At 34.4% G+C, this 72089-nt stretch overlaps 1 protein-coding gene across 6 annotated transcripts; it reads right to left on the bottom strand.

Moving 5' to 3' along the window:
* Positions 1 to 31384: 31384 nt before the first annotated feature.
* On the bottom strand, positions 31385 to 64266 carry LOC128234745 (uncharacterized). Of its 6 annotated transcripts, none has more exons than XM_052949205.1 (8): positions 64043 to 64266; positions 58635 to 58766; positions 52434 to 55914; positions 49243 to 49329; positions 40443 to 40607; positions 34830 to 35006; positions 34165 to 34302; positions 31385 to 33718 (listed from the first exon to the last, which is right to left on the bottom strand). In XM_052949205.1, exons 3-8 carry the CDS (start codon positions 55824 to 55826, stop codon positions 33449 to 33451), a joined length of 4230 nt encoding a protein of 1409 aa, XP_052805165.1. In that variant the 5' UTR covers positions 55827 to 55914; positions 58635 to 58766; positions 64043 to 64266; the 3' UTR covers positions 31385 to 33448. The 6 variants fall into 6 exon arrangements, with proteins under 6 accessions (XP_052805165.1, XP_052805164.1, XP_052805167.1 ...); XM_052949204.1 differs by lacking the exon at positions 64043 to 64266 and adding an exon at positions 60325 to 60460; XM_052949207.1 differs by lacking the exons at positions 58635 to 58766; positions 64043 to 64266 and adding an exon at positions 60325 to 60454 and having other exon boundaries at positions 52434 to 54729; positions 55684 to 55914.
* Between the last annotated feature and the right edge of the window lie 7823 nt (positions 64267 to 72089).

The following is a 72089-nucleotide window of genomic DNA, read 5'->3' as shown; positions in this document are numbered from 1 at the left end:
TACGTATTTTTGATGCGTTTATTCTGTAAAGAGACGTATGTCGTATATAACTTTTGTAAACTACAAATGTCAATGACAGTTTCATAGAAATGATACCTGGTTGAGTGTTCATTGAACAGTGTTTTGCGACACTTCTTTGTTGTAATGTAAGTATAAAGAGTATACACTCTATATCTAAGTATACAAAGCATGGCTGAACGAGTTATGCGGCCTTGTAAATTGATGAGAACAGTATAATTTCAATTAAAATTATGTCTTCTTATTTCAAAAGGTAGTTTGTCTTGTTTTTGATACAAAATACGCCTTAAAATACAACATTTTGGAGTTTGGGTTTGTGTTTCTTTTATTTATGACATTTGACGTTTAAGGTAAAATGTCTAACCATTACAGATACGACTATAAAGTTGCACACGACGAATATAAGTGGAGTATCCAGTTGTAAATTATTTCCTCTATCAAAGGTTAAGGTCATGTGGGTCAATTTCGATATCATTGACACATGTCAGGTACATTGCCAGTTTTAATTATTTTAGTTGCATTGTTTTTTCGTATGTACATTGTTTTTCATGATAATTAAGTTCATTATGAAATAACTTGTAGTCAACGACTTTTTCTCGTCAGGAACGGATTAGAACTCAACAATGGTCCGTTTGAGATGTTTCCTTATTCGTTTCTAAAACAGATTCAATTGATACAAGCGTGTATCTGCATTTGTTGTTGAGTGAAGATAATGAGGTAGCTACTTGGTTGCATTAACATGCATAAATTATTATGGATACTATCAATACGATGCTTTAAATAATAATCGAGGTACGTTTTTCTAGAGTAATTTCAGTTCTATTCATAAATCACTGTGGTATAATCGTAAACGCGTAAAATTCTGAAAGATTAAGATTTGTGTTTGCATTCTCAACAAAATGGGAGTAATGTGCTTCCAATAAAGAAAATAAGGGGTTTAAGAACAACGCATCAGCTGGGATACGAGTATTGTCGAGTTGTCACCATCAAGTTTTGAAAACATGAATATCTAAATGCAAGCGCAGTTACAACATGCACAGAAATGCAATCCTTCCGCGAAAACAGGACAAATTGTGGATACAATCAACACGTTTATTTGTAAACGTTGCATCGTAACCTACGATCTGTTCAATACTTTTATATCATTTATAATACAACACTCAGATGCCGATCGAAATATAAATGTTTTTCGCCACACATTGGATGCTTACAGTTTTCAAAAAAATCAAGAGAAAGTTTAATTACAAATCAAAAGGAAAGTTGGTACCATAATTAGTACTTTTCCTTACAAATCAGCCATTTTGTTTGCACTGAAACATTTTTATCACTTAAAGTTTGCATGGAACGAAATTACTACCTCACCCGGAGTTATGAAAGCTAATTTTAGTGCGGCATATAAGCAAATAGATTATTATTTGCAAGTACAATACCGCTTCTCGGATCACGCTCTAGACAAAAAATAGGCCGTTAAGTACAAATAGGAATAAATCACTCAAGTCACGAAACATGTTCATTGTAGTTCTATAATTGAGCCGAGGTTAAGACTTTGTTATCAGAAGGAATTAATAAAGCTAGATTATAGTTCTTATGCAATGCACTTTTTAAATATGTAGTAATTTCAACACACCCTGATTTTCACATCACCAGTGTAAACAATTCTTAACTATAAGTTACAACCATCACAGCCAGTTTTACAGAGACTAAGAACGGTTGTCTTTAGTTTACATAGTCTTAGCCTTGTTGGTTCTATGACTTTGGCGTTTAACCTGTGCCATTAAACGGGGTTTAAGTTTCAAATTTTAGCTTCTGATCGTGTTTGTGTTGTTTGTCACATCAGTGTTAGAAATTTACAGCAGTTTTGTGAGTGCCATGTGGAAGCTGTAAAAAGTCGCCCCACACTTACATTTAATGTTGTCATAATTTCCAGTTATACAAGTCTTGAGTTGACATAATCTTAGCCTTGTTGGTTCTATGTCTTTGGCGTTTGACCTGTGTCATTAAACGGGGTTTAAACGTTTCGCTACTGAGCTTGTCTCTGTAGTTTTTCACATAAGTATTGATATTTACCGCAGTTTTGTGAGTGTCTTTGGCGTTAACCCTGTGCCATTAAACGGGGTTTATGTTTAGAATTTTGGCTGCTGAGCTTGTTTCTGTCTTATTCACATAAGTTATAATCACATATTTCAATAAAACGTATTCAAGCAATAATTCCAATCCAATCCTATGGCAAATCTGTCGATTCATATGATGACAGAAAATCATGAGAGGAAGTGCAATGTACAAAAACCAAAACTTTATCTAAGTTAATTACAGAGTTAATCCTCTTTATCACTTTTCCTTGTCTGGAGCATAACTTGAAAATGTAGAATTCAATTAAACGTCAAACAATTGTAAAGCGCTTTGAGAGGAAATGCATGGTACAAAAATCATAATTCATTCTCAGAGTGTTACAGCATAATTGCCTTTTGTTTTTTTCCTTGTCTAGACCATTACTTCAAATCTAATTGATGGAATTAAATTACACTTCATACAATGGTCAAACACAAAGTGTAAAAGAACCTTACTCTTTTCCCGCTTATCACAGAGTTATTGCCCTCTGTTGTTTCCTTGTCCGTTTCATGACGTTAGAACTACTTGATGTATTCAATACAAATCATACAGTGATAGAACATAATGAGAGGAAGTGCAGTATGAATGAACCAAAACTCTATTGTGACAAATCACCGAGTTATTTCCCTTTATTATATCCTTATCCGTCGATGACTTGAAAACTCAAAGATGGAGTTTAATTAAACTTCATACAATGGTAAAGCATAATGGGAGAAAGTGCAGTGTAAAATAACCATACTTACTTTGTTCAAACATGATGAGTGGAAAAGCAGTGTACAATAATAACCTCGGAGTTATGGCCTCTTTTCAAAGAAATAGTCTGCCATTCCTGGCTTCATTCGGGGGTACTTGTCACGCCGGTAACAGCTGTAGTTAGTACTATATGCTAGTATCCTTGTATGACTCTGTGTCAAGGTCGTTATCGCACTATATCCCTGTAAGACTCTGTGTCAATGTCATAATAAAATTACATCCTTGTATGACTCTGTGACAATGTTGTTTTCATAAACACTATCATGCTGACGATAACACCAAGGGCACCAGCAAATGAAAGCTATATAAATAACTCATTTGTTTCTACAAAGAAAACTTTCTACTGAAAATGATTTGGAATGGTTTGAAAAAAAAAGTTTTTTAATACTCTTATGTGCAATTAATTTCCATTGTATCTTACCTTCGTTTGACTCTGTATCCAGATCTGGCCTACGTACGCCCCTGTTAAGTCTGACCTCCCTCTGCATCTTCGTATAGTCATTTATGTTGTAGATCTTATACCAGGGCTGTCCGAAGGATTATTTGACTTGATTTTGTGGTAAAAGAATGCATAACCCTCTTAAAGGGATTCTGAAAAGTGAGAAATAGCTTGTTTCTGAGATTACACCAGTGTGTCTTTCATGACCAATTAAGGGCCAAAAATGGGCCCTATTCCTATAGTTGAAAACATGAATGATAATGGTTAATTCCCCAAAAGAACGATTTTTATTTCAGCCGTGGGCCCAAGGGGGCAGTAGGTCATATTGTGGGTCCAGGGCAAAGCCATGGTGTGGGCTGCGAAGACCCTCTGAATCTCCTGGCCCCTATTCATTAACAGTTGCATATATAACTTCTGATTGGCATAAGTTTCTGTGTTAGAATTAGAGTTCTCTTATTGTGTTCAATGCATGGAGCAATACATGTATATGCGACTTTCGACGCTTAATGAAAGGGCCCCTTGGTTTTAAGGGGTTTCAATACCCTGCCAAAACTGAAAATAAATCATAAATATGTCAATCCTTTTGTCAGAGCAATACTGATAATACTTTCTTAAGGAAACCGTTTACCTTCTTGTAAAAGATGATGTTTATATACCAGGGATGATGTGAAAAGGTAAATGTTTTTCATTTTATGTTACTAATGTCAAATGTTACTGTCACAATCTTATCATACAATTTTAGGCTGGTAATGATCTTCTTGAAGTGTACAACAAAATAACTGATTGATATGTTGTGTCCATTGCTATTATATGGCTGCATGTGAAAAACAGTACAGCTGACATTAAAATAACAGTTATTGTTTACCAATGGTCATGTTTCCAAGATTGATCAAACAAATTTTATTTAATTATTAAAAAAGCCTCAGAAAAAATAACTTCTGAGTTTCAATTGTCATTAAATAGAACCACTTTAAAAGCAATCAGTATTTTTGTAAAGTTCGTCCAAATATATTTTTAAGCTATAATCTAAATCCGTTTTAGTGATATCTTGCAAATGTTATTATCGTTATCTATTTCCCCAAACAAATGCCCTCATCTAATGAGTTTTTCAATTTTCTCTACTAAATATAATTGATACCTGTATATAATGTTGCTTTTAAAAGATAATATTTTTATAATATAATAGTTTAAATACCAAACAAAATGGTAATACTGCAAATGTCCTCTTAAACGTGCTTGGCACTTGGTTTACGGAAAACATCATTTTGTGAGCTTAATAAGAACTATTCATTTAACCAAATTCTAGATCAGATCATGATAAGGGTAGAAAAGTGAAATACTGAGATCGCTTGTCACAATTACCCATCACCGAGACAGTAGGTGGAGTCTAAAGCCTGTTAATAACCAATCATCAATCAGTAATTGCTGCACTGTGGTCCTCATATTATATGGCTTCAATACACGTATATACAACTCTTAGCAATAATGAGAAATGTTGGTTTTTATTTTACGTTTAAACTTTTAAACACATCACTGACCTACATTTATGCCTTTTTCATAAAATTGTTTGCGAGTTCACTTTTGAAAAGTTTTCACCTTTTTCCGCTTGGCAATGAATTATATGACCTATTGCTTATCACAAGACATTATTATTTTTCCTCTCATTTGGTATACCGTATTCCGCAAGTCACCAGCCAAGCTGTGCACATGCTCTTTAACGGTACCAAGGGGGTGATTTTCATTGTAACCTATTGCTCTTTGTTTGCTTGAGTTCACCTTACAGCCTTGTTCATGTCGGGATTGGACAATATACCCACAAAAAGAACCCCGGCATGTCTATTTAAGCATGCAAGTTTAATAGGACGATTATGGTAGTGATCTTTGGTCAGATTACATATTTTATATTCTATTCCATTAATAATATTTATTGTGCTCATATTAACTGAATAATATTCTTTTCATACATCCTATAATTTTTTAACTTGCAATATATCCAATTAAGCCTCCATATTATGTAAATACTTGTAGAAAATAACAGTCCAGTGGTCCAGCTAGGCTTAAATAGCAGGGCGGAGTGCCCTGCTGCCCTTTTCCGGCACCCTACTGCTTTTTCACTACATGCCCTGTGCCATATTGATTGACAGAGCTGCCTTTGAAGATTTTGAATTATTTAGTTTTTATTCGTTGGACATGTTGTCGAGTCATTTTTCAGAAATAAGAAAAAAAAATTATTTTTTTTTTGCAGAATTCTGACATTTCAATAAAGATATGAGCATTGGTATTTATAACAATCTTTTAGTGGTTACAACACATACGTAATATGAATTGAACATTGACCCTTACAAGTGCAATAATTAAGGCATTCAAGGCGCATAAAAAGTGCCCTATCTGACCTAAGCCACTTCCCTTTTCAAATTCTGGCTGGAGCACTGTAACTCCATATATATTGTCAATCAATTTAGTCTTTCATTTAGCTAATAAATTAAGCAGTACATTATACAAAACCCAGTCTATTGCTGCAGGATAAATTCTTGTGGCTGAAAAATATTATCCGGAAATTCCAAGTCTATAAATTTAATTATAAGACTTTACTGGCTTTAAATTATCTGGCCGTTAAAGTCCAACCCGGTTTAAATGCCTTCAGGTTTTTCTTCAGGACCAAAGTTGCTTTTCCTTAAAAAATAATGATAATGTGCACACTCTAACTGTTTGTATCACGTATATGTTTACAGGCTGCAGCCAAACCTTACAGCGAGACCCGGAGAGTATGGAAAATTGGAGACCAATATCATTATTAAATATCGACTATAAAATTCTTGCAAAATCATTAGCAGCCCGACTTCAAAAAGTTTTACAAAAAATATTAGCCAAGACCAACAAGGCTACATTAAAAATATATTTATTGGAAACAACATCAGACAAATCGTGATATTATAGAGTATGCTGAACAGACAGATATGGAAGGGGCAATAATATTTCTAGATTTCAAAAAAGCATTTGATACGGTTGAATGGCGTTTCATGATGATTTGTTTGGATAAATTTGGGTTTAAAGAAAATTTTAAACAATGGGTAAAACTTATCTATAAAAATATTACTTCACCCGTTACTAATAACGGATGGCAATCTAAATCTTTTAAGCTAAGTAGAGGCATTAAACAGGGATGTCCAATCTCTGCTTTGCTATTCATAATTGTTGTCGAAATTCTCTCGTTAAAAATCAAGGCTAGCGAAAATATAAAAGGCATTAAAGTGTAAAAGAATGCATATGTAGAATATTTCTGGAATGTTATAACTGGTATATTCAAGAGTTGTAATTTTGAACATTCATTTAAATCACTTAAATATATTGTTATAGGATACAAATTAAACAGTAAAGAATATAATGATATCAATATACTGCTAGCCTACATTGGATTTGCAATATATAAATCATATATGATGAGTAATAGACGCAGTAAAAATATAAGCATAATTAACATTCTCAAGGCGAGTTTAGAGACGCTTGTTGTATACTTGCACAAAAATAATGAAAATCATAATATGATGTCTATTTTTTTCGAAAAGCTTAAACGTTTGTAGTAAATTAATGCCGGTAGAAATCATACTCATTAAGGACTTCTATGTTGATAAAGATTTCCTTCTAAAGTGAGTTTTTGTTTGTTGGTATTGGTTTCTTTTTTTTTCTTTTTTTTGCCTTAGTTTGATACCTTTAAAATTTCCTTAATCAATCGATTAGAATAGCAATATATTGTTAAATAATATAAACGACAGTATGTTTTACTTCAAGACATAAACACAAAAAGTTTTGATACTTACTGAATGTTTAAATATTAATTGTCTTAAATATACTCCGATTTGATATCCGTAACCTTTGTGTTGCAATGTATATATATATTTTTTTTTAATCAATAAACGGGCCATCGGAAATGGTTCCAAAAAAAAGCCTTACAGTGATTCAACAGCGACCATACGTCAGGCCTACAGTGGCATTGTGCTTGCCGTGCGGTTGCCCTAGTCTCTAGTGCATTATAATTGACTTTTGCGGACTCGCGGCTACAGGAATTCCACGAGGCTCTTGTGCAGCCATAAGGCGGCTCTAAGGTACCAGTACGGTTGCCGTGCGATATATTGCTCAGCCTGCGGGCAAAGCAAGACCCATGTACGACTCCTGTACGCATCTGTACAGCCCCTGTTGCAGTATGTGCCCTGAGGGATAAAATAATAAATACATTTGTTTCCTTGTAGCTTCTTTTCCTCTGCTTTGGTATTTGTCAAAAACATACGGCCGCTGCAGAAACCATTAGGTGACCATGCGGTATCACTCAAAAAGCCATTTGGCAGCCGCGGATTTTCCTTCTCCATAAATATGCATTGGTGAAGCCTTAACATATATAACTGCTACAATATGTGGCCATAGGAATGCTGCGGCGGCCCTATAATTGATATTGGGCATGGCTATTGTAGACTCCATGTTCGCGGCGTCAATTGCGACTGAGGCAAAAACTGATTTTTGTTTAAATTATCATCATTCAGGACACTTGAATAAAACTTGTTTTTGTTAGTGGGAGGGATGTTTACTGACTTGGTAATATTTATCCAATAATTCATATTAACCAAATAAATCATTTAAAAGTAGAAAATCTACACTGGGGGCATCTTATCAAATGATATGCAATTGGTTGCAGACTATTCATTGGTATGGGAGTCTGAATGACAACTGCAGCTTGAAATCCTGTTCTTACAATGTCCGTATTTGAATTTGACTGATCCGAGCTGGTATCGTTTGGAGTATCCCGAGGGAACAACGAGTGCTAGCTCCGTCTGGCTTTTTTGAGCTTTGTTGTAAGCACCACACTCGCGTTTGACACGATGTTGTACTGACCTTGGTTCTGGAATGGGGAAAATAAATTTGAATATAAAATTTATTATACAAGATGTTGATGAATCTTTTAAAAGTTTTATGTTGAAGAGCTTTTTAAAATTTTGTATAGTTGTATGCTTCTCCGAGCCGCATGCAGGCACCCACATTGTCCATGAGTATAAATTTCATTTTCTTATTTTTGTTTGTTGTTTATTGGCAAACCTGCATATGTTAATAAACTAGTTGGTTTCCAGTCATTATTGACCTATTGATTTTCAAATCATTTAAACTTAGGAAAAAGTTTGTATACGAAACATAAAAATAAAATATTGGGCGTTGGTATTGTTTATTAAGTTATTTGGGGATATATTTCAAATACGTTTAAGTAATGAAAATAATTCTAGCAAATGACATCAATTTAAAATGCTCTTCATATAGCACATCAATGAAATAACAAGATATTCTGATCAGACTGAAAAACAAGCATAGTAATAAAAATACATGTTAACGTTAGAGGTACTCAAATATTGGCACTTAAAGGGACTGTACACCAGATTGCCACCAAAAAAGTGTTTTTTGTAACGAATCTCAGGACAATTATTAAATAAAATGTTTTACTCTTTGATATCATAATAGTAAAAGAAAAATACCAAACGCACAAAAATCAAGTCGGAGACCGGGTTCGAACCGGTGTCGCTAAAACTGCAGTCCAGTATTGTATCAACTGTGCTACGAAGGCTTACCCTAAGGGGTTGGAGTATTTAAGCTATATACCTAACTTGGTAATATCACGTGATTACATCGACTAGCCAATCACGCATAAGGAATGAATTCTACTAGGTAGACATACCTAGTAATCTTTTTTAATGGAAAAATGCGAAAAAATAAATTAATTGTAAACTATGTGGTACTTCAGTTAGTGAGTTTCAATGTATTGTACACATCGATACCAAGTTTATGTCAGTTTTCGACAATTTTCTTTTTTTGCTCTATTTCATCATACGGAGTACAGCCCTTTTAAAATTCCATACTTAAACACATAAATGCAAAACATGCGATGAAAAAATCATGTATCACTACAAAATAAAGAAGAAATAAAAATAATAACAGATAATGGTATATGCACCTGAGGTGCCGACCAATTATATATATTTAGGTCCTTATAGCAATAACCAAAATAAAAATAAGAACAGTTCGTATAAAATCTGAAGCTCACGGTGAATTGTATGTGCTAATAATTTAAGGTAATAAAGATATATTTTTTTCCTCTGTATAACATACGTAAGGATGTTTATACCCTATTCTGCGCATGCAATAGAAATTTGTAATACGTTGGTATTCAATATGTTATAAGTAGTTCATTCTCTTAAAATAGCAATATATCCAATATGATCATTATCAAGTCAAGTTTGTTCTAACAGAAAAACAATGCTTCATTTGCAGTTCATATGAAAAATAGTATCAAATTTACTTCAAGTCTGTCAGCTTTCGGTGCATTATATCTGATATAATTCCTTCACTGTCCTCAAGTGAACCTAAGGCCAATTTTAATGAGGCATGTTTACAACCTACTAATTATTCCAGAATCCAAGAAAAATGAATCGTAAAGTCTTTTGACTTCACCCATTACCACATTATAAGATTAGACGGAAATCTACATAAAAACTGACAGATGATTCTTTTACCAACATCTTTAAACTAGAACTCTTGCCAAAAGTACAAATGATTGTTTGCCAGTGAACTTAGCTTTTCAAAATCTTGAGGGCCCAATTAAGGGTGCTATTCAAAGGGAAACGGTGTCTTTTATATTATTTTTTATAAATAACTCTTTTGCTAAAACCTTAGTCGAAGAGCAGTGATAGTGACAAAAAAGTATGTTAAATATTACAAATAACAATGAGTTTTACCATTTATACATTGTCAACATGCAACAACTTTTTTAAAATGTGCCTCTCTATCACTTAAATTCAGATAAACGACATTTAGAATATTGGATGGGCTACATATTGTATATAGCAGAGTGCTGCCAGATGCAGAAACATTTAATTACATATCCATCCTATGTCATTTATCCACAAGAAGTGAATAATTCTTATTTTGGTTGCAATTTTCTAAGCTTTTTGAATATGCTTTAAAAAAGATAACAATCACCTTAACGAATGTTCATGTCAATTTGAAAGGATATGAGGAATTGTCATGCAACACTTGATTTATGAACTTTATATAGTACCAAAATCACACAGCCCTGATTGATCTGTTCAACAAATGGAAAGGAAAGGTGAGGCATTTATTTCTTTCATCAAAACTTTACTTACATCTTTTAACCCGGGCCTCAATATTCACAAATTTATTTCCCATTAATATGACAATATAACCCAAGAACCATTTCGCAAGATGGACCAATTTTGTTTGACATGTTTGTAACCCGGGCCAAAATATAAAAACATTTACGACACATTAGAACGACAGTGAATACCTTTATAGAAATTAGTGCACAAACCATGAACTTGCGATTTATATATATATATATATATATATATATATATATATATATATATATATATATATATATATATATATATATATATATATATATATATATATATATATACAGTAAAACTAGTACTTTCTGAATATTGAACACATAAACCAAGATTAACTCAAAACACCCTTGTTGGTTCGCGGTATTTTAAAAATTATTAAGTAAAATAGTATTTTGTACGCATACTTTAAAGTTAGATAGTACGCTGGATTTGGATTAAAATTTTCATTTTTTTTGTGGTTTATACTTAAATATCGTTTATTATAATCTTGGGCAATTTTCGAAAGATTCATTTCTTAGTCAATAAGTATGGTTAAATTGTCTGTGCATAATATAATGAGCTGGATTCAGTGCAGATATTTGATTTTATTCCAATAAGATGTCGTTATGGTGGTGATGTGCAAGTCCTCGTAAGCTTTAGGCAAGCCCTTCAGCCAATTATCAAAGACATAAGAGAGAAGTCCATGGCATTGTACGCACTTTAAATCAGTGACAGACAATTATAATAAACGTAGGACAAACTTATTAAACGTAAACACCCGCTTATTTCTAATTAATTAGACCTACAACATTGCCACACTACAACAATGAGAAAGAAAATCGGCTCTTTAAAATTGTTTTATATCCCTTTTTGGTACAATAAAAATAAAAGAATCCATTGGGTGGCAATTTTTAAAAAGTGTTATCGTTTAATGGCATTATCGTCTTCATACGGTTGTTAAAGCGTTTAGGTATTGTAATTATACGCTAGAGGTTTAATTATAGATTGATAGAGAACATTCCATGACGTTAAAATAAAATGCATTATATTCTAAAATACTGGTATAACATAAAAGCGCGTTTTGAGTGTTTCACTAAATGGACTTGTTCTTGTACTTCAGGGTGTTTCAAACCCTGATTTCGTTTGTGCTTTCTTAGTCTCTCTACTTCGTAATTGAGATTGTACGAATCCTTTATTCTTGGTGTTTGAGCTTTTTATATATTATGATATACCATATATTAAACAAACTTCCGTAAACTGACCACACTCGTGTCAATTAAGTCCTCCAGTGATGACTGAATGAAAAATAATCTGTTTCACAGAATCGTTTGACAGATGTCGAGAAACAATTATTAATAGGGATGGAAGCGAATATCCGAGTATCCGGATATCCGGATATCACGCAAGTATTCAGATACCAAAATGGGTATTCGAATATTCGTTAAGAATTAAGGTTTCAATGAAATAGTTTAGCAGAGACATAGCAATTGTTATAAAACTTTTCAGATGAAATATTCAGGTGATCAACAGTGTCTGTCGCGAAGCGGGTATGTGTCACAAATCGTCTGCTAATTGGGTGTTTGCACAAGGCATGATATTGTGTCCTTGTGCAGCACCCTGTGAAGTTCTATGACGTTGTTTACAATGACAAGTGTTGTTTTATAATCTCAGATGTGCTTAATTGAAACTAACTGGCACTAGTTGATAGTAAACATGTTTAGTTTATTGATAAATAAAACAAGTACACGCATGTAAATAAAGAAAAATCAGATCGTCTTTTTGTCTTCTTATCTTTTCCGCAATTATATCCTTCATTTCAAAACACCGCAGAAATTGTAGGTATTGCATTAAATCAAACAATGTAATGAAATAAAATTACAATCGACTATCAAATAATCAAAGCGTCATTTAACATGAAACCTGCTGATAAATAACTCGAAAGCACGTGACAGAAACCAAGCAACCACCTCGGCCAAAGTGACTTTCAAATTCGCGAGGTGTTTATGTGGTATTCATCATGAGTTTTATGACGTAAAATGAGTTATTTAGCTTTGATTATAACATTATAAATTATTAAGACTGAGAAAGAATAAATGAAAAAGTGAAATTGCCATATGACGAATTATAAATTTAGTGGACAATTATGTCAAATAACAGAAGGTGGGTGACATATAATAGGAAATTTACTTATTATGAAAACAATTTGATACGAGTATCCGGATAGTATTCGAATACTTGATACGAATATCCGGATACCGATTTGGTATCCGGTTTCCATCCCTAATTATTATTTTTTCCCAAATGTACCCTATGGAAAATGCGGTCTAGAATTAATCTATTCACCGCTTGAACAGATGCAAAAAACCACACTACATCATGGGCCTAGAAAGGTAGGCGTATTTGGCTTTGTTGTTGTGCTCGTTTGTAAGGATATATATATTTTACTCTACTGTCGTAAGCAAATCCATGAAATAAATGTTTCAAAACATTGCCCTTACTTCGGTTTTTTGTTTCCTGTATAAAGTAACAATTAGAAACTTTTCCAATTTTCACTTTTGCGGGGACTATCAGTACATTGTTTCTACGTAAATGCACAAAAATAGTTTCATAGACTGAGTATATATCATTCATTCTATTTTACACCAAGCCTTACTTGTTAAACTAGGGCCAGTAAAAATATGTATACTTGGTGTTTGCATTTTCATGTTGGCCGAAGACAATCTAGGATATTTCAAATTTTATGTTAATTCATTTTAAGTAGGTTAACTCTGATGAATGCACCAAAAACAGTGAGTCCAAAGTGACGATCTACATAAAATAGATAAGAAAAATATATATTCTTGGTGTTTGTTTTTTTGTGTGGACCTAAGACAATCGAGGATGTTTCAAATTTTTATGTTTATTAATCGTAAGTCGATTAATTCTAACGAATGCACCAAAAACAACGGGTTCAAAGTTACAATCTACAGAAAGTAGATTAGGCGTTCATGTATACTTTATTTCAAACATACTTTATTTATAATCTGATTTTTTTCAAATTGCGGATTAAATGAAGATAGAGGATAAGCTTGAATAATGTTTTCTCATTTTGTAGTAAAATGGGCGGGAATACATGTGATAGAATGTTTCGTTGATTGTTTGTACGAGATTGGCATTTTGCCTCTAAAAAGGGTAGCAGTAACATTACTTACTTACACTTACTGGAGTTACCATTGTATTATTCACTCTCTTCTTCCTATCCCCCATAAGAAGATCCAAATATTTTGCCATGCTGAAAATCCGTGTGTTGTCCACGGGAAACGATAAAAAATGTACCCGTATGAAACTGCTGTTTTCGCTACGCGGAAAAGTGTCAGCGATAAAATACAGTTTTCCTATATTTTGTTTAAGTGAGGTGGGACAAATTGCCATGACCGCTCGTGTAAAATTTAAATAAAAACTACAATCGGGTTGCGATGAACCTATCTAACACACTCAGCCATGCACGATACTTATAATCCTACAATAAATCCGACAAAAAAAACAATTATATAGTCCGAGTATAAGGCATTACGAGCTGTATATATGACTATGCATTGTCAAACCGTATAAACTGCGCATCTCTTATGGATGATCAAGTCTGTGAATATATATACAGTTGGTTTTAATAAACTAAACGTTTCGTTCCCCCATTGACATAAAATAGATGTTTAAAGTAACCTACCTAATCCAACATAAAAGGCTTTTTGCGAGTATCTATAGTTTAACACATCACTTAAATATTAGTAAATTGTTTATTCAACACACAGTTGTTCACGGCAATTCACATATGGTGGACAAAGAAGAGATACGCACATAACTAGGTACATTAGTTTCCCAGTGTTGCCCTCATATTATGTAGCTTTGTACTCGCCTTCCTCATCTAAGAATACGTAGTTGAACGGCATGTAATAGCTAGGTTCTTTCGATATCACCGATACCAGAAAGCCAGAGTTATCCTTCGGCCATCCTTGGTAGCAATGGTTTCTTCTAAGACCTATAACGGTTACTGATCGAGACATGTCATACACTGCGCAAGAAGGTAATGATATTTTAGATTCTTGACGAATGAATTGCTCCGCCGTTTATATCAGACCATTCAGATAACTGATATTAAGTGCCATAAACTTTAGACGAAAACGACGGTGTCGTTATAAGTGCTTCAGGTTATGACATCAGGCAAAGATAGTCAGAAGCACCATTTCAATTATGAGTATTCCTTTATGCGAACTCTTAAAAGGCAGGACTAACGACTAATAATCATAACGGTACTTGATACAATTGCTTAAATAATTTCCAGCCATGATATATTAACAGTTCATTATTCCCTTTTGTCATCAAGTGAACTTTTAACTCCAGTTTCAATGATAAGTGTTAATCAAGCTAATAATTATGCCATGGTTCCCGAACAGCAAAGCGTAATGTTTTTTTACTTCACCGGGCATAAAAGCACATCATAAGACAAGCCAGAAATCTACATAAAAACTAACAGCTGATTTTTTACTACCGTCTATATCCTTAAACTCTCGACAAGCACTAATACTATACCATTGTTTGCCACTGAAAAATATCATTTCAAGGTATTGAATCGCAATTAAGGGTGCTTTAAAAGAGGAAACGGTGCAGAATCATTTAATAATTAACTATTAAATTAAAGCCTTAGTAGAAGAAATGTGATAGTGACAGAAAAAGTCTGTATATATTAAAAATAATAAGTCTTAAAATCAAATAAAAGACGTTTAAGATCTGGGCTTAGATTAGCTTTGCTTTTGATTTAGCCATACTCTGTCGATGTAGAAACATGATTTAAATACATATTCCTGCTATTTGATTCATTTACCAGCAAGCAAAGTGAATTATCCTACCTTTTTAAAAGTCAATTTCTAAAGCTGTTTGGATCTGCTTTAAAAATATCAATCACCTTAACGTAATGTAAATATCAATTTGAGAGGACATGAGAAATTGCCATGCAACACGTAACCCCAGAAAAAAATGTGGTGCCAAGCTCACTCAGCCCTGATTGATCTGAAATGTATGGAAAATAAGTAAGGCCTCCTTGGACAAGAGTGGGCGCTTGCCCACATACCAAGTGTTCATTAAATATCATAGATGATATTGCATCAATTTTGATTTTGTATGGGAACAGAAAATATATTAATTTAAGTGAAAACACCAATTTAGGCTAGAATTGCATGTCTGCATCAAATGATAAAATGTTTCCTAATTTCTTTCAGTCTTGGTGTTTTAATTAACAGCCATACTTTCATTGAGATGCATTTGTGATCAAGTGCATATGTGATATGCACAATGGAAAAAAATCAGGTTTCAGGAATGGAAAGAATTAAAAAGTTGAAAGAAATGACAAAGACCGTGTGCTAGTGGATTATCGAATCCAGCTTGGCGTATTTCGGTACCAGGTAGTTTGTCCTCCTTATGAAATTATAGAGTGCCGTTGAAAAGGACACTGAGTGTCTCATGGATTGTTCTTGATTTTTCCCGGCCAAAATACGTTTGATATCGGTTTTACTATGTTACTAAGTTTTTGCACCATGTCAAAAATTAAGACGTGTTCTGATATCGGGATTAGGACAATAAAGATAATTTTAAATCGGCAGCGTACAACACTATAATGAGGCTTATTGCAAGTATTGGAGCTTAATTTGAAGCAGGTTTCCTGGAATATTGGTGTGTTTGGCCAATAACGTGTGTATAGAGAGCTTAGACACATTAAATAACCAGAAACACTTATTTACAACCGTCATTATGTACAAAACACTCAAATGGTAAAATCATTTAAGACATTGCAATCAAATGAAGTTATGATGTCATGGGACGTCGGTGCATTTAGATATTCCGATTAAATTATTCAATGTCATAAAGTGCTCGATGCAGCAAACAAAAAATATTTGTTAAAGTACACTCATGTTAACATTTATTTTAGTTTAAATAAGTTTAGTCATGTTAACATTTGGTTAAAGTACAGTTGTGTTAACATTTCGGAGTGCCTTTGGTCTAGTTGTTTCCAAATGGAATTCGATAAAACAATGAAAAAATAAAATATCAGGAAGGTGCTTGACAAACCCTGGTTTATATCTTGTCTCAGTAAACAATAAGGTTAACATATCCAAAAAATATAATTAAACTATACAGTTATTTTTAACCTGGCTACAACTGTTACCGTGGGACGAACCGTCATACCACTACCTTCGATTTTTAACAAGAATGCTTCAAAACAATCTTGTTTGTCTTGTTGTATGGAAGGTGGTGTTTTCAAATTTTCTACCCTCGCCGTCGGTTAAATCATACTTAAAAGACGTTTTCGATGACGAAAACAAACACATGAAGGATTATTTCTTAATTCTCAATTACCTCAGATAAAAAAAATTAAATTCCAGACCACTGGACATTGCTTCCAGCTGCCTATCATCAGAAATTGCATGAATGTCTAGGGTTGAAATTACTTTTATTAATACAATTAGCTCCTCAGAGAAACTGTTTAGAAAGATATGTTGAAAATTTGATAAATATGAAAAAAGTATTAACAGAAGGGTTTGGAGAAATTATAAACAAAATGCTATTCGGTTATTTTTCAAGATATTTCAGTTTTTGGTTGATTAACACCATTAGTCTTACTTGTTTTTGTTTTAAGATTATTCAAATATGGAATAAACATATTACTGAAACTTTTCCATATAAAACATCATGCTTCGATTTTGAACTTAAAATCACATGTTATTTTATTTAAATTCACAAAATTGTCAAAACAGATCTCTTTGATAATCGAGACCTTTCTTTTTAAACTTCACCATGTCTTTGTAATTAAAACATGTAAAGGATTGTGTGCTTGATTGATGAACACAATTTTGTATTAAATGCAATTTCTGTTTCTGACATATGACCAAGTTCATCCTAACCCATGAGAAGGGTTTTTCGCGGAAACGAAGTTTACTGAGTTTTACAGAACACACTGCGCCGGGTTGGGATGAATTTATCTTACACGAGCAGTCACGGTAGATACTTTTTCTCCCGCCTCAGTTACACAAAATATGGTACAAATGTATTTTACTATATGTTTTACAGACGGGATATTATTGTTTTTTCCCCATGGGCAAGATTATAAGTATCTTCCATGGCTGAGAGTACCTATCTTACACGAGCGGCTATGGTAGATGCTTTTTCTCCCACCTCAGTTAAACAAAATAAAGTAAAAATGTATTTTTTGATGGAACTCTTTTGTGCGTAGTGAAAATAAATGCGTATGGATATTTGATAATTCGTGGTTGTCATGGATATGCTCGCAGTGATTCAGGTTATGTTACTAGTCAAATCGGTCTTTAAATAGTTCGGAGGAGAGTGGAGCATTATTTCTTGAAATATGCGTGAAAACTTTTTTATGGTGACATTTGAAGCGAGAAATAATTAATTAGCATTCTAAATATTGCCACAAGACAATGTTTCTATGATGCTACAGACGACTGTCTTCAACAAGGGAGGTAATTACAATGTGGCGACAATTAAAAAGGAGTTCCATACGGGCATTTTATCTTCGCCCGTGGGCAAGATAATAATTTCTAGCATGGTTAAATTATTGGATCTAATTATCTGAGGTGGGAGAAAAGGACTTCCAGCATGGCCAAATATTTGGATCAACTTATCTGGGGTTGGAGAAATACATAGTTGGATCTTCGTGTTTGAAATGGGAGAAAGACATTTTTGGATCCATTCATCTGGGGTTGGAGTAACACACATTTGAAACAACTTATCGGGGTTCGAAGATAGAAATCTTTGGATCTACTTATTTATCATATATACTAAAGTTCAACTGTTAATCAAACAGACACAAATGTTACAGTTTCAGGTAATCTTGGTTGTTATATTATATTTATAATATGCATTCACATATTCTTATTGAGCTCATGAGAATATTTCAGGCATTTTATTCATTTATCAATCGACCACACACCAGACTTGTTGTTATGAAACTTATGAAATTTATGTTCTAATTAAAAAGTAGTCTAGAGTTTTACTTGAACTAAATCTTAAATTGTGATTCAACGACAAAGCCTATTAGTTCTTAAGCAAAGAAAAAAACATACACTCCTATTACGTATATGTAGTGAATGACATCAGGCTGGAAATGATAAATTGAATAAAGGGAAAATACTAGTGATGAAACGGTTATCGAGTACAATCGATAAATCGTCGCTGACAAAGCTATATCGGCGACAACCGACAGTGGTTGTCCAAAATCGATGTCGCTATTATTACTTTTTTTTGTATTTTTTTTTTGCCTTTATAACTATGAAAAATGGAAGTATAATTAGTATAGTACTGAATGTGATCAATAGTGGATTGGTAAAGGATTTGTTTGTGTGTGTTTTAAAGTGTTAAAATTTAATACCATAGCTATACAGGTAGTACAGGTAGTAAAGAGTATACATATATAGAGAGCATATTGGACATTGGATTTGAGACACTGGTCATTGAGTGTATTGGAGTGATTTGTTTTTTTTTGCATGTATACAACATACATGTAACAAGATATGAATAGACATAGCACTCTACCGGGCACGTGTAGGAGCATTTATTCAACCTTGTGTTAAGCTAAAGAAATGCTCGACTGTGTATAATCCGTACTCAAAGTCATCTGACATACACATGATAACTTTTATGTGCTGCAGTTTAATGCTATTCTGGATTACGTGCGACCAGGGATAACTGCTGGCAAAGCATCTCATTGAGGAATCGGTTTTAAGTTACGAGCTTCGTGATACGTGCCCAAGTGGCTTCAACAGTGTCATCATTGAGCGTCAATATAAACAAACTAATTCATGTCCGATAGTGAGCAATTCTTATTTGTCGTATACCAGTCGCCTTTTGATGTCCTCGTAGAGCAGCATCCAGGCCCAAGCAGTGAGACAGACCTTATATTTAATGCTATAGAAGAAGCGAATGCTAAAACCACGTCACAAATCACTGAAGTAAAATATGAAATATCCAAATTACATCATGATGTTTCGAATATCCAGACTGAACTATGTAATGTTAAATATAATTGTAGAGATCTAGATAGACGCCAAAAGGCAACAGAAAATGATCTTAAAACTATTAAATCCAAAGTTGACGAAATTGAATATTCTTCTAGTGCTTTTGAAGCTGGCTTAGGCCATTTTACATCAGTGATAAAACTAATCGAGACTAAATTGACATTATTATGAAGCAAATGAACTCAATAGAGCGCGAGACGCGTAAATGTAATTTAAGGAATTTCGGAATAGGAGACGAAGAGCACGAATCATCTGATGATACCAAGGCCAAAGTCATAAATTCTGTGTTGAAAGGTTCCCTCCCTGATGTTATAAACTTTGATGATGTTATAACATTTGACAAACGTTTTGGAAAATATTCACTGGACTCCCCTAGAATGATACTCGTAAAGTATAAAGATCATAATAACAAATTTGCACTGTTTAAGTTTAAAGATAAATTAAGGCTGCAAGATGTCAGAATTACCAAAGATCTTACAATCTATGAAAAGTTACTTTTAGATGATCTTTAAAGGTCTGGTAAAAATGGTTACTTTAAGAAGGGTACTTTAGTTGTGCTTGACAATAACGTTCAACCCCGAATATTCAGGTGAGCAACCAGGCGTCAAGATCAGCAGGTACAGCCACTTCAGCTGGACGACATGGATATTCCAGCCAGACGCAAAAACAGGTTATGTTATAGACTAGGTCAACGCTCATTTGTTCGGAACTTTGACGTGGAATTGTCATGGAATATTTGTGGAATTTATACTAAATTGAATAATGCTGATTTTATACAACATTTATTGGCGTTCGACATTATCTGTCTCCAAGACACATGGGGTCAGTGTAATGACGTTCAACATATTATACCTGGTTATTTTTGTCAATTTTGCCCTGCGAAAAAATCTTTGAAGGATGGGAGAAATATGGGGGGTGTAGCAATTTTTATAAATAATTACCTAACTCAGTATGAAAGACGTGTTTGTGAGATTTTATTTACGGAATATTGATAGTAATTGATAAAGATATATTTTGTCCTGATAAACAGATTCTTTTAGTGTCATTATATAATCCACCACAAGTGTCACCATTTTATACGGATAAAACAGTCAGTGGTTTATCTGAACTTGAAACATTGTTGTGTGATAGCGAATATAATTTGCAGGCATATGAGTTGTTGCTATGTGGGGATCTAAGTGCAAGAACTGGTGTTTTAAATGACTTTATTAACATAAATCTAAGTATACCAGTGTTTGCTCAGCTGGAATCTATTTTTGAGAATGATGTTATTACAATGCGAATTTCGAAAGACAGTACTGTTAATGCTTTTAGAAAAAAATATCTTACAGTTTTTTATAACTTTCTCATTATGTATAGTAAATGGACGAGTTGGGAGTGATAAATGTGTTGGTGATTTTACGTACTATTGAGGTATTGGGTCAAACGTTGTGGATTATTTTATATGTAGCCATAGCTTGTATGAGATTTGTTATAATTTCAGAGCAGACGTTAACCCTGAAAATGATCATATGACATTAGTTTTGTGTCTTGATAGTATGTTAAAACCGGATGTTTATGATTAAGACAAAACTATTTATAGTAGCAAAACTTGTATAGATGAACGTAGGTATGAACATTACCAAGATGTGTTAAGCCAAAGTATACTTAATGGTGAATTCAAAGCTGTTGATGATATGTTAGAATTAGAGGATTTTGATACTAGTACTTAAGTCGAAGAATTCCAAAAATGTACTTTAAATGTACCGAAAGATTTTGTTTAGCAAATAAGGAACCGAGTAAACTTAAAGTTGGTTTGAACTGGTTTGACAACGAATGTAAAGAACTTAAACGAAACGCTTTACGAAGTCTTAGATTGTATAAATCAACAAAAAGTATGGCAGATCTGTTTGATTATAAGGTAGCAACGTCTAAATATAGGTGTGTTTGTAAATCTAAGAAACTGCTATGTCAGAAGCGCATTGGTTTAGATCTAGAGAACTCCATGCCAAATCCTTAACAGTTTTGGAGTAAAATAAAGCGTTTAACTGGCAGAAAAAGAACTGATCCTGATAAGTGGCGAGGAATGACTGCAGCATTTTAGGACTTTATTCCAATCTGATACTGATACTGAAAATGTTACTCCTATTATTGAAAACTTCTTTAATGTGGATGGTGTAGATAATGCCATCTTAAACTCCAGGATTGAATCTGATGAGGTAATAAAGGAAGTGAATGACTTAAAGTTAAATAAAGCTTCAGCCGGAGAGCTATTGCCTGCGCATTTTAGATATGGTCTTTTCTATTTATTGCCATATATGTTACGTATTTATAACCAAATATTTACATCAGGTCAGTTCCCGAGAAGCTGGACGCTATCTTTTATTATACCAGTGCACAAAAAAGGGAAGTTGTAATAATCCTGATAATAACAGGGGTATAGCCCTTGTCGATGTATTTAGCCAAATAAATATAAGCATTTTAAATAGAAGACGTACCTATTATACTCAAGTTTATAACTCCATCTCGGAGTCGCAAGCAGGATTTAGATACGGTTATAATACAACTGATAATGTTTTTGTTTTATATTCTGTTATAAGCAAGTATTTAAGTACAAAGGGTAAGAAGTTATATGTTGCGTTTATAGATTTTAAAAAAGCGTTTGATTCTGTGGATAGGTCAAAATTATATACTAGCTTATTTAGACAAAATGTTAAAGGAAGACTATTTGATGCTATTCAATCAATTTATAAAGATGTCGAAAAGTGTATTAGGTGCAAGGATGGAAAAGCATAGTTTTTACTGTCCAGGTGGTTTAAGACAGGGGTGTAATTTAAGTCCAGTATTGTTCTCACTTTTTATTAATGAGTTGTATAGTTATATTGAACAAAGTGGTGTGCGTGGTGTTCAGCTGTCCCCTTCTGATATTGAAGTGTTTCTACTTATGTTTGCAGATGATGTTGCTCTGTTATCTGATACTGTTGTAGGTCTAAAAAACAACTAAAAACGCTAAATTTATTTTGTGCTGATTCTAAGTTGCAAGTTAATACAAGTAAAACAAAATGTTGTTTTTAGAAGAGGTGGGCAACAGGCAAGAAGAGAAAAATAGAAATATAATAATGAAAACATAGATGTTGTATCAGGGTTTACTTATGTTGGTTTATACTTTAACTGTACATTGTCATGGTATGAGATGGCAAAGAATTCTGCTCTAAAAGTTAAGAAAACTTTACATTGTCTTTTTAAACGCATTGCATCATTACCATTGTGTTACAGTTGATAAATTTCGTAAATGTTTAGCAAATTTTAAATGTTTATCGCATCGCCTTGCTATTGAAACAAGCAGGCATACCGGAATCGATAGGGACCATAGATTTTGTTTATATTGTGGAAATGTTGTTGAGGATGAATATCATTTTGCTTTCAAATTTCCATTGTATAGAGATATACGAGAAGTGTATATACCATCAAGTATTATGTCTACCTTAGTCTTCACAAGTTCCCTTTCTTAACAGCTACAAAAAATGAAGAAGTTTTGCAAAAATCAGCTATGTTTTTGTATTATGCAGACAAAATTAAAGACAATTTATCAATAGTTGATTAACATGTATGATGCCATATTAACAACTAATATTTTGTGAATTCTATGGTTTGTCAACTCCACGTTGTTTAAATGTATTTATGTATGCATATCTGTATATGGGCCGGAGGCCTTCATACAATAAATATTTGAACTTGAACTTCCGGTAACTACGGGGTTTTCTTTTGTTATGCGGTAAAAGTAGAGTAAATGTCATTTTTTTCTTTCCGGTAAGTTCATATTAACAAGGGGGTCACTTTCACAAATGCGGTGAATGTAAACACTTTTGCTTAAAAACTTACAAACTCTCCCAATATTACAAATTGTTTATATATTTCATAACACCTCAATAATCTGTCTCTAAATTATAGTCGGTTCGGTCATACCTGCAAATACCGGGGATCCCGGCTCGATGCCCCCGAAGGTGGGCATATAAAAATCGCACCGTCCGTCCGTCCGTTCGTCCGTCCGTCCGTCCTTCCGTCCGTCCGTGTGTCCGGCTCAATAACTCGTGTCCGGGCTGTAACTTTCCCTTGTAAGGACAGATTTTAAAATAACTTGCCACATGTCTTCCACATACCAAGACGACGTGTCGCGTGCAAGACCCGTGTCCCTACCTCTAAGGTCAAGGTCACACTTAGGTGTTTATTCACAATGGATTGCTGCATACAAGGACATAGAGAATATGTTGTCGTGTCCAGGCTGTAACTTTCCCTTGTATGGACAGATTTTAAAATAACTTGCCACATGTGTTCGACATACCAAAACCACGTGTCGCATGCAATACCCGTGTCCCTACCTCTAAGGTCAAGGTCACACTTACTGTTTATTCACAATGGAGTGCTGCATATAAGCACATAGAGTATAGGTTGTCGTGTCCGGGCTGTAACTTTCCCTTGTATGGACAGATTTTAAAATAACTAACCACATGTGTTCCACATACCAAGACGACGTGTTGCGTACAAGACCCGTGTCCCTACCTCTAAGGTCAAGCTCACACTTACTGTTTATTCACAATGGATTGCTGCATACAAGGACATAGAGAATAGGTTGTCGTGTCCAGACTATAACTTTCCCTTGTATGGACAGATTTTAAAATAATTTGCCACATGTGTTCCACATACCAAGACCACGTGTCGCATGCAATACCCGTGTCCCTACCTCTAAAGTCAAGGTCACACTTAATGTTTATTTACAATGGAGTGCTGCATATAAGCTCATAGAGTATAGGTTGTCGTGTCCGGGCTGTAACTTTCCCTTGTATGGACAGATTTTAAAATAACTTGCCACATATGTTCCACATACCATGACGACGTGTAGCGTGTAAGACCCGTGTCCCTATCTCAAAGGTCAAGGTCACACTAAGTGTTTATTCACAATGGATTGCTGCATACAAGGACATAAAGTATAGGTTGTCGTGTCCGGGCTGTAATTTTCCCTTGTTTGGACAGATTTTAAAATAACTTGCCACATGTGTTCCACATACCAAGACGACGTGTTGCGTGCAAGACCCGTGTCCCTACCTCTAAGGTCAAGGTCACACTTAGGTGTTTATTCACAATGGATTGCTGCATACAAGGACAAAGAGAATAGGTTGTCGTGTCCGGGCTGTAATTTTTCCTTGTTTGGACAGATTTTAAAATAACTTGCCACATGTGTTCGACATACCAAAACCACGTGTCGCATGCAATACCCGTGTCCCTACCTCTAAGGTCAAGGTCACACTTAGTGTTTATTCACAATGGAGTGCTGCATATAAGCACATAGAGTATAGGTTGTCGTGTCCGGGCTGTAACTTTCCCTTGTATGGACAGATATTTAAATAACTTACCACATGTGTTCCACATACCAAGACGACGTGTTGCGTACAAGACCCGTGTCCCTACCTCTAAGGTCAAGCTCACACTTACTGTTTATTCACAATGAATTGCTGCATACAAGGACATAGAGAATAGGTTGTCGTGTCCAGACTATAACTTTCCCTTGTATGGACAGATTTTAAAATAATTTGTCACATGTGTTCCACATACCAAGACCACGTGTCGCATGCAATACCCGTGTCCCTACCTCTAAAGTCAAGGTCACACTTAATGTTTATTTACAATGGAGTGCTGCATATAAGCTCATAGAGTATAGGTTGTCGTGTCCGGGCTGTAACTTTCCCTTGTATGGACAGATTTTAAAATAACTTGCCACATATGTTCCACATACCATGACGACGTGTAGCGTGTAAGACCCGTGTCCCTATCTCAAAGGTCAAGGTCACACTAAGTGTTTATTCACAATGGATTGCTGCATACAAGGACATAAAGTATAGGTTGTCGTGTCCGGGCTGTAATTTTCCCTTGTTTGGACAGATTTTAAAATAACTTGCCACATGTGTTCCACATACCAAGACGACGTGTTGCGTGCAAGACCCGTGTCCCTACCTCTAAGGTCAAGGTCACACTTAGGTGTTTATTCACAATGGATTGCTGCATACAAGGACAAAGAGAATAGGTTGTCGTGTCCGGGCTGTAATTTTTCCTTGTTTGGACAGATTTTAAAATAACTTGCCACATGTGTTCGACATACCAAAACCACGTGTCGCATGCAATACCCGTGTCCCTACCTCTAAGGTCAAGGTCACACTTAGTGTTTATTCACAATGGAGTGCTGCATATAAGCACATAGAGTATAGGTTGTCGTGTCCGGGCTGTAACTTTCCCTTGTATGGACAGATATTTAAATAACTTACCACATGTGTTCCACATACCAAGACGACGTGTTGCGTGCAAGACCCGTGTCCCTACCTCTAAGGTCAAGCTCACACTTAGGTGTTTATTCACAATGGATTGCTGCATACAAGGACATAGAGAATAGGTTGTCGTGTCCAGACTGTAACTTTCCCTTGTATGGACAGATTTTAAAATAACTTGCCACATGTGTTCCACATACCAAGACCACGTGTCGCATGCAATACCCGTGTCCCTACCTCTAAAGTCAAGGTCACACTTAATGTTTATTTACAATGGAATGCTGCATATAAGCACATAGAGTATAGGTTGTCGTGTCCGGGCTGTAACTTTCCCTTGTATGGACAGATTTAAAAATAACTTGCCACATATGTTCCACATACCATGACGACGTGTAGCGTGCAAGACCCGTGTCCCTATCTCTAAGGTCAAGGTCACACTAAGTGTTTATTCACAATGGAGTGCTGCATACAAGGACATAAAGTATAGGTTGTCGTGTCCGGGCTGTAATTTTCCCTTGTATGGACAGATTTTAAAATAACTTGCCACATGTGTTCCACATACCAAGACGACGTGTTGCGTGCAAGACCCGTGTCCCTACCTCTAAGGTCAAGGTCACACTTAGGTGTTTATTCACAATGGAGTGCTGCATACAAGGACATAGAGTATAGGTTGTCGTGTCCGGGCTGTAATTTTCCTTTGTATGGACAGATTTTAAAATAACTTGCCACATGTGTTCCACATACCAAGACGACGTGTCGCGTGCAAGACCCGTGTCCCTATCTCTAAGGTCAAGGTCACACTAAGTGTTTATTCACAATGGATTGCTGCTTACAAGGACATAGAGTATAGGTTGTCGTGTCCGGGCTGTCACTTTCCCTTGTATGGACAGATTTTAAAATAACTTGCCACATGTGTTCCACATACCTAGACGACGTGTCGCGTGCATGACCCGTGTCCCTACATCTAGGGTCAAGGTCACACTTAGGTGTTTATTTACAATGGAGTGCTGCTTATAAGGACATAGAGTATAGGTTGTCTTGTCCGGGCTGTAACTTTCCCTTGTATCGACAGATTTTAAAATAACTTGCCACATGTGTTCGACATAACAAGACGACTTCTCGCGTGCACGACCCATGTCCCTTAGTGTTTATTCACAATGGAATGCTGAATATAAGGACATAAAAGTGTAGGTTGTCAAATATAGGTGTTTTTTTATGTTCAGATGCAATTTAAAATAACTTGCCATATGTATTTGACACGTACAGGCAAGATCAACTTTTCATGTACTGACCTTGTTCATAGGTCAATGTCACATTCGGGGGCATTCGTCACATACTGTGACAGCTCTTGTTGAAACCTATTTTAGTATCGTTTGTAATTAACGATCTTAATTTTTTGTGAAAGTTTAATGAAATTAAGATATTTTTATGAAATTGTCAATATTACAGGTAATTGAATGTTAAGGTGGTTAACAAATATTTAATATGCTTTTACGTGGATAAAATTCTAAGATAACTTACTTGATGCGGTGTGCATCATTTTGCAATTGATGTGAAATTGTTAAGTATGTTTTTTTCTTGTTATTGTTCTTCGTTAAGTTATTATATACAGGAAAAGGTTATGGATATTTACTTACTGTTGCAAAAGGCATGACTATAGCACCACACGTACTGATTCCAGGTTAAACCATTTAAATGATCATGCTTATACTATGTATAAAGAATGTATTCCTAAATGATATTATGAATTTTAGATTATTGTCCGATATTAAATCGAAATGCTTGGTCCGATTCGATTCGATTATCGATAGCAAATGGAGTCCGATTTTCAAACACTAGAAAATACCAGCAGCCAAAACATATGCCTGTTTATATCTACTTTCACGGCTCAAAGGCCATTGCCCGACCTATCCGCTCCCGTTTCATTAACTCGCTATCCTTTGAGGGCGATAAATTTGCTAACTTGACTTACTTGGTAGCACAGGAATCGTCACACAATTTGTCTTTACAGGACCTTAGCAATACGCATGGCTCTGGCAGAGAACGTTTTTATGGTTTGTAACAAACCACTCCCAAATAATTGGCGAAAAACATACAACTATTTATTCTTTGATCATTACATCAAACAATTCACCTAACCAAAAAGACGAGCTATAAGATACTCGACATTATTGGTGAAAAAATGTGTATTACAAAAAACAATATTAAATGAAAAGTGTTTACGCAGGAGACCTATAAAGCCAAAGCCTACCCTCTTTGGCTTAGTTAATTGGAGGAAAAGGAGTGTTCCCTGTAGTATTATATTTAATAGAGATTAAAGATTACAAGAAGAGGCAGTCAGTAGTTATGCCATTTACAGAAAGAAAAGACATTTGATTTATGTGCTCGAAGATGACGAGGGAGGACGTAATTTCGTTATATGGAAACATAAAGTGAAAAATTGTTTCAATACAAATATAATGGCGGATTTGTAAGAAAAGGTACCGATTTTGGTATCAACTTTTGCCTGGTGAGTGGACCTTCTCTGGTAATTTAGAAAATTGTATGCGTCCAGTATCTGGCGAAAACATATTCCTCGATCGGCATCATAGCTTGGGGTCATAACTGTAAAGTTAGAAAAGTTATTAAACATATTGTGGGTTACGATACAAAGCTTACAAAGAAAAGATTTGATTAAATCAAACTTCTGCACAAATGTTTAGCGTTGATGATACGCGAGAATTCGAGGGAATATTTCCCTCAGTCGATGTTTTTTGGCAGCAAACGAGTTTTTCCTGTTTGCTGAAAAACCAATCAGTTGTTGTAGAATTTAAGAAATTAATCGAAGTCTTAATTTCTTCATTACTAACTTAGGCGATAGCTGATTACAACAATACAACTTATATATTATTATTAGCTTATTTTTTGCCGACATATTTATAAGTGTGGTTATTGGTCGAGGAGTGTCATTTGTGAATGAGACTGTTCTTATGAAATTATTGTACCTTATTTGTTGATATTGACATTTAACCCAACAGATATTTTGCCCATCAAGGAGTATACGTGTAAATTTTATGCACCAGTCAATTGAAACCACGCCCCCCCCCCCGGTCCAGGAGTTTACCCGGGATAGCCGGGGAAATGAGCCGTGTTTTTACCTTTCAGGTGGCCCCGCAGTGCTGGGTGATAGCGTTGGTGGAATTTTACCCGGGGTTGGCTGGACAGAATGTCAAAGTCCCCGCTATTAACCGGACCTGGGAGCCGTGGTAACAATTGAATTGTGCATTATGTTAACAATTGCATACTTGCGTATCCCTTATTTATTAACAAAATCATATGATACTAACACAAAGCTAAGTAAAGTATGTCTTAATAGTACCAGCAAGCCCATATACTAAATATATGTTAAAAGCGTTTTATTCTTACCATTAATACTCTTTAAGAAAAGTTATTCCCCTTAGATTAAATATTGACAAGCATGTTACTGGAAATATTCAAATGAATAAAGGAAGAAATAGCTTTAGTAATGGTATGTTTTTTTTCTATCCTGTTATCAGTATCAGTAATTAATAACATATTACGTGTTTTTGATCAATTTATTCTGGAAAGTGACGTATGTCGTTGATAGCTTTTGTAAATAAACAGATGTCAATGACAGTGTCATAGAAATGAAACCTAGTTGAGAATGGCTGGTCATCGAACAGTGTTTTGAGATATTTCATTGTTGTAGTGTAAGTGTTAAGAGTCTATTAAAACACGTTATATCTTACCATGCATAGGTTCTGGTGTACTTTCTCTACGATCAATGTTGTGAATGTCTGAAATAATTATACGGCCAGGTAAACTGACTTTCTAATCATGCACTTAAAATATGTATTATTGTTTGAATAACATGTTTTCTGTCTTACTGGTGCTTTCATTTAAAGTTCTCTTAATGTATTGTAGTGTACTAGTGTTTAAATCATGAATAAATTTTATCTTGTAACTTCTGATGTATGTGGTAATTTTTAAATTGAAGCCTTAATATTATAACAAGCGAGGTCATGATCTTGACTCTTTTCATGTCTTTTGTTTGTTTGTAATTGGATAATCTGTTATGTCGGAAAACGTGTATCAGCTAGTGTCATTTAGTGTCATGCGCATTTATTTAAAAACATTGCATCCGTAACCTACAATCTGTTAAATTCCTTTATAGCATTGAAGCTATGATACAACTCTAAGATGCCGATCGAAATATATATGTTTTCGCCACACATTGGATGCGTACAGATTTCAAAAATTTCAAGTGAAAGTTTTCTTACTAAGCAAAATCAGTTGGTACCAGAATCAGTACGTTCCTTACAAATCAGCCATTTTGTTTGCACTGAAATATTTCTCTCACTTAAAGATTGCCTGGAACGAAACTACATCCTCCCCTGAGTAATGCAAGCTAATTTAAGTGCGGCATATTAGGTAATAGATGCTTGTTTTCACGGACAAAACCGCTTCTCGGGTCATGCTCTAGACATAGGATAGACCGTTTAGTACAAAGAGGAATAACTCGTTCATTTTTTAAGTCACGAAACATGTTCATTGTCCTTCCATATTTAAGCCTTAATTACGACATTGTTTCCTCCACCTCAGATAAGTAGATCCAAACATTTAACCATGCTGGAAATTTTTATCTTGCCCACGAGCAAGGATAAAACAAGTATGGAACTCCTTTTTAATGGTCATTACATTGTAATTACCTCCCTCGTTGAAGACTGTCGTCTGTAGCATCATAGAAACCGTGTCTTGTGGCAGTACTTAAAATGCTTATTAATTATTTCTCGCTTCAAATGTCACCATAATTTTTTTTCACGCACCTATTATAAATGCTTCACTCTCCTCAAAACTATTTAAAGACCGATTGGACTATTAACATAACCTAAATCACTGCGCGCATATCCATGACAACCACGAATTATAACATATCCATACGCATGTATTTACACTGGGGATGAACCTATCTTACACTCTCGGCCATGGAAAACACTTATAAACTTTTTTAATAAACCTAAATTATAGCTTTTAAGCAAAGCATTTTTGTCAATAGTTATTCATTTCCACGGCAAATTTCATTGAAATTCCTTTAACCCTAACAAGGCCTAAATGATATAACGTAATTTCTCTTTCATTTCTAGGAAATTAGTTTTACAAGAATAAGGAAAAAGTGGTGTATTTCACTCAGCCTTCGATTTTTTTCAGAACCTTTTTAGTTCTACTTGGGATAAAGTGGCAGATAAGCAAATTGACAAAGCGTTGAAGCAGGCAAAGGCACTTTAATGAGTGCCACACAGCGATCGTCAATGCTCTTCTAATGTTTTGTTTTTCAGTCAAACAAGGGGCATATCTCGAGTATTAAAATCCTGTGTTACGGGCCTTGTTATACTTTGGCAACATACGAACCACAATGGTTTCTGAGTTATTGTCAAGGTTTTAAAATGCTAAATAAAGACACTTAAAGGCTATGACATAACTAAAAGTTGCCTAGCATTATTGTCTTTTTTTAAAAAAAGAAAGAAACTCATATTCTCTTTGTTAGATATGTATTTGTCGCAATGCAATATGCAATATCATTTACAAATGATAAGAAATACTAAACTATATCTACACAAGCATACAATAAATGTTTCTTTTTATATAACATGGAATTCTCAGAAACAGAAATGACACAATGTACTTCCTCTTGGGGTCTCAAACACACATGAGCAAATGAATATTATCATCTACAATAATGTATATCTAATATATTAAAATATAACTATATGCAAAATTGTCATATTACAGAAAAATGTGATAAATTAATTGATTTAAACTATGTCGTTATAAGGGGTGAATAAATGTATAAATTCACTTCTTCTGACTTCACTGTCTATTACAATGCATTGCCCTCATTAAGAAACATGCAAATACATGTGCTACAAAAAATGAAAATGAATTTCTTTATCAAGAATCCTTTACAAGAAATATGCTTCAGTGAAAGTTCAAAACACTGGTTATCTGCTTTGTTGGATGATTAAGCAAGTTGTCTAAAGGCTGTCTCCAAAATAGCTGGTTTTCCCCAAACATTGGGTTGTCCCAGAAAGAGTTGATTGTCCTTCAATATACCTGGGTATTCGAAGAAAATTGGGCTGGCCCCAAAAATAGCGGGTTGTCCCTAAACAAAGTACCCACTGTACCTATGTCCCCCCAGAAGGGTATAATTGATAAAAAAGTTAACTTTGTAAAAAAGATCATTCTTAATACTCATTTTAATTTTTTTTTCATACACTGATATTGGACGACCCTCATTAAATGAAATCAGCATATAAAAGAGGAAATAAACTGCCATGTTAAACTTCCAGTATGGTAAATAATAATGCGTTCATTTAACATTGATGACTACCACTATATAATACTATGAATGTATATATCTACAATATAATAATAAAAGTGTGTTATCTGACTAATATTACTCCACAATGTTAAAACAAATCTTTAAAATATCTATAACATAACATAACATCTAAAACTATAAATAAGCAACAATATACTAATACTATATATAATTATGATATTTACATTGTAACAGAATTGACAAATAAACATACAACAATACATATCACAGAATTGCTATTGAAATTAAGCACAAGAAATGAATGATATCACTTACATGTGTGAAAAATAAATAACATAAAAGGAAACATAAAAAAGTAAACATATTCCATCACTTGCCATGGTGGTTAAAGGGGTTTAAAATGATAGATTTCTACACCAAAAAAAAAATAAAGAGTTTTAAACATGTTTTTTTATGTAATTCTATTTTAGATAACATGTTTATAACCATATGCATTTTTTTAAACATTTTTTTTATTATTTTCATTCTATAGTGAATGCTCATTTTCAAAAACCTTACTTTTTTCCAAATAGGCAAGTTTCTTACTTTGGCACTATAAGTAGAAGAAAATAAACACATTTGTTTAAATACATGATGAGCAAAACCCCAGGTACTAAAATTAGTATTTAGTATAACAAAATGTCATTAAAAATGAAAACATGCCTAATAAAAAAGTCATTTCTTAACACTAAAATGATCAAGCTATCATAGGATGTACCACAATAGTCATATTTATTCATAGGATAAATTTTGCATAGGTCTGTGCCCTTTGAAGTCTGTAAAACATGAATGGTTTAGATTATAAATGCTGATATTTACAAAATTCGATTTTTGACATAAAAGCATTTTTGTACAACACAGAGGGAGGAGTCATTAAATCAATATTTTTCCTAAATTGCATATTATGTTATCTCAAGTTATAAACTTACATACCATAACAGTATTTCCTTTATAAGAAAAGAAATTAAGCAACAATTACTTCTCTTTACTACTGGTATTATAACAATATTTTACCAAAATGTAAAGTTAATAAAAACTTGCTGATATGTTAACACTTTCTGATTCACATCATCAGGGTAAACAATTCTTAACAACAATCTACAACTATCACAGCCATAATCACATATTCAAATAAAACATATCATCTACAGTTAGCTTCTGTCCATATCTGTCTAATTTTGTCAACATGCTTCATATCTTATTCTAACAAATCCAGTCTGTCTTCAATGAGCTTTCTGAGTAAGTACACTGTCCATATTCTGCCGTATTTTGTCAGCATTTTTCCTCTCCTGTATGTGACGCTGTTCGAGTGTTCGTATGTCTATAACATCCATGTTTTGAGTAGACCCCTGTGGGGTGGACATTTTTGACATGTTTACCCGCCCCTTAGGGCTTCCTGGTCCCAACTGGGCAGCAACTTCATAGGAGTTGTACTGGTTTGGGCGAGGTTTAACTGTGGGCTTGGGAATGTTCTTTTTTGCATAATCCAGAGCCTAAAATGATAAAAAAAATTAATGATACAATAAGATTATTGTGTTAGATAAAACATAAATCTCTACTCCTTAAAATAATGAGAAAAACACAATAATAATTGATAGTAAAAACAAGTGGAATTATGACTTTCTATAAAAGCAAGTTTTGGTAGAGATTGGATCATAACAGCTCCCCTGGCTGCTTTGGGAATTTGGACAGAGGCTTCATGCTTCACTCAAAGCTTTTGTGTAACCTAACCTCTATAGTACGAATTAGAGCTGTTACAGGAGTGACAAATACCCCGGACTGCTTAGACCGAGTTATGGTTCTTGTACACTACACTTCCTCTCATTATGTTCTGTCTACGTATGAATCGACTGACTAAACACAGGGAGACTCCAATATACCCCCTTCAAACTTCGTTTGTCGGGGGTATAACTATAACATCTGGGAAAGGTCCACTTACTGTCTGTCTCTTTACACCCTGCTCCCCGTGCCTCTCTGGCTGCTTGGGGAACTTGGTTGGAGGCTTCTTGCTTAGCTCCATTCGATTCTTCTCCATCACCATCCTAGCATACTCAAACTGCTTGTGACGTTTCTCCATCTGTATTGGATAGAGTGACTGTCAATCATCTTTAATCAACAGTTAAGCATTGTAAGCTTATACAATAACCAAACAGATTTCATTGTAGACAATATTGGATAAGAATTATTGCTTTCCCATGATAGTACTTTATGCTAGTATGACTATGTATGTGTTAAGGTTGTTATTGCACTATATTCTAGAATGACTATGTATCAAGGTCATTATTGTCCTTTATCCTTGAATGACTATGTGTCAAGGTCAAGGTCGTTATTGCACTTTATCATTGTATGACTCAGTGTCAAGGTCATTATTGCACTTCATCCTTGTATGACTCTTTGTCAAGGTCATTATTTCACTTCATCCTTGAATGTGTCAAGGTTTTATCATAAAGATTTTGCACTACATTGCACCAAAGGCACCAGCAAATGAAGGCTATGACAATAACTCAACTTTCTTCTACAAAAAAAATTTCTACTGAAAATGTTTCGGCATGGTTTGGAAAATTTGTTTTTAATACTATAATGTGCAATTCATTTCCATTGTACCTTATCTTTGTAGGACTCTGTATCCAGATCTGGTCCAAGTGTGCCCCTGTTGAGCCTGACCTCCCTCTGCATCTTCTTATAGTCATTCATATTGTAGACCTTGTACCAGGGGTGGTCTGACGGATCCTTTGACTTCATTTTGTGGTAAAGGGATGCATATCCCTCTTCAAGGGATTTCTGTAAAGAGAGAAAGACCTTGTTTCTGAGATTACACCAGTTTTTTTACACCATGTTTATATGACCTATTTAGGGGTAAAATTGGGCCCTATTCCCATAGCTTAAAATAGGCATGATAATGGTTAATTTCCCAAAGGGAGGAATATTTTCAGCCGGGGTTCAAGGGGCAGTATGTCTTCTGGGGGTCCAGGGCAAGTGCAAATCCCCTCTGAAGCTCCTGGGACGCTTTTCATTAACAGTTGCATCACATATATAGCCTCCCATTGTCACAAGTTGCTAAGTTAGTATTAGATTTCTCTTATTGTGTTCAATACATGTATATGCAAGTTGCAACGCTTAATGAAAGCGCCATTTGGTTTTAAGGGATTGGAGAGGGCCCATAACACTGAGGATCTACCACCTAGATGTCAATTTGATCCTTTAACTTATTAGTCAGTGCAACACTGAAAATACTTTCATTTGCGAACTGCTCACCTTTTTGTATAATTTGATGTTAACAGGCCTTCCAGCAGCCACTAACAAAAAGTAGAAAAAAAAGTAGGAGGTTTTCTGACACAGAAAAGAAGAAAATAGCAGGAATATTTTTAACAAAAAAGTAGGAAAAGTAGGAATATTTTTGGTTAAATATGTAATTATTAATAGCTATTAACTTACCTAGAGGAAATGTTTTTAATGCAAAATCATAACATTTTATATGCCATATTGAATATTTTAGTGAATGATGCTTGGTCGGTTTCTGTTGCTGAACTGTGTGGGTGAAAAGATGATGCACGTCAAAGTGGAACATGTTGCCACACCTTTCAACAACAGAAACCAGCCAGTTTGACATCTTTAGTTCATATTCTGCAAGTAAAACTAGCACAAACATCAAACTTTAATATTTTTGCGGACTTTATTTTCAAAAAAGTAGGAATAGTAGGAGTTTTTTAGAATAAAGTAGGAAAAAGTAGGAAGCTGTTAAAAAAGTAGGAAAAAGTAGGAACGCTGGAAGGCCTGTGTTTATGTAGCAGGGATGATGTGAAGGGGTAATTTAATGTGTTTTTTTTTATGTAAAATTGCATTGATGCTGTAGGTACACGTATAAACCAGGGATGATTTGTTAACGGGTAATTTAAAATGTCTTCATTTTTTGTTAAATGTCAAAACCATTTTATAAAACTAAAGGTGATGATACAGACAAAATAACCGACTATTGCTTCTATATGGTTGCATGTTAAAAAAGTACAGCTGACTTCCAGAAACTATTTAGTTTTTACGCTCGGTCATGTTTCCAAAATTGGAATTGCCAGACATATTTTTATTAATAATTTATGTAATAATTTAGGAAGCCTCAGATGAAAATAACTGCCAAGTTTCATTGGAACCACTTTAAAAGCAATCAGTATTTTTGCAAAGTTGGTCAAAATTTAATTATAAGGTATAACTTAAATCCCTTTTTTAAGTAATATCTTGCAGAATAATGTTATTAAATGTTATTTATAACCCAAAATAAATGCTCCCATCTAATGAGATTTTAAATTCAATTTTCTCTACTAGAAATTAGTGATCCCTGAAAATAGTGTTGATGTTAAAGGACAATTAGGCTTTATAATATAATACTGTAGTTTGAATATCCAACAAAATCATAATACTGTAAATGTCCTCTTAAACACACTTGGCATTTGTTTTTCGAAAACATCATTTTGTGAGTTAAATAAGAACCATTTATTTCGCTAAATTCTAGATCAGTTCTGTATAGAGTCAAAAATATAAAATACTGAGATCGCTTGTCACAATTACCCATCACCGAGACAGTGGGCGGAGTCTTAAGCCTGTTAATAACCAATCAGCAACCAGTAAATGTTGCACTGTAGTCTGTGTCTGTACAGCCCTTTCAAATGGTCCACATATCACATGGCTTCAATACTTTCAGCAAGTTTCAGAATAATCCACTACTATGGATTTAAATAAAACACAAGTTAAATCTTTATGCCATTCTTAAGAAGAAAATAAGTCTAGGTATTGTGATAGCGTGATATAGTGTATAATATAAATAGCAATAGACCTAACAATTGTGTGGGTAGCCGTCTTTTTCCTCAAAAAAACAACAACTGCCGAGTATTGACGTTCACTGTGCGGTCCTCTTGTTTGTTACATACTGTACCAGATCTTTTAATAAACTGTTTGTTTTTCTTAACCGAAAGTAATTATGTTGCAAAGTTCATGACAAAACATAGAAACGCATCAATAAATAAAATTTATTTTTTATTTAAAAAGATTGATGGCAAAATCACTTTTGAAAAGTTGTCATCTTTTGTCTGCTTGACAACAACAACAAATTGACAATGAATCCAGTGACCTATCTATTAATTATCACATGACCATCATTTTATCCTCTCATAGGGTATACTGTATGTAAGTCACAAGCCTTGCTGTGCAGTTGCTGTATAACAGAACCTATGGGATTAATTCATTGTAAAAAAATTGCTTTTTGTTTGTTTTGAGTTAACCTAACATTCTTGTTCATGTTGGAAAATATACCCAAAAAAAAGAACTCCAACAGTTTATTTGTACAACTATGGTAATGAGCTTTTGTCAGACTAAATAAAAAAAAATTATTCGATGAATGATATTTATTTTGCTCCTTTTAACTGATTGTTTTTCAGACATCCTATAATCTCCTAACTTGCCACAGATCTAACTAGAGCTGTCACAGGAGTGACGAATACCCCCAAATGCCGCCTGGACACAGGAATGGCAAACCATTCCTTTGAAAAGAGGCCATAACTCCAAGGTTACTGCACACTGCATCTTCTTTTATCATGCATGTATTGTTTGTCCGGAAACCGTTTTTCTATTTTCGTAACAGTGCACAAAAACCTTTACTCCACTGGCCACATTTTCAATCACAAGCATTGTCTTCACAGAGGCTGCCTATACAGTAAGTTTCATCACAATATCTCATGCCCAATTAAAGTTATGAAGCAGAAACCATTTTTCTATTTTTAGTAACAGTGACCTTGACCTTGGCCCCACCAGCCCCAATATCGAACTTGACCTGTATCTTCTGATGTTACACCTGTGTACCAAAAAATGATCAAATCTGTCAAGCCTTTCATGAGTTATCGTCCGGAAACCATTTTTCTATTTTTAGTAACAGTGACCTTGACCCCACCAGCCCCAATATCGAACTTGATCTGTATCTTCTGATGTTACACCTGTGTACCAAAAATTGTTCAAATCCGTTTAGCCTTTCATGAGTTATCGTCCAGAAACCGTTTTTCTTTTTTTAGTAACAGTGACCTTGACCTTGGCCCCACCAGCCCCAATATCGAACTTGACCTGTATCTTCTGATGTTACACCTGTGTACCAAAAATTGTTCAAATCCGTTTAGCCTTTCATGAGTTATTGTCCGGAAACCGGTTTTTTATTTTTAGTGACAGTGACCTTGGCCCCACCAGCCCCAATATCAAACTTGACCTGTATCTTCTGATGTCACACCTGTGTACCAAAATTTTTTCAAATCTGTCAAGCCTTTCATGAGTTATCGTCCGGAAACCGTTTTTCTATTTTTAGTAACAGTGACCTTGACCCCACCAGCCCCAATATCGAACTTGACCTGTATCTTCTGATGTTACACCGGTGTACCAAAATTTTTTCAAATCTGTCAAGCCTTTCATGAGTTATCGTCCGGAAACCGTTTTTCTATTTTTATTAACAGTGACCTTGACTTTGGCCCCACCAGCCCCAATATCGAACTTGACCTGTATCTTCTGATGTTACACCTGTGTACCAAAAATCTGTCTAGCCTTTCATGAGTTATCGTCCGGAAACCATGAAAACTGACAGACCGACCGACCGACAGACCGACCGACAAGCTCACTCCTATATACCCCTCAAACTTCGTTTGTGGGGGTATAATTAAGTCTCCATATTTAGCTCCCAGCAAAATACTGAATAATAAATAAAAAGGATACTTGTAAAAGATAACAGTTCAATGCTCCAGCTTAAAGCCTAAATAGCAGGGCAGTCAATGCCCTGCTGCCCTTTTCCAGCACCCTGCTACCTTTTCACTTATAATGCCCCCTGTGCCCTTGTTTCACAGAGCTGCCTTTGATGATTACGAACTATATTTGATATCTATTGGACATATTTCAAGTCAGTTTTCAGAAATAAGTATTAAAATAATAAATATGCACAATATTGACACTTGAGTAAAGATAACAGCTTAAGTACTCCTACACTCTTAATGTGCCCTATTAACACTCATTCATTCATGATTGTACATAAAAAGTGCCCTTTCTGACCGAACACCCTGCACTTTTCAAATCCTGGCTTGTGCACTGTAACTTGCTCCACAATTATATATTGCCAATCAATGTAGTCTTTCGACTGGCTTACAGATAAAGCAATGCATTATACAAAACCCAATCTAATGCTGCAATATGAATTTCTGTGGCTGGAAAAATCTTATCAGGGGCTTAAAAGAAATTCCAGGTCAATAGATGTAATTATAAAGCCTTTACTGGCTTGTACTTTTCTGGCTGTAACAGTACAAAATTGTTAATATGCCTACAGATTATTCCTCCGGTCTAGAGCACAGATCTATTTTAAATAAAATAATGATATTGCATACACTAACACATTCTAGGAAATAACCACAGCGACCATATTTCAGGTGTACGGTTGCCTGGTGCTTGCCGTGCAGATGCCCTGAGTCTCTTATGAATTACAATTCACTTTTGCAGGCCCTCAAAAACTGCCTTGGTATTTGCCAAAAAAATAATGCTGCCATGCTTCATAAATCATCACTGCAAAGGTCGTACGGTAGTCATAGATTTTCTGTCTCCACAAACTCAAAATACGCAGTGGACCAACGGAATGCTTTGGCGGCCCTATAATTTTTTATAATTTTTTCACCCGGACTCATACTTGTCAAAGTTTGTGAGTCAAGGGGACTGTTTTGCTCTCATACAACCCTTTGTGAATGCCATACAGTATATGTAACCAATGGAATGCTTTGGTTGCCCTATAATTGCTATTGGGCGTAGATATTTTAGATCCCATGGCCACAGTGCAACAAATAAGACTGAGGCATTAATCAGAATATTTTTTTTTTAACCTCGACTCACAGTTTTCAAAGTTTGCGAGTCCGACACTACCTTGTGTTAAAAAGACAAACTACTATATAGATGGGGAAGAATAAACAGGTAAACAATTATGATTGTTTTGATTTATAACCATTAGTGGGAGGAAATATTTACTGACTAATGTTAATATTTATCCAATAATCGATATTAACCTATCAAATTTAAAAAGTGGAAACTAGCCAAAATCTAACCTAGGGACATCTTATCAAAGTTTAAGCAATGGGCTGCAGACTACTAATTTTTTATGGAAGTCAGTGAATGACTTCTTAATTTGCAGACTTCTACATCCTAAAATCTTGGTATTACCATGTCTGTATTTGACTCCTCCTCATCTTTGAAGCTCACTGATCCGGGCTGGTATCGTTTGGAGTACCCGGAGGGGTCAACAAGTGCTAGCTCCTCCTGGCTTAGGTGAGCATTGTTGTAACCACCACCATCGCCGTTGTACCCGTTGTTGTACTGACCTTGGTCCTGGGATGGGAAAAAATAAATATGAATATAAAAAGTAATAAACAATTTAAAGCTCTTGATATTTTTTGAAGGTATTGTGTTGTATAACTAGATTTATATTTTGGATGTTTAATGCTTCTCTGAGCCCCATGCAGGCAGCAACGTTGTCCCTGAGTATAAATTTCATTTGATAAGGTAGACATTGTTGTTTATTGCAGGCAAACCTGAATGTTCTAGTTGTTATTGACTAATCAGTTTACAAAGAATGAAAACAACTTAATTCAAAGGAAAAAAAAAATGAAAAAAAAAATGAAATATTGGGTGTTGGTTAATTATCAAATTATTTTAATGGGGTAGTATATATAGTTCAAATACATTTAAGTTGTGAAAATAGTTTTAGCACATGACATCAATTTAAAAAAGCTCTTTATATAATTGATCAAGGAAATAACACAAATTACACTAGATTTGAAGTTCATTATTGACAGACTTAAAACCAATCATAGTAATAAAAATACATTATAAATACATTAACAAGGTAATTTAAGAGGTTCTCAAAAATTATGGCACTTAAAGTTCCGTACTTAACACACATTTTAGCAAAAACATGAGATAAAAATGCATTTATCACTAAACAACAAAGAAGAAACACATTTTATAATACATAATGGAATGTATCTGAATTCCTAACCTTTGAGAGAGGTCTAGATCATTATAGCAATAAACAAGATAAGTATAAGAAGAAAATTAGTATGAAATGAGAAACTCACTGTGAACGCTGTGTGACAATTATTTTAAGTTTTTAAACAATAAAGAGAACTTATTATTTCCCTATACATTACATAAATAAAGCTGTTTAACCCATATTTTTATCTTTAAATATAAAATTCATTCTCTCATAGCAACACTTACAATATGATCAAAATCAAGCCAGTAATGCCTGCCATGATACATTTACAGTTCATATGAATACTTAGTATTAGTACCAAGAAATGTACTTCAAGTCTGTCAGCCTCCAGTACACTACATCTGACATTATTCCTTTTCTGTACTCAAGTGAACTAATTAGTCCAATTTTAATGAGGCATGTTTACCAAGCTAATAACTATTCCAGTGTCCCAGAAAAAATAAAGCTGATGTCTTTTGCTTCACCAGCATAGATAGGACAGAAATCTAAATAAAAACTGACAGCTGATTTTTTTACCAGCATATTAACATTCAAACTCTTGACAAGTTCACAAATGTCTAATGATGTTCTATTGTTTGCCAGTGAACTTAGCATTTCAAGATTTTGAGGGCAAAATTAAGGATGCTATAAAAAAGGAAGCACTTGCTGTGTAGAATCCTTTCATAATTAATTTTTTAGCTAAAGCCCTAGTAGAAAAGCAGTGAAAGTGACAGAAAAAGTCTGTATATATTCAACAAATAACAATAAGTTTTACCATTGAAATAAAGTACACAATTAACTACCTTTTTGAATTTTGCCTCTCTATACTTAGTCTTAAAGGCCTAGTTTAAGCCTTCTATAAGTGACCCCCCCCCCCCCCAAATCGGTGTATAGTACACAACCTCTGTGTATTGATCTTAATCTATATAATTTCCTGGTGCCTTTTTATCAGATCTCCAATCTGAGTATCCTGCTGTGCAGTTTTGGAGGTTTCATTAGTTATAATATTGGACCCTAAATGGCCCTACGCCAATAAACCAATATACAGGAAATTGGCTCCTACTGTGACACTAGTGCAATTAGCAGAAGATGCACAGCAGAGGATTATCAGGCAACATTCCTTTAACTAGGCCTTTAAAATCAGACAAAAAACATTAAGGCTTTTTATGACATGTATGTTGTATTTAGCAAGGCAGATGCAAACATACAAGTTAAATACATCAAAGGGGCTGTACTCTGTATGATGAAATAGCGAAAAAAAATAAAAAATGTTGAAAACTGATATAAACTTGGTAGCGATGTGTACAACGGATTGAAACTTACTAACTGAAGTACCACATAGTTTACAATTAATTTATTTTTTCCATTTTTTTGTATTAGTTTACAATTAATTTATTTTTTCCATTTTTTTGTATTTTTCCATTACAAAAGATTACTAGGTATGTCTACCTAGTTGAATTCATTCCTTATGCGTGATTGGCTAGTCGATGTTATCACGTGATATTACCTGTTATCACGTGATATTACCAAGTTGGGCATATAGCTTAAAAATTCCAACTGTTTAGCATAAGCCTTCGTAGCACAGTGGATACTACACTGGACTGCAGTTTGGGCGACACCGGTTCGAACCCGGTCTCCGACTCAATTTTTTTTTTACATTTTGGTAGTTTTTTTACAATTATGATATCAAAGAGTACAACACTTTATTAAATAATTGTCCAGAGATTCGTTACAGAAAAAACTTTTTTTGGTGCCAATCTGGTGTACAGTCCCTTTAATTCCTGCTGTGTGATTAATTTATCCACAAGAAAAGTGATTTATCCTGATTTTTATCAGAGTTTGATAGCGAATTTTTTAAGGTGTTTGAATCTGCTTTGAAAAAAATAACAATCTCCTCTAAATATATATACGTCAATTTAATTTCAGAAGATTAAATTATGAGAATGCCACTCAAAAATCCAAGAAATTTACATGGTGCCAAGTTGCCTCGATTTAAATATTCATATTGATCTGTTAAATAAATGGAAAAGAGGTAATGCAGCCCTGGAAACAATGGGCTCTTGTCCTTTGAAAGCAAACATCAATAAGGATGCATTGATCACCAAGCAGTCACTGTCACACTGCACTCACCATCGTTAATGCTGTTTATAGATGCAGTCAGTAACACTATAATCTTTGAGAGGAAGCACTCATAAGAAAGATCTCATAATTAATTTCTACTGCAGTAGTTTTAGCTTTCTTAATTTCATAAGAACCTGAATGCTTCATTTATATCAAACATGAAACATTTTGTATTTGATATCATAATCTGATATCCCTGTCGAGAATTAGATGAACTAATTCATGAACTCCCACTTAGTTCATGAACTCGATTTGTCCAAATTGTCATTCATGAACTAAGATCATGAAGTTCATGTTATTCTCAACAGTGTCATTTCATAATGATTAAATAATTGTTTATCATTGATAATTTAAAATTTATATATAAGGTATATTGGTTATATATATGGTTTCTTGTCAATATTAATAAAGCTTTTTAAAGCTTTTTAAGATTGATTAAAAATATTGTGACAGACATCTTATTTATTTATTCTAGATTCATATAATGATTTGAAAAGAAACTTAATTTCAACAGCAATTTGAGTGCAACTTGTATCATAATTAATCTTTCATTTTTCACATAAGCATTAATTTTGTAATTATATTCAATTTCAGCATATTCATATGATATTGCTTCTACTTGTTAAATGTTATTGTGAACAGAAAATATGAATTGAAGTGAATAGGCCAACTTAAAGGGACTTTAATAGACACCAGATGATACAACTGCATGAAAAAAAGAAAATTGTCAAAAACTAAAATAAAATTGACATCGTTGTGTACATTTAGCTTTGAATCTTCTTTACTGATGTAAATTCACTTCGCTTATGACACATAGATCACATAGTTTTTCGGTTATTTTTCCAAATTGAAATTTACTCTTGGGTTGTCTACCTCGTAAATCCCTGTCAACTTAAAATACTTAAAAATAACGTCTGTATATTTATCTGTACTCATAAACAAATATGATTTAAACTTGGAAACCATTATGCATTTTAACAGGGAAACACAGTTGAGACAGCAACATGATTGTTGCATTTATTATTCTATTAAACCATGTAAAGTCATGTATTATCAGCCTCCTCTCCTAGTTCACATTGACAGATCTAGGCTTGGTTTGAGAAAATACTGTATTTGCCAAATTTTGGACCATCTGGTGTCTAGTTCCTTTAAGGCTAAAATAATGTCTGCATCAAATGAAATAGATGAAACCATATTTTCTGATTTCTTTCAGTCTTAATGTTTTGATTTGCAGCCATATTTTCATTAAGATCCATTTATGTTATCAAGTGCAGATGTGAAAGGCAGTGTCATACTTAATTACAAAATAAATCTGTTTGGATTTCGATATGTCAGGAATTGAAAGAAAGGAATGTGTTTTATGATTACACTTTATTGACCACGACATTATAGATATGTCTGTGAGAATTAATACAGTCATTACAAATGTAGCTTCATAATTCCTTTCACAATGTGGGGAGAATCAAAAAAATTCTATAGGGGGCCTGCCAATGTTAAGCTTTTTGTGGAAGACTTCTACCATTCGACCCATACTCAAGACAACACTTTTAAAAATTTCAGACTCAGAGAAGCAAAATATCAAACAAAGGCACCACGGTGCAATGCATACATTATTGACAATCTGTCCTCAATCTATAAAGGGGTATAACTCATTGTTAACGGGAGATTGTGTACCAATAAACTTTTATGTTAATTAACTTTTGGTAAGGTGGCATTAGGCGAACCACAGAAAATTTATATAACATTATGTATAAATATTAAGACAATAACAATTTTTTATTCACCAAACAATTGTAACCGCGGACCCCCAAGATCCAGGGGTATACTGGAGATAGACGGGGAAATGGGCATATTTTTACCTTCCTGGTGGCCCGCAGTGCCTAGTGAATGTGGTGGTTTTGTCTTCACGCCAAAAATAGCAGGGAATGGGCCTACAGTGCCTGGGGTGCAGGGGCATTTGGCGGGGATTTTACCAGTAGTTTGTCGCCGCAGGGCGGGGATTTTACCCAGGCTTGAACGGACCGAATGTCAAAGTCCCCGCTATTCTTCAGACCTGAGGGGGCCGTGGTTACAATTGACTAGTACATTTAACCTTCACCTTTCTTTTAGAAACCAAAATCATGCCATGTCATTTGACCTTAAAGTTTAATATTCCAAATCAGTCAATGTTCGACTCTCAAATATTGAGACAGTCACAGCTAACATAATAATCTTTCAGAACATAAAATCTTAAAAGTGCTGTCCATAATTGTATACAAAATGAAAATGTTATTATAAAAAACATCGTCAGTGATGATACAGTAATATTTGTTCTCCATAAATCAATGTACCATTGATAATTTGCACGAACACTGGTCAAAATAGGGCATTAAAAACCATGCCAAGATATCATTTTTATAAGTAGACTCAATTAATAAGTTATAACATTAATTTTATAATCAATTAATGATCAGTGCAATGTTATCCTAAGGCTCAATACAAATTTATACAATAAGATAATAGTAATCAATACCTTAAGACAATAGTATTTAACTATTTGTAAACGTAAATTAATACATATCATAACCCTGGGGGATCAGAGATACAATTCCGTAGTTGGCCGACTTGCAAATTTTCTCATGCCCTTTATGACAAATTGATAGCTTTGTTTATACTTATTCTTGTAGCTCTATTGCAGAGACAGTTATTAACTGAAATACATAATGTTTTTTTCTTTTTCCTGTCTAGAAACAGTGGTTTTTGACTGAAATCAGGATCGAGCTATTTTAGGTTAAGCCCCATTTATAATTCCCCAAAAAGAGTACTTTTTACAAAAGTTAAGTAGCAACAAAAATCTAATTCCATTTCCCATTCACAAAAAGGTCAGAGAAAACCAAGGAACACAAGACCAGAAACAAGTACCCAGTGTCCCATTCTGGGTGGTCAAAATACATGCAATGACCGTCACTGGTGGGGCTTGAATCAACTTCCCTTATAAAAGCTAAAATGAGTGTCACTGACACCTCGACTAAGGGCCTATCGAGACATTGCCCTCAATCACATATAAAGCTGGTTTTGTAACTGACCGCATTATTTCCACAATTAAAACACAGACAGGTAAAATTAGTCTCAGAAAATACAGCTGCATTCTAGAAAATACTCATTAAAAATAATAATTTTAATTCTTTCACCTTTTTCAAAGAGAAGCAATTTTCTTTAAATGTTGCAATTAAGGAGTATTATTATATAGATACCAAATTATTATCCTATTCTGACACTTTTAAAGAACTGCACACACTTTCCTCTGATGTGAGCAATTCGAAATTATTTTTTATAATAATAAAAATTAGTACATTAATGTGATTTTAAGAGACTATGCCAGTGAAAATCAGCGGTATTCCACTGGAATACCAGTGGTATTGTAACCAATGGTATTTCAGTGTAGCTGAGTAAATTTTGTAGGTATTCCACTAAAAGTTCACCGCAGGTATTTCAGTGGTATAGTCAAACTTACTGGGAAGTACCTTAAAGTACTCCTGACAATCCCATTACATTTGGAGTGGGAAAATGCGAAAAAAAAGGGCAAAAAATGTATGTGTCGTAAAGTGATGTAATACATCAGTATTCAAGTAACATTCAATGCATTGTACACAGTGATGTAAATTTTATGTAAGTTTTTGACAATTGTCTTATTTCTTGCAATTGTTAATAAGGCCTTAAAAAAAAAAATTACCATTACCCGACCCTACCTACGGAATAGGCGCCGACCCTAACGTTTTTTATAGTCAGTTTGAAAAAAAAAATGAAAAACTAAAAAAAAAAAAAAAAAAAATTTTTTTCTTTTTTTTTTGCTTTTCAATATGTAGTTTAAAACCTTAATTGCTTATATAGAAGATAACTTTAACACCATTCTCCAATGATGAAAATGACATTCTTATATAAAGCCTAATAAAAAAAAATAAAAAAAATAAAAAGCCTACCTACCCAACCTATTTTTGAAAAGGGTGTAACCCTAACCAAACAATTATTTTTTTAGGCCTAATCATCTGTGTCTTCTAAGAATAGTATAAAAGTAATGATTAATGCAAATATGTAGTCACAACTGATCTGATTTTTAATTTGTTACTGTATTGGTTTTTTGGTAATTGATATCTTGCATTTACTAGAATTGTTGCTAAATTTGGATGTCATTATATGATAACTGGGCGTAAATGCAGGATACGTCACTCAAAACTGGGAAATATAATGCCTCTCTGAGGCAAGAAATTATTAAATCATTCCTTATCAAACCTCGTTTGTAAGTATATTTCTCTGTAACCTGAAAGCAAGACTCACAGATATTTAGCTTTGCCAATTATTCTTTGCAAGAGAAATTGTTTTACAGATCAAAGTGCAGTTTTCACATACCAAAAATGTTCAGGTCTTGTGCTATTAATTGTAATGTTTTTTAAATCAGCCAAATTTGGAACCAAATATTGGCCATACAATTCTATCCCTGATAAAAATCAACTTTTTCCATCCATTAGAAGGATCTTCTATTAAAAGCCCCTGATAAATGTAATATGTGCCTGCGTTGAAATACAGTGTCAAATTAAACCAGACATTCCTTAAACTAAAACTTTTAAGACATAAATGAGTTGACCACACCAAGAAATTATGCACCAGTCAATTGTAACCACGGCCCCCAGGTCCTGGGGTATACCGGGGATTTCAGGGAAATGGGCCATGTTTTTATCTTCCAGGTGGCCCCGTAGGTGAATGTGGTGTTTTTCCCTTAATTGTGCCCAAAACAGTGGGGAACGGGTCTTACCTAGAGTCCCTGGGGTGCGGGGGGATTTGGCGGGGGTTTTACCAGAAGTTTGTTGGGGATTTTACCCAGGCTTGGCTGGACCGAAAGTCAAAGTCCCTGCTATTCCCAGGACGTGGGGGCGGTGGCTACAATTGACTGGCGCATTAAGTACTTGACCATCATTGTATCCCTTCTTTTGGCATTCTGAGGTCAAATAGCTGAAATATTAGTCTTGGACAAATTCTAGGGTATGTTATGAATTTAAAAGAATTGTATGTTAGTTATATATAAAGCAGTACGTGGAATTATGGATGTTCTAAAGTGATTTTAGAACATAAAAAGTGAGTTTAGCTAACAAATAAAATATGGCTTATTATAATTTAGACCACAAAACAAGAAAAGTCTAATAATAATAATCACTTTGGAATAGAGCAAAAATAAATAAATAATGACAATACTTCCAATTTATAAAAATTCAATGACATATTGTTTTATGAACATTAGTAGCTCATTACTCAAAATTGATATAAATGTCAAATAGAACTGTTAGATATAAACATAATTAAAGCAAAACGAGCCGCGATCTAAAGCCGACACCGTCATGTCTGTTGTTTTTCAGTTGGAAAAGGGACATAACTAAACAATTTTACAGCCAGAGTTATGGGCCTTGTTGAACCGAGTACATATTGTCTTTGGCAACAAGTGTACCAAGTTTGATTTAAAATATCTTCATTTAATTTGAGTTATGGCCAATGTTACTGTTGTTGCATATGCCTAATTGCTAATACAATAATGCAATAAATGCCTAGATTTTTTGAAGACAAGCTAAAAATCTATACTATAGAAGAAAACAAATTTCAATACTTCGAGTAATAGGTGAACTTGCCTGGCTTAACATAATTATAGTGTATTTAAACTTAGACGTTTGAATACCAAAAAATAACTGTTTGTAGGATAATAGATATCAAAGTAAAAGTCTAAAATGGTTAATTTCTAAAATTAATAATTTCTTTTCTGTGATTGTGAAGGTTATGGGTTTCTATCAACTATTGTGGTGAATTATGAGTGTATTAAAGGGATATCACTTAAAGCAATAATACCCCAAATGTTACTTGTTTCCTGTCTGACTTTTGGGGGTCATCGAAAGGCATCCTTTCGTCATTCCTTTCTGATCTACCTGAGTACATCTGTAGACAAGGATATATTCAATGCATTGTGATTGGAACATTCACGATAAGGCAAATGCTACAGCACAATTACTTAGAACAATTCACTAAGGAGCTCAAGCTTAGGTCAATTAACTAATAAGAAACAAGACTGAGCTACTAACTGACACTGAGAGGGAACAATTGGTAGAACATTTCAGTGTGGCAAACTAGAGAAGGACAAAAAAAGTGAAAGCAAAATGTTCTTTGAGTGCCACTTTAATTCATGTTACTTTTTCGCATTGACTCCTTGATGCAATTTAATGGGGGAGGAGAAAGGTGAACTGTGTAGAACGATTCACTGAGGGGGAACACTGGGTGGAACAACTCACTGAGGGGGGAAGGAATATGGCACAATTCACTCACTAAGATGGACACAGGGATGGACAATTCACTAACAAAAAACAGGGAACAATATTTGACTGAGGGATACAGCATGGAGGAGACATGGTAGAACAAATTCACTTAGAAGGAGCAAGGAAGAAGAATTCACTTAGGAGTAGCATGGTAGAACAATTCACTTAGAAGGAGCAAGGAAGAAGAATTCACTTAGGAGTAGCATGGTAGAACAATTCACTTAGAAGGAGCAAGGAAGAAGAATTCACTTAAGAGTAGCATGGTAGAACAATTCACTTAGGAGCAAGAAAGAATAATTCACTTAGGAGTAGCATGGTAGAACAATTCACTTAGGAGGAGCAAGGAAGAATAATTCACTTAAGAGTAGCATGGTAGAACAATTCACTTAGGAGAAGCAAGGAAGAAGAATTCACTTAGGAGGAGCATGGTAGAACAAATTCACTTAGAAGGAGCAAGGAAGAAGAATTCACTTAGGAGAAGCATGGTAGAACAATTCACTTAGAAGGAGCAAGGAAAAAGAATTCACTTAGGAGTAGCATGGTAGAACAATTCACTTAGGAGCAAGGAAGAAGAATTCACTTAGGAGTAGCATGGTAGAACAATTCACTTAGGAGGAGCAAGGAAGAAGAATTCACTTAGGAGTAGCATGGTAGAACAATTCACTTAGGAGGAGCAAGGAAGAAGAATTCACTTAGGAGGAGCATGGTAGAACAAATTCACTTAGATGGAGCAAGGAAGAAGAATTCACTTAGGAGTAGCATGGTAGAACAATTCACTTAGAAGGAGCAAGGAAGAAGAATTCACTTAGGAGTAGCATGGTAGAACAATCAACTGAGAAGGAACATGGTAGAACAATTCACTGAGAAGGAACATGGTAGAACAACACACTGAGAAGGAACATGGTAGAACAATCCACTGAGAAGGAACAATGTAGAACAATTCACTGAGAAGGAACATGGTAGAACAATTCACTGAGAAGGAAACCAGGTGGACCTTTTCACTTAGGAGGAACAGGATGGAACTTCATTTCAGAGGAACATGGAAGAAAAATTCACTACGGAAGAACAGGATGGAACAATGACAAGTAAAATGGTAGAACAATTAACAGTGAAAGTACCTGGTAAAACAATTCACTAAGAGGGAACAGGGAAGAACAATTCAGGGCAACACTTGGTATAAAAAAGATTTTAAGGGGACATGGTAATTTTTTTTAGTAGGGACAAGATAAAACAATTAACTACTGAGAGGGACACTGAGTAGAACAGATATATCATGTAAGACAAGGTATAGAATCATTCACAAAGGAGGGACAGGGTAGAAACATTATCTGAGGAGATTAGCTCAGGAAGAACATGGTAGATCAATTAACCAAAGAAAGTTATCGGGCAGACAAATGAAATGAAAACACTGATAACCTTCATGAAGTATTACAATTTATGGTATTAAACACATATGTAATAAAAAAATAAATGTTTGAATTGCTTTTGAAAGTATGTAATAAACCATGTGCTGTAATTTGGTTTGCATTCAGCAAATGTTTACTTTCTATTACTCAATAATCATGTTTGAAAGAAGAGATCATTTGCACAAACAAACTTTTATAAAGCCCATGGCTTATTTCCAATAAGTAGGAAATTTATTTCAAATACTCCATGGTTGTCAATTGCATATGTACATGCTCATGAATAAATCACTCTCAAGTTGTGATTTCTTCTGTTTTAAACCTTCCACACAGAGCTTTTCTGTGGACTTGAAAAGCTTTTATTAAAATAAATCAAAACAAAACTCTTCACAAGATATGAGGACTTGAGTCTGAAAGTATTATTCATATAAATCATATTTCGAAAGCTCAATTGTATGCCTTTTAACTGCTTTAAATCATAGGCTTATGCACACAGTCTTGGCCCACGTTAAGATTCACTTCAGATTGATGGACACATTTCTTCTGATCTTCTGTGACCCAAGAATTTATAGACATAACTTTCACAAATAAAAGCTGACAGAATAGTGATCAATGCATGATCTTTAAGTACATGCTGACATACAACAAAAATTTGTAAATCCCTATAAATTTACTAATATGCTAAAAAAGAGTTGAACTTAAACTTATGTCATTTAAATGATATTAGTAGCTCTATATATATCAATTGAAACAAAGAAAATTCCTTTACTAACCTGTTTGTTTAAAAATCTAGAAAAACTTTCTGACATGATTGTATCAAGTGAAAACAATACTGCTTATCAGATCAAGAAAAATACCTTATAACAATTACAAAATTGACTTTTGAATTAATACTGGTATTGTAACTTGAGTAAAAACCTTTAATTACCATTTTCTAATATATTGTATGGTATAGAGTAAACAAACATGTATTGAAACACAAAACCAAAATCTTTCTTGTTTTCAGCTGACAATTTAACTACCAAGTACAATAACATTGTGCCAAATGGCAGTTGTGACACATTAAGTAAAATTTTATAATACATATTTTTTTATAATGTTATGGCATTCTTATTATAGATCTCTCAAGGACATTTTTATTCAATGAAATATTGAGTAAAGAAAAAATGAACTTTTAATTACCATTATGTGTAAGTAGTTCATGTCTCAGACTTCTAATTAGAGCTGTAATTGCTACAATGTGTAAAGTTTCTTCGTCAAACAAGTCCTCCGTTACTAATGAGAAGAAAAGATTAGCAGTAAAAATATAGAATCAGACTTGACTTACATCAGCATAGCCATATCCTTCATAGGAATCCTGCATCTGGTATGGTACTCCAAATCCCCTCTGGTCCATACCCGGCCCATTCTCTGGAACGGGCATTAATGCGAGCTGCTGCTGGGATGGCGAGGTGTTTCCAGACTGACCAGGAGGTGGGCTTATAAGTCGAAGGTTAATATCCACACTGATTCTTTGGCCGTCCTCCGTGGTAATTTCTTGTGAGATGGGCTTAAGTTCCATGTGCCGTCGAAAAGGTGAAGAAGGATTTACAGCAGTTGGTATCATCTCCGTTGAAACAGGAGGTGCAGGTTTGTTATCAAGGGGTTGAAGCTGGCGTGTCGGAGTGCCATATCCACCTCGAGCTTGGGAATATCCACTTTGCTCCGCACTCTGATTCGGTCTATACACAGGTGGTTTGTAACCCTGGCCTTGATTAGGCAAAGGTGCAGGAGCTTCAAATTTAAAAGCTTGTTTCACTTGGGGATTTGTATTCCACCTTCTCTGAACAGGTTTACCTGCGCTTCCCTTCTTTGACTGAGCCGAATCTTTTTTCCTTGAGAGGTTTGCAGCCCTGTTGGCCCAAAGTTCCTCTGCTGAGGAGGGTTTGAAGCCCATGGGATATTGTTCAGGTGGTTGGTAGCCCATGTGCTGGGGTTGTGCCGATTGCGATTTCTTAGCAGGAGCTTTCCTTTTAGGTTTAGATGGAACTTTTGGTGTGATAAATATCTGATCTAGCTTTTCCTCTTCTTCTTTCTTTTTATGAACAATTTCGCGGTACGATTTTTCGGGAGGTTTACCGTAGTCATACTTATTCCCTTCTATATAATCATACTTAGGTGCTTTAGGGTTCACTATGTCCATACGCTCAACATCCTCTGGATCATAAAAGTCAGGCTTAGAGTCTTGTTTCACAAGTGCTAAACTATAGCTCCCAGATTCCTGGTAAGGATTTGGAGGAGGATTTTCCCAATCCTGTTGCTGTTCGTAATGATTATAATCTAAAGAATCTCTTGCATACCCACCTCTTGCGTTATTTCTATCATCAGTGTATTCTAATGAATCTCTTGGAAACTCATTCTCCTTTTCATAACTGTCTCTTCTAGCATACCTTGGTTGTTCAATGTCTTTAACCTTATTTTTATCAATTCTGCTCTTCAAGTCTTTCTGGTATTCCTCTTCAAGTCTCAAATCCTGATCATCAGTTGCAGTATTTTCCTTTTTGTATCTGATATTGCTTTCATCCTCTCGCCTTGGTTCCCGATCATATTCTTCCCTTTCATTCCTAAGTCGGTCATACCGATCTTCTCTATCACTAGCTTTATATTGTGAACCAGTATCATAATGAGGATTCCTGTCTCTGTCTCTATAATCTCCGTATCCATTCATTTCATTTGATCTATCTTCATATCTTTCTCTATCATCCTTAATTGACCTGGTTTTATTTCTTTCTGCATACTTATCATCCATTCTGTCCTCATAACGGTTATTGTCTGTCCTCCGTCTATCATAATCACTTTCAGTCTTTCTACTTCGTGCATCAGCATAACCGTTTGTGTGATTATCATCACCACCATAACCTCTTCTCTGGCTATCCATTTCTCTAAATGTCTTTCCTTTATCGTCAATATCGTCAAGCCTACTACTCACAAAGCGATACTCTTCCTCCTCTTCTCTTGTGAAAGAAGGAGATTCTACATACACACGTTTAATAGACTGGTTATCAGCTCGTTCACGACTGTCAGGTTTAGGAGTATGAAGAGTGTCCAGAGGAGGATGTTGCGGTGGCAAACGACCCCTAGAATTCTTTGATGCTGCTGATAACTCTCTAGATTCCCTTGGAGGATCCCAGTCAGGTGGGGTCTGTGGAAGCTCCTCTCTTTGAGGGGACTTTGCGTATGGGGTTGGTGCACGATCTCGCAATCTACTTTCAACTAATTCTCTTTCGCTATCAGGTACCCCTCTTTCTTGCCCACCTGAGAATCTTACTTCACTGCGATGATTTGAATTGCCTGTGTGTACTCTTTCACCTTGTGCTCGTTGGATTTCAGGGTTTGTTACAGCATATACCTGACTGTTACTGTGAAGACTTGTGGCTGGTTTTTTGTTAGGAGGTGGAGTAGTTTGGACGGGTGGGGAAGGGGGAAGGTCACTACGATTAGTCTGGCCTGCTTGTGCCTGAGTGTCAAATGGGTAGGGAACGTTTAAATTATCCGCTAAGTCTGATCTGCGGGCTTCGACTTTTTCAGGACTCGCCTGGCGTTCTCTGTATGTATCGTCACCAAAATCTTGAACGCTGTCACGTCTGAAATTGTTAGAAGACACTATGTGTGGTTTATTTTTTGACAGAACTGGACTTTCTACCTCATATGTTTTACGTCCAGTAGCTGTTACATCATGAGAAGAAAAGGGAGTTAAAGAATTTTGCCGATCAGGCACGTGCAAATCCTGACCAGCTTGTGGAAGATCACTTTGTTGAGGAAAGATAGGTGAATCAAGGTCAGTGTCACTATAAGGTGCTGGAGAAACGTTGCTTAAATCTAAGGGAGGTATACGCTTTAGCTGCTCATCTTTGTCAACAGAATCAGGGTGCTTAACGTTAGTCTTTTGTGAATGCAAACTCAAACCAGTGTTTTGTTGTGCAAATTCCCGTGTGTTTGTTTTGGCATGCAAATATCTAGTAACACTATTTTCATTCAAGGCATGCGAGGTTATAGTTTTTCTGTCAGTTTTATCTGCATTTCTAGATTTTAGTCTTTTGTGTTCGTAATTATTAGTATCACTATCATTAACACCTTCAGTATCAGTTATAACTATACAACTTGTTTCTTTAACATCTAAAGTAGTATGTGGTTGTTTATCATCAGAAGAAACAGATTTTTTCTGACTATATGTTGAAGACTCTCTATTAACACTGTCTCCTCTAGATTTCAGGGAATGATAATCAAAACGATTAGATCTAGGTGTCTCTACAGTTTCTTGTAAATCTAATCTAGAATCTTGTGTAGTATCAATATGATCTTGTGTGTGCTCTTGTGTTATAGAAGCAGAGTCAAAATGAACACCATCAGATGAGCCCTTGTCCAATTTAATTTCACTATCCTTTTCCCTATTAGTATCAAAGTTCAAATCAGACTTGATCCTAGAATTATTCTCAACCCTTGATTCTTTCTGAAAATCGGTAGAAGCATTAGGTGAAGCATTAGACACAATAGTGTGAGTAGATACAACATCTAAAGCAGAAGGTGAAGACACTGACAAAGATCTTGGTGACTGCTCTGGTTCTACAGGATGAGAACTTCGATCCCGTAATGACGCACTCAGTGCCGAGTTCTGGGTGACTATTCTTCCGTGCGAAGCGGATGTACGAGGTGTGGTATGTTGCGAGTGCGGAACTGACATATTACCTAGTGGCCTCCATGGCGTTATCTGGGATCACATTGGCTCCCAGAATGTTTGGACAATGGTAAACTCCAGTGGTCAGCTATACCTGAAAAGATTAGTATGACAAACTTTATAACTGTTTACAAATTTACCTAAAACAATTCTTTGCTTAAGAATCATTGATATATTTACCCAAAACAATTCTTTGCTAAAGAATCATTGATATTTGATACAGATTTTGCGGTTGTCTTGTGTTTGTCTGAAATGTTTTTGGTCTTTGTGCCACATACAGTATCCTTTAAGTAATAGTTACTGCCCTTCATAACCTGTGTTACTGAAATTATGCATTAGCGCTTCAGTGCGATGTAAATTTTCAAGCACGCATTATAGTAGTTGTATTAACTATTTAGTACCATGAAGAACAATATGTTCAATTAAACAGTTAAGCTCCCCCTATTTGTTACATATGATATGGGAGGTAAAGTTATAATAGACAAAACCAAGGAAACAATCAAACTATTTACAATATCACAGTATGGTTTTGCTACTCAGACTTCTGGCTATAGTTTGTATTGCACATCTTAAAGATGTCATCTTTGGAAGCTTCCAGGTTGAATCAAAATTTAAGCAAATTACTTCTGGAATCATTTCCCATTGCAGTGTCTCATAGACTGTTACTTCACTCAGAATGCATGAATATTTTTTGGTGATTGTATTGATTCACATGTAAACATACAGTATATACATGTTACAATTAATTAAAAAATAAATCTTGAATAGCTCTGTTACTTAACCATTCCTGTCAGTTTAAGACCAAGTGAAAATAATTACATTTTTTTCTCAGACAGACAATTTGTCCAAGTAATAATAGGACTGTTCAGGGGAAATATATCTTGGTGAATAGGCAGACTTATGTCTTTGTAAATCATTTCAGGGCTCAGTTACTGTTTTACATCTGTATTGTAATTATTTTTCTTCTAAATACAATGATATGGGGAGAACCCTATTAACATTTCATGAGATTGCTCTTGGTTATCATTTGTTCACCTTTCAAGGTCCTGAAAAGTACAATTATATACAATAAAGCTACCAGGCTATATGTACTTTTCCAAATCCTTAAAACAAAAGAACTTTCAACACTATAAAAGAACATCAAATAACAAGGATTTTCCTGATGAAGAAAACTCAACTATCAGACTCATTGTGTCTTAAGTTTTCCAACTTACTGTGCATCACCGGACACCCATTTCCAATTTACTGTACGTCCCAATGACCCCCATTTCAAACTTACTGTATGTCCCAGGAACCCTCATTTCAAACTTACTGTGCATCCCAGGGACACCCTTTTCCAACTTGCTGTACGTTCTAGGGACCCCCTTTTCCAACTTACTGTACATCCCAGGGACCCCCATTCCCAAATTACTGTGCATCACAGGAACCCCCTATTCCAACTTTCTGTGCGTCCCAGGAAGCTTTAATTCAAACTTACTGTGCGTCCCAGGAACCCCCTTTTCCAACTTACTGTGCATCCCAGGAACCCCCATTTCCTTCATACTGTGCATCCAAGGGACCCCCATTTCCTACACACTGTGCATCCAGGCGACACCAATTTCCTACATACTGTGCATCCAGGCGACCCCAATTTCCTACATATTACATGCATCCCAGGGACCCCCATTTCCTACATACTGTGCATCCAAGGGACTCCCATTTCCTTCACACTATTCATCCAAGGAACCCCAATTTCCTACTTACTGTGCATCCCAGGGACCCCCAAAATAAACTTAAATGTGCGACTGTATTATCTGGACCACATGGAATTACCAAAGACCTCCAATTTGTCAATAATCTCCACCCAGAGATAATAATTCCTTTAGACCAGAGGGGAAAAGCTGGTTAAGAGTGAACAATGGCAACTATTCTTATTGAAAACAACAATTTATATAACCACAATCAATTAACAGTTTGTTTCATATTTCCGTAGCAATTAACAAAAATACCAATGCCTGGTGGTCATGTTTGGGTACTGGAAACACCAAACAAACTATCTATTAATGTACTGTAGCCTGATATTAAATGTGAAAAAATCTGATACTGCCAAGTCCTCTCATAATGTAAGTACATAACATGCTTTTTTTCTAAATTATGTGGTATTTTCTATACTTCAGATGCTGATGAGACTATAAGTATCAATCATGTGTTTCCGGTACGGATAGGAAAATCCGACCCGAGGGCACGCGCGTAAGCCGGTAACGAGGCTTGCCGAGTTACCGGTCACGCAGCGTGCCCAAGGGTCAGATTTTTCGATCCAAACTGGAAAAACATGATTGATATTTTTTCTTGCATACCTTATATTCTGAATTTGTGGAAAAATTGACATTGAAAACAAACTTTTGTACAATTACACCAAAAAGCGTGTGCGACGTTGTTTACCAACTTCATAGAGCACAGTAATTTTGAATAACTAAAAATAGCATTTTTTAACGATTATTTATGTTCAATTTCAATTAAAAGTCTTGCAAACATACATATTTGATTGTGCTTTATTGGAATGGCATAATATATTTTTCATAAACCATACAATTTAATGAAATAAGAAGTGGCGCGTTGTTGTGCGTGACTCATTTTACATGGGGTATGTAAGATGGGTTTATCCAGCACTGGTCACATGACCGGAAACACACGTCCGGCAAGCAAGAAAAATAAATTCACAACGCTTAAATATAAAACAGTGGCATATACAGGTGACACACATAGTATTTTTCATCTCATTAAAACGACTAACAAATCCTGTTTGGTTGTCCGGTTAGCGCACTCACTTCTCACCTAGGCGACCTGGGTTCAATTCCTGGCCTTGGCGCATGGGAGTTTGGTTTATGGTCACCAAGCTGGACAAGTGGGTTTCGTCCGGGTTCTCTGGTTTCCCCCACAACACAAGACCACACACTCGCATAAAATCTGGCCAACGAGAGTGATTAATATAATTTTGTAATAACTTGTTTCACAATCGTTGTAAAATAAATACACAAGACCACACACTTGTTGTAAAATAAATATGTTTAAAATAATTTCTGTTTAAACAACTTAGTTACTTGTTTGAACGATGTAGTTAGTTATTTAAACATATAACATATCTTGCTCAAACGATTTAGTACCTTTGAGAAACAAATAAATATCTTGTTATTAATTAAGCAAGGATCAACTTTAGTCTAAAATAATAGACGTGTTATACGGGATTCTTCCAATCCCTAACGTCTAAACGGGAATGTGCAAAAAACGGGGGTGTTTTAAAAATATTGAAATTGTTTTAAGTGAAGTATTTTATGGTTGAAATTGATCATAAAGAGTTTTATTCATATTTTGCCATGTAAGAGAAATGTTATTTTGCACTAAACAAGCATTTAATGCATTAAAACAAGTTGTTTACCTTTCCAATAAAACGAAAGTTGACTGACACAGATAACAATTATGCGAAGGGTAAGAACTCGATACAATCGTAATAACTCGGCCTCCTCCGACAAAGCTTCGAGATAGACCTCGTTATACAATCGTAACAACTCGGCCATGGCCGAAATGTTCGGAGCGATTTAAAACTGTGCCCTGAAGCCTTGCAGGTGCCCTTCATGTATATATCGTTATGTTTTGACAGAATGAAATGAAGAAAAGCCGTCAAATTCATAATTATAAGTTGGATATCAAAAAATTGTGTACGGAACTAATATAAAATAACATTATCTGGTAATATTTCTTGTTTTTATGATATTTTATAGACGCTATATGCTTTAACCCGGAATCCTGATCGGAACAACTACCCACGTTTGATACTTAACAATTTGTACGTGAAGGATTTGCCATATCAAAAATCTAAAAAAATCCGTCAACATACAATTATTTGGACTAGGATCAACTTCAAACAACTAAGCTGACAGTTGTTAGTTCCAGCCCCAAATCAGACACACTTTTATTTCATTAACAAGTTTGCATAAATTAATCATTGTAGGCTCACCAGGTGTCAGGTACTGTACCAACAATAAAGCTATTGCTATGAAAAGATGAACATGTATGTAAGATTTGAGAGGATAAAAATGCATTCTCTTAACAGGTCCCGAATGACTTGTTTCTTCACTAAATCGTGTATTATAAGCTTCTAATATCAGGAACACATTTGTATATTGTAATTTATGATTGCTTTGTGGCAGGAATGAACAAACAATAATTTTACAACACATTTATTACGTTTACGGTTTAGCCTTTTTTATAATTTGTTTTCCTGCGACGGGTTCTCAATCCCAAGACCATGTCAGGTTACAAACTCTTGCTCTAACTTAAGACCAACATATGAACATTTGACAGAATGTCAGAGATACTAATGTAGAACAAATTTCTACAAGGAATGTATCGATTTTAAAGACAAACAAATAAAGAAAAAAATATCATGGGACAGGTAAAAATTACCTAAACACCGGTTAAACCATTTGGCCCTAAACTTTGAAATATGAGATAGAAGCATTCAAACCTGTTCCAAAATTCCTTCTCTCTAAGAATACCAAATGTAATCACGCCATCGTCATTCACTATCTAACGATAACATATTTGCAAACACGTTGAATCAACATACAAAAATGGCTATCGAAAACATATCCCGTCATGCCTCATTATTTACATGTTGCCTTGGAGCTTGATTGCGCGCACCTGTTAAAGGTACTGTAGATTATTTATCGAATAGACATGTGATGAGCGAATATGAAAGAGTTTAACAGTTCCTTCTTTAAGTATACCTCACTGTGGTGAAAATAAGTGAACTTAAAACCTGTCTTAGCTGGCACATGCTTTTGAAATTGTCTTTTCATCAGGAACACCAAAAAATAATAAGAAGAAGATGAACTTGAAAGGAAAAAAAAAGTTCGATCATTCAAGTCCATTGTACATGAATGAGTAACAAACAGCGTACCCCATTTTAACAATATACACGTTGATGGCAAACTTTTTATGCATGATTTAAAGAATTTTTTGATAATTCGGTGCATTGTTTGGCGAAATAGTTTCGCATAGATCATATATCAGAACATGAATCCGAGAGGAATGATAATCGATTGATGTGAACTCATTATTGAACAATCTCTAGACATTCATCTAACAACTCGTACAAGATGTTTTAAATCACCCGGCAACTATACAAAGCTTGACATGTTCAACGCTGACTACTTGTATTAAAATTATATATGGGATTAAGAGTGAGCAAACACTTAAACAAACCAGTTGAATATACTTTAGATAGCGGCCTTAAAGTTTCACCGCTCCTTAAACTCTATGCTTCGTCCGGTCAGTTTCACTGCTTAGCATTGTAGGCTTCGTCTGCACACTTAATTCATGGCAACTGCAACATGCCCCAATGCCTAGAAATATCTTAAGCTTAACATGCTTAAATAGCTTACTTCACTTAGCCAAAATGCAAACTTAAATTTATTTCGATAAATAAAAAAGAATTGTGATTATCAGAACATAATTTCTATTTAAAGTTTTTAATCTCTAAAAGAAAAAGGAAATAGTACACACATTATAGGGAAATAATAACCGTTAAATAAGCTAGCTTAGTCCTGTTTTAAGAGACTTAAGAGGTTTCGGGAAAATGGGGCCAGCTGTTAGTTTTATTTATAAATTCATGGTTAAACTGTCAGCAAGTCAAAGTAAAAAGAAATTGAATTAAAGAAATGGTGATTTATCGCAAAATCAAGAATGACAGTGTTTTCTTGCGTTAAAACAACTCCAGAATCAATATACAAGCGGCATGTACGTTTGATATTTAAAAAGACTTCCAAATTTCAAGGGTCAATTACGTGTGTTATGTAAACAAGCTGTTTGAAACAATGGTAAATCTTCATTAGAAGTTTAAGTTTGCGTTATTTTTAAATTAGTATTTAAAATATTGACGATACAGCGTATTCCTTTTTTAATTCTTGGCACATTTAATTATTTAAATGGAGAGTTCAAAAATATCATAACTGTCGAATTCATGTTCGTGAGAGTTTCTGTTTGGTTTGTGTTCATACAGATTAAAAACCCTCATAATTTAGAAACATGTTTGCAAATTCTTCACCAGCATGAACTGTATTAGGGAGTCCAATGACGTTTACCAACCGGGCCAGATATATAAAACTACAAAGACAAACTAGGTAACCTTACATATATCCAAGATCCTGTTTAAAGACTAACGGATCATGGCAAAACAAATACTAAGCCAGAAAGATAACTGCACATGGCAACACACAACGTATAGTTATATAGATAAAATAAGATAAAACTATAGTTATATAATTTCCAACGAATTTTCTGGATAAAAATGCATCGGTTTATCGTGATAAACTTTTCTACTTGGATAAAAACAGACTCCCTAATACAAGTGCCTTCATTTTTTCTCTTTATTTTAAAATTAAGATAAAATGCTCCTTCCTAAGCAAAAATGAGAAATAATGACAAGTCGATATAAGCGCATTATTTCAATCAAATCTAATAAAGAACCAGACATATACACTTAATTTCACATTAGCATTTAAGTTAGGATATTCATTTAGAAATTTAAAGGCAACAAATTTAACAGTCTGTAATTTCGTTTTATTTTCTTCTAACAAATGCCTGTGGGATTTGTTTTTATTTCAGAGTTATACGAACGTTTTACGTCGGAACAAACGTTTAAAAATGAGACTAGCTATTCAGACAGATAAATATTTAGTTAACTATTTTATGGTATGCACTTGATGGACCTATGCGTGCCTACGCATGTAAAATCTACGGAACTACATGTAGGACCTTGAAAGGTGAACACATGATAACAAATTTCTTCCGAGGGAAAACAGATTTTGTTTCAAAAGGAGTGTGTTTTTTTAAATGTGTTAAAAACCTATGCTTTCAAGTCAGAATATATAATCAGTACCAGGTGCATATAGATGGATACAAAAGTATGATCATTTGTTGTGTTGTAATTTACATGTATGTTTGAGATCTGTTTTCATTTAAATAAAACAACTTTAGTTTTTCTCTGGTACCAGTGTTTGTTTCATGTGATAAAACACTCATCGACAGAAATTTGAATAACAACCAAGACAAAACATGTATTAATTTCTCCTTCAGTCTGGTATGTTCACGACGTTCTATGAATTTATGTTATTTACTATTACACACTGGTACTTATGGTCTGTTTTATATCTATCATCACTCCATCATCTCTAAATGCATTGTCAGATAACCCCGATACACTACCACATTATGCTTTTTGATTGGCCAGGAAAGTCTCGTAATCATGAATTCTAAATGAGGCAATCGCATTTGTTCCGCAAGGGTCTAGTTGCTTTCCCGTAGAAAAATATTCTGGCGCAAGCCGGAATTGAACCGGGTCCGACATTTTTTGACAGCAGTCAAGAGAACTCTGCCATGCGGAAGCTACGGACAATACAGGGTTATTGAAGAATATTTATTTGTAATTTGCGAATTCATTGGAAGAGTTGTCTCCTCTGCCCCATGCATATCCACTTAAACGAGATTGTGTCAGTCGATTGTCCCACGGTATTTAAGAAGTATACTCTATATATATATATATATATATATATATATATATATATATATATATATATATATATATATATATATATATATATATTTCACTATAACTCCTCTTCTTATAAATATTACACTATAAGAAGTTGCAGTTTTGAGTCTTGATTCTCAAACTCAGGCTCAAGATGTTAGTGAATATGGACCCTGATTCAAAACCATGCGAATGTAATGTAGGGGAAAAAGGGTTTTAAATCTAGTTTTAGATTATATTTAGAAGAAGGTTTGTCATGATTGTTTGCGGGTGCTTCCTCATCTTTTCACAATGTCTAATCCGAAACGGTGCATTTTAAGCGTATCGTTTTACTTTTTTTCTCGTATATTGAAATAAAAGAAAACTTTGACGATTTTTTTTTGGTGGGAGGGGTGGCGGGGTCAGGTTTACCCCATCCCACCACCCACACACTGGACTGCTATTGGATTACGACGCATTAATAATAACAATTCTTCTGATTTTTTTGAACGGTGTTCTATAACTAAACAAAAAAAATATATTATAGATACAGCAATTGCCAGTGTGATATCGTAATTTTCTTGGTATATTGTGGTCGATTTAGAAAAAAAACATATTTAAAATTCGCCAAATTCATGGAGCTGGCTTGTATTTGTAAGTGTATTTAACTTACCAATGCTAATCCACTGGAGTTATATAGGCACTTTTTAACTCTTTAAATTCCCTTCGTACAGCTAATTGTTAACAATGGTTAATATCCAATTTCCATATATTTCATAAAAGGGTAAAACGTTTCCCCCAAATGCGCCGGTGAACTTTAAATTAAGTTATTCCAATAAATTGTTTCAATATTTCAAATTAGACAATGGCTAGTTTTTCCAAATGTGGCAAGACTTGTACAGATCGATTACATTTTAACTATGACTTTATACAAGTTAATTGATTAAACGCTAAGGTTGCTCACGGGTATGTTCGCTAAGTAAATAGATCATGTATACTTTTGGCAGACTTTAATTCCACCAGATTAGTTATAAATCAATTGACGAATTAGGTGATAAGATAAAGTCAAACGCTGTTGAAGTACCATTAAATAAAAGATCTCCAGTTTTAAAGAGAATAATGGTGAAAGGATAAAAGCCAAAGTCCTTGTACTCAAAACCGGTGTTAGCTCGCTCAATCAAACACTTTCCTGAAAAAAAAACTGAAGTGGATCAGTGTTTTTTTAGACGGGGTTTGTAAACATAACTTCAGATGGATGTCTATTGATGGAACCCAGACAATTGATCGCATTGATGACGAAAGTCATGGCATTGATGTTTTTAAGGCTAAATATGATTATACAATGTTCCAGTAAAGTTTGCGTGCTTAAAAGTTGACGAATTATTATTATGCATTTCAGCTGTCAAACCAAAAAGTTTATCACGGGATGAAGGTCGTTTTGTGCGTGTTGTTTGCTGCTAGGGCCGTGCGGTGTTTCATGGCAGTATTGATCAAGGTTTGTATACAACATGATAAAGTGCGCCATAAAGTTACGTCGGAAGGCAATATTTTGACTTTAAAGAAAGATAACTTCACTATTTCTTCACCATTTTAAAGGAAACATAACACAGTCTACGCCGCTTACGGAGCCCCGCCTTCGGTCTTTTACCAGAGTTTGATTGAGAGTTCAGTTTAAAACACTTCGAATAACCTTTTTTTCAATAAGGCCGTCTGACGGAGCACTGTCAAAACATTTGTTTTGAAATAGGTTTGTCGAAGTGTTTGATGAAACTGATCACCTTATCAAACTTCGGTAATCAAACGAAGGCGGGGCTCTTTAAGCGGCAAAGACTGCCGTTTGTTTTATTTAGAATGGTGTAGTAAAAGAAAAGTTATATATATCTTTGATTTAAGTCTTCATTTTAAGCAAAATGTTGCCTTCCGATGTAGCATATATGACGTAATTTATCACGTGTTATACACACACTGTTGATATCAGAACGTTTTGATCCCAAGTATGAATAATTGAGACGATAGGTAAAAATACACTTGATATAAAGCTATTGACGATTATAACATTCTTCTTACTTTCCACAATATGGCTTGGGTTTTTTTCAAGATGCACTCTTTCTCCCCCCCCCAAAAAAAATAAATAAAAATAAAAATACAATAAATGCAATTGTTTTGAAGAGATAGGGCACAAAATGGGCCCATAAAATAAAACCTTCGAACATTGTAACGCCTATAAGACCATAGTAACAGTGGTTACACTGGTTTATTGTAAGGCGTGTATGCTGAAAATTGTGTTACAACCGGTTACATCGAAGATTTTCAAAGTTCAACTACAAAAAATCGAGTTTTCAGGTCGACATATGATTAGAGTTATGCGGATGCATTAGTTACAATGAGTTACATCAACGTTTGAAAAAGTGTTTATTTCTATTACTCATTGTAACTTATGTAACTGCATAACTCTGATCATATGTCGACCTGAAAACTCGATTTTTGATGAAAATTTTCGATGTAACCGATGTAATCAGTTGTAACCAATGTAACCCGCTATATCAGATAGAAAAAAACACTTTTTCAAACTTTTCAGAAACTTTGCTGTAACTCATTGTAACTAATGTAACTGCATAACTCTGATTATATGTCGACCTGAAAACTCGATTTTTGATGAAAATTTTCGATGTAACCGATGTAACCAGTTGTAACCAATGTAACCGCGTAACCCGCTATTTCAGATAGAAAAAAACACTTTTTCAAACTTTTCAGAAACTTTGCTGTAACACATTGTAACTAATGTAACTGCATAACTCTGATCATATGTCGACCTAAAAACTCGATTTTTGATGAAAATTTTCGATGTAAGCAGTTGTAACCAATGTAACCGCGTAACCCGCTATTTCAGATAGAAAAAAACACTTTTTCAAACTTTTCAGAAACTTTGATGTAACTCATTGTAACTGCATAACTCTGATTATATGTCGACCTGAAAACTCGATTTTTGATGAAAATTTTCGATGTAACCGATGTAACCAGTTGTAACCAATGTAACCGCGTAACCCGCTATTTCAGATAGAAAAAAAACACTTTTTCAAACTTTTCAGAAACTTTGCTGTAACTCATTGTAACTTATGTAACTGCATAACTCTGAGCATATGTCGACCTGAAAACTCGATTTTTGATGAAAATTTTCGATGTAACCGATGTAACCAGTTGTAACCAATGTAACCGCGTAACCCGCTATTTCAGATAGAAAAAAACACTTTTTCAAACTTTTCAGAAACTTTGCTGTAACACATTGTAACTAATGTAACTGCATAACTCTGATCATATGTCGACCTGAAAACTCGATTTTTGATGAAAATTTTCGATGTAACCGATGTAACCAGTTGTAACCAATGTAACCCGCTATTTCAGATAGAAAAAAACACTTTTTCAAACTTTTCAGAAACTTTGTTGTAACTAATGTAACTGCATAACTCTGATCATATGTCGACCTGAAAACTCGATATTTGATGAAAATTTTAGATGTTACCGATGTAACCAGTTGTAACCAATGTAATCGCGTAACCCGCTATTTCAGATAGAAAAAAACTAGGGATGGCAACGAGTACTCGATCGAACGTCCGAGTACTCGATTACCAAATCACTACTCGAGTACTCGAAAAAATAATAAAAAAATCTATAAAAATCACCAAATACACGATTTACAGAAAAAATATCAGATCTGGTTAGTTGCCAAGAGGACAATTAACGGTCCCTCTAATCCCCGCTGTGTACACAATTGACCTCAATCAATTAGTTGAGAGTTGTGGTGATAGTTGCAAACTGTCAACAAAGGACCCCTATTTTAAATTAGCACTGATGTCAATTAGCGAAGTTTTGATAGCGGTACTTTCATCTACACAATTCTATTGTATACCAATTAGAGACCTTTCATCAAACAATGGACGCTAACGAGCAATTAACGGGCGTATTTTAACTATTTTTGCAATGATTATCACAATTGATTGGTTGATATTTTAAATCAAGAATTATGAATATTAATGAGGTCAACAACAATTACACAGTACGAAAAACTATCATTTAAAAATTAAATTATAGAGTGAACAACTGAACTTCGTATTGAATTTCGTTCACTATTTTTATGTATGCTTTTAATTTTCGTTCATTGTAATTCTGATTGTTGTTTATTTCTGCAGTGCATACTTGTATAAAATGAAACGAATAAGACAAATTAAAAGCCTGAAACAACATTTGTTTTCTTTTTATATCATTTTTTGTTAAAATACGTAATGAAAGTTTACTTTAAAGGTGAAAATGACCAATAATACGACCAACCCACAATATACGTCATTAACGATACATGTATACACAATCTTGTCTTTGCGAACACATATTCAATTTTTCCGAGTAATCGAGTACCCGAGTACTTGATCGAACGATCGTCCGAGTACTCGAGTATTATTTTTACTACTCGTTGCCATCCCTAAAAAAACACTTTTTCAAACTTTTCAGAAACTTTGCTGTAACTCATTGTAACTAATGTAACTGCATAACTCTGATCATATGTCGACCTGAAAACTCGATTTTTGATGTTGAACATTGAAAATTTTCGATGTAACCGATGTCACTATTTTTATGACCTGAAAACTCGATTTTTGATGTTGAACATTGAAAATTTTCGATGTAACCGATGTAACCAGTTGTAACCAATGTAACCGCGTAACCTGCTATTTCAGATAGAAAAAACACTTTTTCAAACTTTTCAAAAACTTTGATGTAACTCAATGTAACTAATGTAACTGCATAACTCTGATCATATGTCGACCTGAAAACTCGATTTTTGATGAAAATTTTCGATGTAACCGATGTAACCAGTTGTAACCAATGTAACCGCGTAACCTGCTATTTCAGATAGAAAAAAAACACTTTTTCAAACTTTACAGAAACTTTGCTGTAACACATTGTAACTAATGTAACTGCATAACTCTGATCATATGTCGACCTGAAAACTCGATATTTGATGAAAATTTTCGATGTAACCGATGTAACCGGTTGTAACCAATGTAACCGCGTAACCCGCTATTTCAGATAGAAAAAAACACTTTTTCAAACTTTACAGAAACTTTGCTGTAACTCATTGTAACTGATGTAACTGCATAACTCTGATCATATGTCGACCTGAAAACTCGATACTTTGTGGTTGAACTTTGACTTTGTTTTCATTGTATGTAATATGTTCTATTTATTTGGCTGTAACCCATGTAACTATAGCGTGAGAAGGGTTACAAAATTCGAAGCTCTCATTTTATGGGCCGATTTTGGGCGCTAATTGGTTTTGAAATACCAAAAAAGATGAATAAATGTCGAAAACAATTAACCTTATGAAGGATACCGGTTTAATTCGAGAAAAAGGTGCAGAAAATATGGTATTTCTACCTTATGAGACTAAAGTTGATAACAATAAATCTTTTAACACCCAACAGTCATTTACTATTTTTTCGTTTTCAGCTATTAAAAGCACGGATATATTTTGTTTTCAGTTATTAATATTTTCCATAAATACATTATTTAGTAAGTAGTTAAAGGTGTATCGCTTAAAATTTATGTTTGTTATACATGTGCACGTATTCATTTTGAATAAAAGTGTCACTTTAAATAGCCCCGCGTCTATATATATTACATGGTATGTTAACCATCAATACGCCATGCAATTTTATGTTTAATGTTAGTCTGTCTCACGAAAATAATTTATATAAGTTTCACTTGTTTTCCAATCCCATGTTGTTTATTAACATGTACTACATGAACCCTTTATTGTTATAACGATTTAAGCTATTTCTCAATAAATATGTCTAAACTTAGTTGTCAAAAACATAATTATGTTTTGTCATAAGCCTACATGGAATTAAAACATGTATCTGGTGATTATTTGTTTTGAACAGCAAACTAATGAAAACCTCCCATCGAGAGTAGGTATTTTATTTCAGACAGCATGCTAACTCAATCTTTGTCATTGTGATTGATAATCTTGATAAGTGTGTTACTGCACAGTGGCATTCCTCCCAAAGTTGTTCGTATCAAACTTCGTTGGGAGGGAAAATTTGAAAGAAATGCAATTTTCTTTTGTTCTCAAATAATTAAAAAGCAGCTTTAACTTTTAATATTTTTTTTTGAACTTTAAATCATTAATTCTTCCATGAAACGGTTACATATTATTTTTATAACAAATGCATAATTCAAAACCTTATAAAACCGATCCCAATGAATAAGAGAGCTTTCGGGAATTATAGCTCGTTAACTAAAACGGAGACGAAAGCAAAGGCATTGGACTCATATTCACGAACTCAAGAGAAAATCATCCAAAAAAACTATTTAAATACACACAATATTGAATGCATTTTTTTTTAAATTTTAATGCATTGTCATGTGTTACTAATTTGAGATAAACGATCACAACGAAAAAAGGCAGCACATGATTTAAAAAAAATATTAGTGATATTTTAACGCCTTTTAAACTGGGGAACTCGTGGTCACATAGCTAAAACTTCAAAAACAACAACAACAACATTTATAATAGCTTATATTTTTGTATCAGTACACAAACCATTTGATTTTTTTTATGTTTTAATCATTAAAATCAGTTAAACATGATTAATCATATAAAAATGGCATCAACCTTTATTAAGCGCCTTTAATTAATACAACACAACACAAGACCAAACTCTCGCGCAACATTATGCCAACGAGAGTAACTTAGTATAAGTTATCACAACTTTCTTCACAATCGTTGCAAAATATATTATGTTTAAACTAATACAACACATGCTAGATCATTGGGTTATTTTGGTTGTCTCATTTATAAACGATCGAGTGTACTGCCAACTATTGTAAGAATTTACGTTAATTATTAAGTCAACGTGACAAACTATATAAATCACTTCTACAATAAAATTATCTTTTTTGTCTAAGCTAACTCATGAAGCTGCTACTAGTTTATACAAAATTTACGTATATGTTTTATTTTATTTTTTATTTTTGCGATATACCGAAAATGGACCGAGGTAGGCGAGGCCACAGAAAGATCGTTTCTTTTTTTTGTAGATCGCCAAAATTAACTTTAACTTATTTTATGTTCGTTATAAGTTGACTCACTAGCTCAGCCCACTGTGTAGTCACGTGTTATTCAGGCGCGAAAGTAAAACCGCCCAGGCGTAAGTTTTTTTTAAATGAGTGTCCGTCGGCTTTGTGAATATTTTATAAAAGCAAATAAACTGTTTGTACAAAAAAAATGAAAAAGCACCGAAACATGAACGTTTATATTTTTGTTCGTGTAAAAATCAGCAAAATGTTGGAATTTAGGTTACTAGAATTACCTAGGTATGTTTGCATAGTAGAGAAGTTTACCGGGGTAACGTCGTTATTTTTGTATTCATAATAATCAACAAAAGTTTGCACATTTTGGCACATGAATTTCCAACATATCTTATTGAAAAATTTTGCCGCAAAAAATCCTTTAATGATCGCTTAAATAATTTATATTTCTTAATATCTTCCAATGACGTTTTAATAATATCTTTTAACATAATTTTGTTCATAAAATGTTTAATACTCGTATATTTATTGAAATAAGAACTATAAACCCATTTCCTTTAATGTATGTTAACAGTGTTTTTACAAAGCTTACCATTACCGTGTACTTTATCAATTTGGTTTTAGTTCATTTTTACCTTTGAAATAACTAGAAGTTAAACAATACACGCTGAGAACTATAAAATGCATAAAATTTGCTTAAAATAAGATTTGTGTATGAATTATTTACGGCTAACATGAAGTAAAGCGATAGATTTGTCAAAAGCCGTGTACTTTGCCTTAGATTTCAACTCTGAGAAATCAGTTGGTCAAGATTTTCAGGAAAACTTTAGGATATTAGAGAAAGTTCTTTATTACCGTGGATAGAGCTCTTAAATGTTTATGGTCTTTATTTCACAAAAATTCTCCAAATATTAAGAAAGTTATCTTTAAAAACCTTACCTGAATCGAGGCTTGTTGACATTTGTCGCCGTGCACTTTACCAAATAAGTCACGTAGGTTCTCCACCGTGAGGATTGTTATTTGAATTGAATACATAATTTGTATTTGAATGGTTTACAGGATTGTTATTTGAATTGAATACATAATTTGTATTTGAATGGTATACAGGTTTGTTATTTGAATTGAATACATAATTTGTATTTGAATGGTTTACAGGATTGTTATTTGAATTGAATACATAATTTGTATTTGAATGGTTTACAGGATTGTTATTTGAATTGAATACATAATTTGTATTTGAATGGTTTACAGGATTGTGTCTTTAAGTTTGTAAATCCTTAGACTTAATTTATTGAACAAATATAAAATTAGTGTGTTTTCCAAGAACATGTGCATTTGTAACATAGTTTTTTATTCATAAACTTACTTTTAAATTTTGTTATCATAACACTAACAGCCGTGTTGTAAATAGATTATCTTTGCAGCTCTAAGACGAGATGGCCGTAGGCAAAGAAATATACGCCAGCTCCAAGATGGTGGTAAGATGTACCAATCATCGGACTGAAAGTGATATCAATAGTTCGCTCTACAACTCTACAGTATAGCTCTCGAAAAACAGTCCAGCAACTATGCTACCCCACATGCTGGTACCAAGTTTCAAAGTGATACTTCTTTGTCTATGACAATAGTTCACCTCA

This window comes from Mya arenaria, chromosome 5 (assembly GCF_026914265.1).
Source record: "Mya arenaria isolate MELC-2E11 chromosome 5, ASM2691426v1".
Classification (NCBI taxonomy): domain Eukaryota; kingdom Metazoa; phylum Mollusca; class Bivalvia; order Myida; family Myidae; genus Mya; species Mya arenaria.
This window is presented reverse-complemented; position numbering and strand designations above follow the sequence as displayed.

Excerpts from the sequence above, each read along its gene's own strand:
- LOC128234745 (XM_052949205.1), bottom strand. The coding sequence starts at position 55,826 with ATGTCAGTTCCGCACTCGCAACATACCACACCTCGTACATCCGCTTCG. Across the intron at positions 40,608-49,242 it reads GGAAACAAGTAACATTTGGG|GACCAAGGTCAGTACAACAA; the intron begins GTATTATTGCTT and ends TTCCCATCCCAG. Across the intron at positions 35,007-40,442 it reads AGGAGTCAAATACAGACATG|AAATCCCTTGAAGAGGGATA; the intron begins GTAATACCAAGA and ends CTCTCTTTACAG.